This window comes from Scomber scombrus, chromosome 9 (genome assembly GCF_963691925.1).
Source record: "Scomber scombrus chromosome 9, fScoSco1.1, whole genome shotgun sequence".
Lineage (NCBI taxonomy): Eukaryota > Metazoa > Chordata > Actinopteri > Scombriformes > Scombridae > Scomber > Scomber scombrus.
In genome coordinates, this window is record NC_084978.1 from 30,025,125 (window position 1) to 30,097,213 (window position 72,089).

General features: G+C 39.4%; 1 protein-coding gene across 1 annotated transcript; it reads right to left on the reverse strand.

Annotated features, from left to right (window-relative positions):
• Positions 1–2,384: 2,384 nt before the first annotated feature.
• On the reverse strand, positions 2,385–27,534 carry LOC133985652 (GDNF family receptor alpha-4-like). Its single transcript, XM_062425303.1, has 8 exons — positions 27,501–27,534; positions 24,021–24,317; positions 17,609–17,680; positions 15,989–16,343; positions 14,627–14,736; positions 11,970–12,104; positions 10,078–10,214; positions 2,385–2,603 (listed from the first exon to the last, which is right to left on the reverse strand). Exons 1-8 carry the CDS (start codon positions 27,532–27,534, stop codon positions 2,385–2,387), a joined length of 1,359 nt encoding a protein of 452 aa, XP_062281287.1.
• Positions 27,535–72,089: the final 44,555 nt, after the last annotated feature.

Here is a 72,089-nt window from a genome sequence, read left to right on the forward strand (position 1 = left end):
CCCTGAGTCACCGGGGAGGGCGATAGGGACAGGGATAGAGCAATAAAGCAAGAAAGAGCTGCATCGGCTCAATACGTGGCAGGCAGTATGTGTGTAAATGTATGTGTGTGTGTGTGTGTGTGTGTGTGTGTGTGTGTGTGTGTGTGAAATCTGTACCGTATGTGTGGCTGTGCTGATGTGGGTGGGAACGATGAAACGATGCAAGACTCAAATTATAACAAAAAGCTTTACACAATTTCCTTTGCAGTCTTTCTGCCAGATCCCTGCATGCGCGCACACAAACACACACATCACACACTTGGCACTTGATGTTCATTAAACAATGAGAGACAAGTGCGTAATTTGTCATTTCAGCGTGGCTGTAGAATAGGGGCGGCGGCAGGGACAGGTGGATTGCTCCATACATCACCGTGATAAAGTTTGACTGATGCCTCATACATCAACACCCTTTCCCCCCTTCAGTCATAGTTAGGATGACCCATGGACAGGTAAGTCACAACCAGCGGGACAAATCATCATCCGTCAATAAGTTAAAAGAAACACAGACGCACAAGAAGGTCCGACTGCAGCCGCGGTGGTGGAGCACGTCTGTATAAGGTGTTCACATGGGAGCACAGGACTACCACTCACATCCTTTTCTTTGAGCGTCTTCTGACTCATCAGTCACTATGACAACACGTAGGCTAGCGATATGATATGTGCTGTTTTTGCTCCATTGGTCAAATGAAAGAGTTTAAAGTGCTAAATTCAGTGTAGCTGTGGAGTTTGTAAATGTTCATTATTTTCACTGTAATACTTTACCTTTAAAAGTATTGGACAATATCGGAGGGTTAGGGTTCAAGGATCAAGTTTTATTTTTCTATAAAGCATATCCTTATTATCCTAACTTGAAGGCAAAGTAAAATATTTGTAGCCTCCCATATTACATTTGTTTGCTCTTTGGCAGCATAAAGTAGCAACCATTTCAGTTTTCTTCTATGTTGTGAGCCAAATGAAGAGCCTGGAACATGTAGCACAACTGTATGGCTAGCTAGTCAGCTTGAAAAATGTTTTTTATTCTGAGTGAAAAAGATTTTATTTACACAAAAAGCAGCCATTTGCCAAGTGATGAATGAACTGATATAAAAGATTCCAGCAGTAAACAACATACTAGCTATGTTTGTCTGTTGCTAATAGGCTAATATTTGTTTCCTAAAATGTTCGCTACGTTTGTTTGCACGCTAAAGTATGCTATATAGTCCTCAGCATGTTTAGAATAGAAAGAACATGAAACATATCAAACCAGTTGTTTTGATTTGCGAACACTTCCTCCAAGTGTGTTCATGCTAGCTGAGATGTAGCCTAAATTAGCTTCCACTGTTATGCTACATATTTGTAGCAGCTAGTTATTAAGCTAAACCAGACAAACTGTGTGAGCTATAGTCGATTTTTTTTAATAGTTGCATCATCATTTTTTAATGTTAAAATGTTTTTTGTTGTTGTTTTTTTTGCTTCTAGGGAGTTAATGTTGCTGTCAGAAATTGATGATGCTACTCATAATAACAACTACAAGTATGAACAGTTTCTCCATTCCACCTCTGTATGTTTTTATGCTAACACACGTGGGCCAACTATTTATGTGCTAACAACGGTGCAAGCCACTGAAAATAATTAGTTCTCAGTAAGTTCAGAATGGGAAAAACAGGAAACTTCCAGTTGTTATGACTTGTTAACACTTCCTCTAAGACCTCCACTGCTAGCCTTGGTGAATGTCAGATAAACCAAAATGTAGCCTAAATGAGCTTCCATTGTTATGCTAAATATTTGTAGCAGCTAGTTATTAAGCTAAACCAGACAAACTGTGTACAAACTAGCCTATAGCTGCTTTTTCAATAGTTGCATCATTTCGTACTGTTAATATTTATTAATTCAATATTATTCATACTTTTGCCTCTTGGGAGTTATTGTACCTGTCAGAAATTGATATTATTATAATTGTAATAACAGCTAGCAGGCAACATCACCATGTTCAACTGGTATTTATGTGCAAACCCCTCAAACCAAGACATTTCTCCAGACCTATGAGATTAACAGCTACATTATGCTCATTGGTCGATGGCAGCATGTGAACACTCTAATACGACCGGCTCTCCTCTACTCCTGACAGAGACGCACCACTGCAGCTGCACTCAGATATTAAACAAAGTGCCATTTTCAATTAAAGCGGGAGGGAGAGAAGCGAGGAAAGGAGTGGGGAATCAAGGGGATGCTACTGACAAAAGGTGAAGTCCGTTTCTTCACTACGTTTCTTATAATTTTACAGCAGTCAGTCCAGGATTGTTGGCAGGTCCAGTGTGTGTGTGTGTGCATCTCTGTGTGTGTGTGTCTTCTCTGTATCCTCTGTTCTACCCCCAGCTGAGGCAGGCAGATAGAAGCAGGAGCAGCAGTAGGATGGGTTTAGGGGGGCGAGCGGTGAGGGACGCAGCCCCTCCAGCCACAGAGGAGCCCAGGTTAGAGATGGTAGCCCTCTCCGAGTACTGCGGGATGACGTCAAACTGGCCACCTTCATCAGTCTCCTCCTCCATCTGCGTTTGTAATTCCTCCTCTTCCTCGGTCTCCACCACCTGACAAGGAGGAGACAGTGTGAACGAAATTTGTCAGGGCATTTCTCAGCTATTAATTCAGGATATTTATACATTGTAGAAAGTTTTTTTTTTTTTTTTAAAAAGAGCAGACACAAGCTGGAGAATTTCTCAGTTCTTAGATGTGAAGTCAAATAAAATTCAGGTAACACACAACATTGAGGGACTAAACAAACAAGGACAGATTGAACCAATCCAATCCAACCCAACAAATCCACATTACACAGACAAGATGTGACCTGGATGGTATAGTGCTGATTTCCAGGGCTGGTAGTATTTGTATATCATGAAATAATAATCATATGCAATCTTATATACAGATGTATGGAGATTATCTGATTCTGCTTCTATTTTGGCTTTAACCAACCCTGAGCTGAGTTTTGCCACGTTCTCGTCTACAATGTGGAACCATTGGGGTTATAGCCTGAATGCACATTGTGGAATGTCATCCTTAGATATTGTCTGTTTATTTATTTATTCTTTCTCTTTCATATTCTTTCTTTATTTTATTGTGATATGGACCCCTCCATGAGCTGCATCCTTAATAAAGTTTTGAATTGAATTGAAAAATCTCTGCTCTTTGTGGGAAGACTCAAACAGTGATGAGACATCCATGAATATTAGAGCTTAGTTAAATCAACAATAGCAACAAAAAAAAGCAGCTGAGGAGGAAGTGGAGGGATCTGCATTAGCAAACAGCACAGGTAGTATCAGTAACAGTGAGTGGTGTTATGAGTTATAAACATTGGGCATTACTATTCAGCTGGTAGTCAAATAAGTCAGTGATGGTAAAGCATAAATAAAGCAGCTTGTGACTTAATGCAAACCCTATTTCAGGGAGGGAGGGAGGGAGGAAGGGTTGTTGTGAAATGCAAGAAAAGTAAGAGTAGCTTTAATTATAAATGGACTGTACGTATTTAGCGCTTTTCTAGTCTTTCAACCACTCAAAGCTCTTTTACACTACATGTCACATTCACCCATTCACACACATTCATACACTGATGACAGGAGCTACCACACAGCATGCCAACCTGCTCATCAGGAGGAAACTAACACATTCACACACCATTGGCGCAGCCATCGGAAGCAATCGCCCAAAGGACACATCAACATGTGACCTGAAGGAGCCGGGTATTGAACCGCTGATCTTCCAGTTAGTGGACGACACACTCTACCTCCTGATCCAGTCTTTTTTTCTAACCTTCACCATACAAGAGTTGCTATGTTCAGATATTGCAGAAATAATTCATTTTTAATAATCCCAATAGAGATTTAAAAAACAATTTTCGGAGACTTTTAAGTGTCAGAGGTGTACAAACTAATTACTAAACTAAACTAATCATTCCTCCTTTGACGAATCATGTATCTTATTACATAAGTCATTATATTCTTCTTATACAGTATATGTCACTTGGTTGTGTTTTGATTTCCGAGTATGTTAAAATTTAATCAAAAGCAGTCTTTGTTAAAAACTTTAAAGCTGTTGCAAGTATGATTCACTTCAGTGTTAAAAGTGTTGAAGATGCCCAGCTGTTCCTCCTCAATAATATGCATCAACATCTGGAGAAGCCCAAGGCCCATGCTAGGTTATGTGTGTAGATTGTTACTGTGCTGATAATAACATGTCATCCTATCCTTTCATTGAAATACTGCTTCTGATACCTGCTTGTTTAAGGAGTTTAGTTTGGGGGTTTTTTTGACTGGTGTTTTTGACTCATTTTTTTTTTGGCTTTCCATCATCCAGTCTGACAGCTGCCGAGGCTGTAAACAAGACACTTGCCTTGGTTCAATTTGTATCTACTTCAGGGTGCAGAACTGGATCATGGCTGTGTGAAGTGATGTGATAGTGATTCTGTTCATTTAAGTTAAAATAGATTCTATGTTTAGGTGGGACATTCAAAATACTAAGCATGACCAGCGGAGATAACACCTTCTGTCTCAGCTTAACTTTCTCCAGTCTGCACAGCTATTCTTACTCACTATCTTTTATTGAGAGTCTTGTGACCTTTTCCTTTGATCCTGCTGCTTATTGGTGAGGGACAGAAAGAGCCTGAAGAACATCGTTAATATTTCTTTGAAGATAATTGGAGTGAAACAGACAGCGGTTGGTTCTTTTTCAGGATGAGCACATGTCCAGAGAAGTTCTACACACTGTGTACTCATGTTTAATGTAGTGTGTGTTGCTGTTGTTTAGTACCGTATTCTTCTTTAGACCCAATTTCCACCTGATATTAAACATGCCATCTATATCTGAATATGTTATCTGGATAAGAAAAGATACTTTACTGTATTTTTAACCCTTACATACTGTTTGAGTCAAATTTGACTTATTTGGACATGTGACCGCTGTAAAAAATAATAATGACTTTTTGACCCAAAATACACAAAAATTAAAATATTTTAAAATGTTATACTTTTGTATAGGTGCTACAAATTGTGACTTGTCAAATTATCTCCGTATCTATTGACATGTGTTTTAGTGAAATGAATAGTTAATAGTTTTAATAAGTTAGTAGTTATGAGGATTTCTATGTATGATGTAGCAGTGAAGACTGATGGCTGTAATGGTTATACAATAAACCCCACACTTCCATAAAGTTATAAAATACATTTCCATCATTATTGCTATGTTATATTTTCATGTCTTAGGTAAAAAAGGACATGATATTGTGTGATAGGAGATGTTTAGTGGTGTAAAAGCTAAAAAATACACTCTCTGCTCTCTGAAACATGAATCAAGGTTTAATCACATTTATTGATCAGTCAGATCCACTATTGATGCTTTCTAAACACATCTGTGGTTCAACATTTAGTATGGACACTAGCAGATTCTTAGACAAGGGGATTCAAAATTGACCCAGAACATACTGTGAGGGTGTAGGACAGTGGTCTCCAACCCTGCTCCTGGAGAGCTACTGCCCTGCATGTTTTAGGTATCCCCCCCACTATAACACACCTGATTCTCATAATGAACTCGTTATTAAGCCCTTGACAAGCTTCAGCTACTTAATAACGAGTTCATTATTAGAATCAGGTGTGTATTAATTATCAAATGTTCATGTGTTGTTTCCAGTTTGACTTCAGTGATCCTCATTGCTTTTTTAAGCTCTAAATTATGTAATTATCTTATGCAGTCACTTAAGCTTTTAGTTATATAAGAACAAGAATGCATATCTCTGTAAATGACCAAATAAATAGGCTGCTGGTATCCATCATGACATCAAAACCTCAGGTCAATACATATTTGATTGCATTCCTTGTGGAAATGTAACATTTAAAACAAGGAGCAGTCATCTGTGCTTCTAAATGCTAAGCTGTGAACATCACGTGACTCTTTTTTTATCCTTTTTTTCCCCCCCCTCTCGCTGCCAGAGCGGATACTCAGCTTTTTGAAGTGAAACCTTTCAATTTCTGGAAAAATCACTTTAGAGAAACAAGCGAAAGCTCCTCGTAGAGACAAGACAAGCAGCTGAATGACGGACGGATGAGTGGATGTGGAGTAGGTGTGGGTGGAGGGGGTGGAGGGGGGGGGGGGGGGGGTTGCGAGGTAGAAGGTGCAGGGAAGTCTTCGGGATGCAAGATTGAAGCAACTTAGAACAGAGAGAAAGAATGAGTAAAAGAAGAGAAGGGAGGACTAAGAAAAGTACAGAAGGAAGTAAAAACAGGGGGAAGGAGGGGATTTGGGGAAAGAGGAGAAAGAGGGTGGGGGGAGACATATGGGCATGAATAAATTCATACTAATGAAGCCTGACTGATGCACTGCTTCCAACCAACACCTCATCTAATCCGCTCACTGGGAGAGAGAGACACAGACGGACACAGAGAGGGAGAGCGAGCGAGCGAGCGGAGGAGGGCAACCAAGGAAGAGAGAGAGTTGGAATCCCCTCTTGTCTGGCGGCCCAGATTATCTCTGGCAGTGAGGCATGCTGGGAGCCAGAGAGCCTCAGCCATGGCAGATTGTGGTCTGGCCAAGGTTACAGTAGCCAGCACCGCGATTGGATTGGACCACATTTAATGGTCAGTGTGGGACAAGGGCAGCCAGGAGTGTGTTTGCAGCACATTTCTGCATGTCTGTGTGTGTTACTGCGTGCACATTACTGGGCTGGCAGACTCACACATGATCCGATACGAGCGAAATCAAAACACTGCAGGGCCGAGACTTGTCCGTGTGTCACATGTGACGTCTGATTAATTGCTACAGAGAAATTAGACAGTTTGAACATTTCTTTGGTTTAAATTAAGGTCTGACCTTCACCACCAGTTTTACTTTGAAAAACCCGACACACTCATATTCATTAAGACCTTTTATCCACGATGAATACTAAATCTAGAGGGAAAAGGAGGGAGACTGGAAGGAAATGAAAGAAATAAAGTGGAGTCTCTGCTGAGTTGTGAGTTCAGTCACAGACTAAACTGAGCACAAACACACAGACACACTCCCTCAGGCGCAGTTAGTCCGTCCGCTGCTAACTAGCTTACCGCTAAAGTACAGTTTGTACTTTGGCTGTTTGGGGTAAATGAACACACAGTCACACTATGTGAAAATTCGCTTCATGTTCTGTCAGTTAGGTGATTATTCTCCATAATTTCTGTTTTCCTCGTCCACATGTGTTTGGCAGCACTGTGAACACATACACTAGCTGCTCTGCTCTTATATTCCTGTCTGCTCATAGACAGCAGAGGGTTTTCTCTACTGTTAAACTGCACTTGGAGTTTCTGCTATTGACCACAAATGTTGCCAAATCAGCCAGGACTGAAATATTAAACAGGAGCTATTATTGCCCATTTCCAGCTCTATATTTTCATTCCAGGACTCACATACTGGCACTTCATGCAGCCCCTCAGTTCAGCCTCTGTCTATAACAGGCAGTTCAAGCTCCTGTCTCTTTAAGACCACCGTCCTGATGAGCCCACACACACACACACACACACACTGAATTAGCAGAGCATTAGCAGTGCTAAAAACCAGCTGACACGACAAAGGATTGATATATTTAGAGCTCTTTGTTCCGCAGGTCAGTTATACTACAAGCAGGTACAGCCACAGTGATGATGATGATGATGATGATGATGTTTGATGAAGAGCTGCAGGCAACCAGCACACCTCCAACAGGTAAACTACTTATTATACTTTGCCCTGCTGTGTAATGGAGTCATGGCTCAGTATGACTACTCCCACAAAAAAGAAAAAATGCCATAATGTTAGCACAGATGACCATATAAAGAAATCAGTCACAAGCTGACATCAGCTCGGGCTGACAGTAGAAAAAACCGATGGAAACTGAGCGTTCAGAGCAGCCGGTGCTTCTTTCTCACACTGATCACTTCTACGTTTATCTCACTATTTGACACTACTGGCTACGTTTAATATGAACATCCAACATTGTAACTGATTGATTCTACCGGGCACAATGTGGCACGTTTCTGAAGTACGCCAGAAGTAACTCTCACACACATATAAATATGAGTCTATTTTCAATATAAGAGGCTTCAAAGCCCCGTCAAGCACCACATAGCAGATTGAGCTGGACAAGGAGTCAGACACAGAAACAGCATAGAGCATCCTGTCAATTTTCAAAATAAAACAACCCATGGAGACTCCAGATCGTATTCAGCAACAAACGTGAATAACACTGAAAAATAAAGACCATTCAACTACGTAGCCCACTGACACACAATGTCAAGAAATGTCCCTGTACATTACATGTTTATGTAAAAGAAAAGAAAGGATATCATACAATATATCATTATCTGATTTTAGCAAATGTCATGATTGTATTGGCCTAAATAATCCAGTAGTTGTTAGGCTGTAAGTCTGAATAATACATCACTTCACAAGCAGTAAACAAACATATCAATTAACAAAAACAGCTTCAACATTTGATTAAGGTCTGGGCCAACTGCCATATTAATCATGACACATTGCTAAGCACTTTTTCTCCTTTATTCTGCTTCATTAATCTACATGTTGGGATTAATCATCTCTTTCAATTCATGTTAGAGTCCAACACGAGCTGTTGAGTCGTGGATAAGTCAACCTGTATTCATGAAGTCTGTGCTATCATCGTGGCCTCAGGAGCTGCCGGATCACACTGTTAATCTTTTGAAGGCTCGCCAAAGTGCTCCGAGAACTTTTTGCCCGAGAGCGACTCCTTTGATCTTCAAATCAAATGCTGACTCACTATTGTGTTCCACCGTTAAGAGGTATGACCTTCTATGACAACCGTCACTGACAGGCTTTCTGACCCACCGAAAAGCATTACTGGCTGCATAAATGATACAAGTTAAATGGATTGTGAACCCAACTTTGTGTTTAGGAGTGGAGTCTAAATATGTTGTCGGTTTCCAACCCTGAACTTTTGACTCCAAGATTGAGACACATTGGTGATGGGAGGAAAAGCTGCTCTCTATCTGTCACTGTGCTGTCAGTCGGCTCTGACACACACACACACACACACACACACACACACACACACACACACACACACACACACACACATACACACACACACACACACAGAAAAAAAAGACAAACAAAAGTAAGGAAGCAGTATATGCTAGTACTGATACAGTTGAAAGAATAAGTCAACTAATTTATTCCTGCTTTTTTTTCTGGCTTTTAATTACAGACTTTTTATTATTTTATTTATTCATTTTGATATGTTTATCTGCTGTTGTTTTATTGTATTGTATTTTATATTTTTATCCGTAAAGCAAATAGTTATTATTTGATAATGATAATAATAATAATAATAATTATTATTATTATTATTATTATTATTATTATTATTATTATTATTAGCCTATTATTATAAATGTGTTGTGTTTGTTATGTACATTGGGATCTATTTCAATCTATTGAAATTCTTTCCTTCTTTCTTTTTTTCTTTCTTTCTTTCTTTTCCCCCCTATAGGTTTGTCACTGTTTCTAAGGGAGATGAAAAAAACAAGGACATATGATTATTTACTTTATTTATACATGTGTAATTGAGTTTAATGACCAAAATAAAATAAACTATATTATATAATATAATGTGTATTATTAATATGACACGATATTTTTATTAATATAACATAATAATAAAGTCCCTTTTATACTACCTTTGAATGTCATAATTTAAAAAAAATCAAATTACTTACTTACTGGTCACATTATGGCAAATATCTAAACATAACATCTAATCCCTAACTCAGTGCTGTCTGAGAGAGAAAAGAGAAAGATCATACGAGTATGAGCTCGCAGAAAAATTAAAACCGAAGGAAAAAGAGTCAAATAAATTAAAGAATATAGTCAAAAAGATTAAAAAGATTAAAACAATCAGAATAAATAAACACTGCTCAGTGTGACAGTGACGAGATGAGCTCCAACCCTAAAAGATAATACAAAAAAGGCCTCGGGATAAAAGTGTGAAAGGTAATCTAAAAAATGTGCAGTGATGAGCTCAAGTGTACTCACGATGTCGTTGTGTTCGGGCAGGTGGTTGTTGCTCAGCAGCTCGTCCTCCTGAACCAGCGGGGAGGGTCTGGGAGCGGGAGGGGGGGTGATGTCGGCAGGCAGGGAGGCGGGATTCTCCATCCAACTGATAGAGTTACCTGCATGGAGACACAAGCCCCGTCACTGCCTCTGTGTGTGTGTGTGTGTGTGTGTGTGTGTGTGTGTGTGTGTGTGTGTGTGTGTGCTGCAACGCTGCATCTCCAGTGGGCGTGAACCTACATATCTATTTGGCAGCTTTATTGTTTGAGTTGTCAGCAGCTTGATAAATCACCGAGCTTTATGGGAAGTGCATCGACGCATCGATCCAGGCTTTAGTGTTTGGACATACAGGCTCAGTGTGTATCGACGGCCTTATTGACAGCTGATGTGATTGAGTGACAGCTGAGGGGGGGGGGGTTCCTACCCTTCGGGCTCCCTCTCTTCACACCTCTCGAGCTTTTGCCGCCGGCTCGCGCTGTGGATACAAACTGTAAGACTCTTATGAATGCTGAGGCTGTAGGATGTACTGTAGCTGACATATAAAGAGATAGAGTTCAGTTCATGCTGTGAACATCACGGCAGGAGCCAGCCACCCCAGAAGATTCAACAGACATTCTGTCAAAGTCATTTTTCTTTCATTAATTCTCTTTGAATTGTTCCCCGCAGTATCTTTGACGGTGATGGTGACACATTAATAAAGGTTTTTTTAATGTTCCTTTATTTTAAACAATATTCATAGAAATATGTTTGCAGTCACATGGCTGGATTAGGACTGGGTGATATGGTCAGAACCAAATATCACAATATTTTTGACCAAATACTTCGATAACGATATTTTGACAATATCGTAGGAATGACTATCGGTGCTTTCACAAAATATTCACACAATGAGATTTTTGATAAAAATTAATCAGTAATGTGGATATAATGACTGAGTGGATAAAGGCAGATAATAGTAATAGTAATGCAGCCTTTAAAAGCAGGAAAAGACTTATTCCATATCACCATATTACCATATTCAAAATCTAAGGCGATATCTATAAAATATCACGATATCAATGTAATATGGATTTATTGCCCAGCTCTAACAGGCATGTGAGCAGAAGGCTTCCCCATTGCAGGAACTTTGGGGTAATTTTACGGGGCCATGACCATCGGTGTGTGTCTCCATAGCAGGAACCAGCCCTGAAGGACAATCTCCCGGAACTTTTACAGTACTTGTACTCCGTGCAGCTCCGAAAAATTCCTGGGAGGGGCTCGAGGTCGACTCGGTGCCGACTGGGTATACTCAAAGCAGGATGTGACGTCAACAGAAAGCGCCAAAATAAACCGTTGCAGAATGATTACATCACCACCTCAGTCCGACGGGTACTACGGTATCAAGGTCCTACTCTGCAATGGAGACACAACAGCTGTAAAGTTCCCGCCTCTTCAATTTTACCGGGAACTTATTTAATGGAAACGAGACTACTAATGGGAGGAAAAAATGTGGTTACCGATGTATATATAAGAACAGATTTATTTGGGAATTCGCACCTTTTTTTAATATTGTGCTATAGTGATGCAAACTCCTAAACAAATGTAATAAAATGAATCGAACTGACACACTGTGGACTGAGGTCTTTGGGGGCCCCTAGAGGTCTGGGGCCCTGAGGCAGTTGGTTACTTTGACCATGTGGTAATTCAGCCTTGACAATAACTGTATGACTGAAATCAAGACTGGATTAGCCTCAGCAAGAACAGTTACCATCATCATTTCTCTGTATTCCAAAACCAACCAGAAACCAACTTCTGCATGGAATCTGATCAAAATGTCACAGATTTAGGGATGATAGACAATAAGTATATTTGTGACTTGTTGAGTGTAGACTCACGCAGACAGCTGTTGTGGGTGAACATGTGCTGCAGTCTCAGACAGTCCTGCCACTGGTTGCCGCTGCCTTCACAGTTGCACCACAGCGACACGTCTGCAGAGCTGTTACTGATGTAGTTGGGGGTCATGATGGTACCTGCATGTCAGGAGGGTCATAGATAAAAAAAAAAGTTAGCTTCGGACAAGTCAAAGGAGCAACATGTTTCATTTATCCTTTATGTTCAGAGATGTAAACATGATAGAAAGAAATATTATCACGGCCAATAAGACTGGCAGACTCTACAGTATGAGCTTCTACACTGGATTTTACTTTGAGCAGCTTGGCAGGAAATCAGATAAATTGCTTTATGGCACAAAACAGAAGGAGGTTACTGTCCTTTTAATTTTAACATTTTAATTATCATACCTAAAATAAAAACCAAACAAATATTTCAGACACACAATTAACAGTCGTGATAACTAATAATAAAATAAATAAAGCCAGTCATTTACGAGCAGAAACAGTGAAATATGGACAGATATGAAGAATACTGCTTCTGTGTGTATTTCGTGTATCTTGAGCTGCAGTCAGTGAGAAAACACCATGACTGAGTCTAACAACAACAAATAACAAAAAAAAAGGCTTTAAATAAAAGAGTTCATTATGAGTAAAGGCACTGATTAGCTTTTTTTTTCCTTGAGTGAGATGAAAAAATGAATGATGTCTCTTAGCTGGAAGTTGGAGTCAGGACATCCTGTCTTTCTGTTTTTTTCCCCTTTTTACAAGTTTCTTGTTATAACTCTTATTTCTCATAAGAAAGCAATACAGCAAAGTTCCTAAAATGTTCAATTATTTCTATATTTTATACAATGGTCTACAAGCCATTAACTGTCTATTTACCAAAGCATAGTTACCATAGTTTTTTCAATTGATGAATGCATTTTTCTACCGTGCAGACCTTCCCAGTCTCCTAGATATTACATTTATATAATATCAATTTGTTTTCTCTATTATGTTGTGTCAGAAAACATTATTGCTTCCTGGATTATAATCACAGGAAAAGTTGTTTTTCTAGTATATAAAGTTAAGGTTCATGTTTAGTGTGTTCAAGGTTGTTGCCATAGTAACTTGCTAATAGAGTAAACACAATCACTGTTGACTTCTTTATTAAACCAAGAATCTTACCAAAATGTGTAAGTGCAGAACCATAAATAGTCAAATAATGCTTCGATAAACCTTCTTAGAAGCTAGAGAAGCTTTAGGTCAGCATTATGTTACAGATACAATGTAGTTTTACAGCCTGCATCTCATATAGCTACATGAGAGCTCAACATCTTCTAACCATCAGTGGTAAAGGAACTACATAATGAAACTACATGTGGGCTACTCTGTTGTAAATATGTGGATTATGTGGGTTGGGCCTTTAAGAAAGCTATGAGCCTTATAGAAAAGTCATCCATCATTGTCAGAGCGAGCAGAGAGCCACTCAACGCTTCTCCATCCACATCTCTTGTCAGCTGTCGTGTGTCCTCACTTTCTATCTTCCTGCTTCTTCTCCTCCACTTCTGCTCTGTCTGATCACCCCATTACCTACATTTCCTGCTTCTCCACCCATCTACTCTCCACTCCAGCCGTATATCCTTCCACCCATCCATTCACATCTGTGCATTATAGCTCTGTTACAGATAACGCATCATATTTAACATGCTGCCAGGTCCTTCGTGTAGTTGTTACTCATTCGTGACAATTTTAGGTTTAACCATAACTTCTTTTCTTTTTATCTCAGTCCCTCTCTTCATGCCAGCCAGCTATGTTTGTGCTGTTGCATACAGCAAGGAGTAATAAAGACAAGCTCATGTACGGAAGTATATTAATGACAAAAGTCAATTAAAATCAAAGTGCCCAAATGAACGTTAATCAGTCTAATTTGGTAATGAATTAATCTACATACACAACTTCCATGTGACTGCCCCATTTAACAAAACATTTTTTATGATGCTGAGCAAATGATGAAGAGTAGAGAAGTGCTTCCTACAAGTTTAAATTACATTTTGATGCCACTTTTCCATCCAACAATATTCACTGATTTCACAATTGAAGTAAAGCTTCTCATGTTTTATTTTTAAAAGCTTCCAAGTAAACAATTTTATTCACATCTTAAATTTTTTAAGAAATAAAGTTTTTGTATTACTACCTATTACTACTCTATTATTAGACGGTTCTAGATTTATTCCCATAACATTTTCAAATATACTATTACGTTAAGGAACATCTGTTATCATAATTAAATATTTGATAAGATAAGCTACTAAGCTACCTAGGTAGTTATCTACAAATCAGTTTAAATTGGGTATAGTGTAGGGCATATAAGTACTTGGAAGGTAAAGGTATATCTATCAAACAGCAGATATACAGTTAGTTACCTAAATAAAAAATGATCTGTTTTTTTGTTCCTAATGGTCTTCCATATATGAAGAAGTAAAAAAAAACAAAAACCCATGCTTTATACATAAAACTAACAGAAATCAATCGGCTGACGAGTAGATTAAACAAATTCTGATTAGAAATCGAAATCAATGCCAAATTGTTCAGTGACCCAGGCTATGTAATTCAACTTTTTGTTCCATCTTTTCTCCATAACAACCCCCCCACCACCCAACAGTTCCCCCTCCCCTTACCGATGAGTCCGGTGTAGGCTCGGAGGCAGAGGCCAGCTGAGTCTCTCAGACAGCCGCTGGCCTTCAGAGGAGACGGCTGGCAGTTTTGAAGGAAATCAGCAAGTCTGGACCTGGCAAAAAACAGAACAACTCAACATCAAACACAATAAGTGGGAAGGAAATTTGGGTGGGTATGTATGTTGGGGTGTGTGTGCGAGCCTGTAAATTTAAGCTAAGGATGTGGGGGTTGTAAATCCAAAACATTTTTTTTATTTAGTACTGACACATTTTTTGCCTTTTTCTCTTTCCTTTCATGATTTCCATCTTATTTTTATATCTGCTCTGATTCAGTGTTCCTACAGTCCTTTTCTCTCCTATTTTATTAAAGGTGCAGTGTGTAGAATTTAGTGGCATTTAGCCTAACAGACTTGGCAGAAACTGAATATAATATTCATAAGTATGTTTTAAATGGAGCATAATCACCTGGAATAAGAATTGTTGTTTTTTTGTTATCTTAGAATGAACCTTTTAATATTTACACAGGGAGCAGGTCCTCTTCCATCGAGACACTGCCATTTTTCTACAGTAGACCAGAATGGACAAACCAAACACTGCCTCTAGAGAGGGCCTTTTGCTTTTTTCATCAGTAACAGAATGAATGGGATCATATGTTGTGCCAAGTATTCACTATTTACCCCATACATTAAACATATTAGACTGGAAAAGCACTTAAACATTTGTGGGATGGTAAAATGAATAGTTGTCTCTTCTTCCTTATCTCATCATCATAGTTATCATAATTATCACCTAAAGACCATCCTGACAGTAAGGAACAGGGAGACACAGGGTCCAAAATAGAAGCTATCAGATTAGTCATCCAGTTCTATTTAATCCTCCTCTGGCAGAGTGTAAGCAGCTTCATAAATAAGACGTGTTTTCTGAGACAGGAGCCAATGATACAAAAAGCTTACATTGCTTTAATGAAGAGTGAGCGACCTAGCTAATTAGCTTGTGAGCGAGCTCCCTTGGAGAACTATTATGGCCATCTAGCTCAAGCAATTTCCTAGCTAATTACCATGTTCCTGGTTAGTTTGACATCTACAGTACCTCGACAGCTAGCTAGTAGTTTACAGCACCACCTGTTACGTACATTTTGCTGCAGCACTTTATGATGTGATGAGAGCTTAACCATAATAATCATTTAGCAAACAATTTAGTTAACAAAGCAACACCATTTACATTTACAGTAAATAATACACATTTTATAGGACCCAGTAGCATGTTACAATTCCATAATAAAACAATAAAAAATAAAACAATACAAATGTGATCAAATTCCCCCATATGTGGTAGCCCATATATTGTCTGGGCCTCATGTCTAACCTGCAGAGGTCGTCCCGGCGACAGAAGCTCTGCTGGTGGAGGCAGTTGGGTTGAATGCCATCCATCTCCTGGTAGGAGCAGGAGGGTACGATGGTTTTCCTCCTCCTCTCACCACACATGGTGTTAGTGCAGGGGCAGAACAGGACGCCCAAACTGTACTCCTCAGGCACCCGCTCCAGGAAGCGTCGCAGGGCTCGGTGACACTTGTGTTGATTGCATCGGTTGGTCTGAGGCACCCGCTTGGTGCAGGCCAGGACGTACTCTGAACGCAGGGAGCCACACTTCTCATACAGACCACAGTCCTGAGCTGCTTTCAAGCATTGGTTCTCACCATCTAGTTGCTTGGAAGGTGATGCTGAGGGGATAAGGAGATGTTTAATTAATAAACATAAAATACCTGTGTGTGTGCATCTATAGTTTGTAGTTTTAAAGAAGTTACTTTGTCCTGAAGGAAGACTCAAAGTGTCAAAGCATCCTCTGGGCTGCATGAATTCTTTCTCTGGTGTCCATGAATACATATATGTATAATATATAAAAAGGAACTGCATCGCTTGTCAAGCTAGAAATATTGGTCAAGGGGAACTTTAGGAGTGGCTCTGGCTCTTGAGGAAAGATCTAGGGACACATATTGTATGTACAAATATTTAGGAATCATCCTCGGGTGTTCAAACATTACTGCAATCTGGCCAGCAGCTGTCAATATTTTCTCTGCACCAAAATGTTGGATGGAACGACTGAAAGACTGACAACCCAATGCCTTGCCCCCAAGGCCAGCAGGGCGAAAACATGTCGTAACTCTCTAATATACAGAGACTTTGGAGAAGACAAATTAAAAGAGACTCAGTCACTAGTAACTAAATCTGTATTGATTGATACATATCGACTAATGGTGTGTTCAGACCAAACACGAAGTGAATTTTTGGTGTGGTGCGATCACATAGAAAGTCATTGTAAAGACATGAGTAGACATGAATTTATACCAGGCGATGCGAATAGATACAAATACATATCAGCATGAGATTAAACTGTTTTAAATTGAGTGAAACAGTTGTGCGTATTGTGGTGCTTTATGAATGTATAGAGAGGAGAGGTTAACAGGAGAAAGACCAGGACACACTCCATCAGACACCGTTGTACAATAACGTATTTTGACTGTTTTGGGCGAGTAAACATGGCGAAATTGGCTTAGTGGGATGGAACGATCCAGAATAGAAGTCCAATACATGTGATTAATAAAAAGATAAACCTGATTGGCAGTTTTATACGTAGTAATGTCAAGCAAGCTAATTTTTCATGTGCTGCAGCTTGACGCTCCTTGTTCCTTGTCCCTAATGTTGCCACGCCCCCACACTCAACACACAATGATAACTAGTCCACCGGAGCTCACAGTACAAATGAATTTAGGAGTTATTTTGAGGTTACATCAGACTCCCTGACTTGCCATATCCCACTTTAACCCCTGGTCTAAACAGACCATAATACATAACTTATTGATTCAGCTATGAAGCTATGAAGCTGTCTGCCATTAAATAATTCATGTGTGACAGTGATGGACAATGACTTCAACAACTGAATCATAACATAGACTGCTTGAGTGACACATGTCAGAGTGTGTTTTACCTGCCACTAACGAGGCCATACGAGTATCCATTAGCGTGTTGTCATAAGGAGATATTTCCAGCTCATAGTCCTCTAGAGAAAAGAAACACAGAAACATTGGAATTAGATTGGAAAGACCAAACAATGAGGGAAAGAAAGCAACTCAAAATGGAAAAACAACAATGAAACTAAATGTGACATCCTTCAAATGCAGTAATATCAGTGTAATCATTAAATGGTCTGAACATTATTAAGATGTTCACAGTTAAAAAAAAAAATGGTGTGAAGCTGGCCGTGTTTATTATGACCAAGAATGGGGCCCAGGACTGAACCTTGAGGCACTCCACAAAACTGTTTTACTTTTTCTGTACGGAACTTCATTGAGGAAACTACAAAGACTTGGTCCAGTTAAAGAGTTTAGAACTCTTAAAACTCCTCACTCCCACAAGAACAAGTCTATTTTCCTTTATTCACTCAATTCTTCTTTTTTCTTTTTTTAAAAACATATTTTCATTTGTAATATTATTATTTAACCTTCTTTACTTAATCTATAACTTCTCCATCTTCTCTTACACACACACACACACACACACACATGTACAGACTCACTAAAAACTATATAGTTTTCTTTCTTTCTTTCTTTCCCCAAGTGAACGCTTTATAAAGGTGGGAGGAAGTAGTAAGAGATGACACACAGAAGAGTAAATAAAATGATGAGACACAGTGATATAGGAAAGAGATATGACAGTGGTGGAAACTCCTTCAATGATAAGAAGACCTGTGAACATGAGTCATCTGCACCATCAACATACAGTATGCTCTTTGATAACAGATCAAACATGGTTAAACTATCGTCACTAGCATGTTGCTCTGTTTGCGTAGCAAATTATTTGGTGTTATAGCTGAGTCTAGGTCGAAATGAAGTCGTTCTGTGTATTTTCAGACAGTTCACTGTGTCAAATTGACATTTACTTCACAAAGATAATTAGGAGAACAAAAGGCCTCCCTCCTGCTTCCCCTGCAGTGCAGAAGGGTCCCTGAAGTAAAACCATCCCTTTGCTCATTCGAATATTCCAGCTTGCCTCAGAGTAGGTTTTTGATTTATACTTCACCTTCTGGTACATGATCAGGTTGTATTGTGCTTTAATTAAATTCCCCATGAAATGTATGTTTACATCCTTTCCAGCACTTTCTGATCTTGAGTGACAGTGAGAAGGTCATATTTATGTTCTTTCCTTCCAGCCACAGAAAGCAGAGGGTTTGCAGTGATGGCTTTGCTAGATCAAAAAGCAAAGGATGACTGGTCTGAGACTTTGACTTTTGTAATGTTTACTATGTTCATCACCATTTCAGTTTAATGTGCTAACATCTCCTGATTAGTACTAAACACAAAGTATAGCTGAGGCTGATTTGCAGGTCATTTACCAAAGTACTGGACAATTTTGACCTCAGGAGGGTGCTAGATGAATTCTGGAAACCATAAATGTCTATACCCAATTTTACACCAATACATGAAAGTTCAATCAACTCAATGTTGAGATATTTTACTCTAAACGCAAAAAATGTCAACCTGTTGGTGGGACAAAATGAAAGTGAAAGTTTCACTGTTAGGATTCATTCTATGGGGAACATGAGTGTCAGTTTGAACCAAAGTGATGGACCAACCGACTAACATTGGCATCCCTAGAGCTACACAGATAGTAGTGAGGCTTAAAACAGACAAATTGTGTCTGAGTCAGCCCACTGTAACTGGACTGAGTGCTGACATTGATTGGTGGCTGTCACTGTCACTTCAAAGACAGAGCTGTGTACATCTGTATGAAGCAAATATATTATAAGCTGAATAAGAAAGTGGATAAGAAGACCATGTTTATATTTCCCTATCAGTCAGTATTCTGCATGCCAAGTCTCCAACAGAGATCAGTCACCCTGCAGCGCCTCATGTTTGATAAGAGCTACTCTACTTGCTCAGGTAGGCTAAGTAATTAATCTTGGAAAACATTTCCTGCTCAGCATTCAAATTAGGAATGTCAGTGATTAACTGTTTATCAGTTAACCACCAAGAGTATTTTTAACCAGGTACGCATGTAGGTGTATAGGTTAATGTGCATACTAGAGTTGGGTACTGAACTCATAACTTCACCTTAGATTATTCAGTGCCAAATTTCAGTACCTTGAGGACTAAGAGTGAGCATGGTCCTTAAATAAGTTTTAAAAACACATATCTACTGACAGACAAGCCTCAAAAGGAGGGCCTGACATTGAAAGGAGCACCAGCCAGCAGATACAAAGAGATGCAACGGATCTATTTTACCAGCCTGCATGGTAACTAGCAGGTAGTTAGCATGGCTAGCATCATTAGCGTAGCTGTGCCATGCTGCTGGCAGGTGACAGGTGGGTTTATGGTGACTTCATAGCATGGATATAAAGTCACACAGTTCATAGTTAGCCTGGCATGTTAAGCTGACGGTCTATCTGTAATAACGGTGTAGATGTTACTTTGTTATTTGGTCATCACCCAGTTGGTGTGCCGAAAGATTGAGACTGATATGATGCCAATCAGTGTGGCAGAGGGTGAGTAACTGAAAGCTCTAGTTTGGTACGTTATGCCATCCAGAGCTACTCTGACTAAACACATTGAAAACACTTTGAGATGAAGAAGGATTAACTAAAAGTCAGGCTAACCAGGGCAGACAAGCTAGCTCTGACCACTGATGGGTGGTCAGCTTTCGTAAACGAAGACTGCGTCACAACTTTTCTTACAAATGAACTTGTTAGTTACGATTAACCGGTGTCAGTGTATCGAAAGTAAAATTAACCGAAACTGACATCCCTAATTCAGAAGTGTGTAACATTAGCGATCGTAGACAGTTTTATTTTAGAAGAGCAGTGTATTTTTGCTTTGAAGACTTTGTTTGGTATGTGTCTGTATGTGTGGATGGTAATCATTCAAACTTGGCTCAGCACCAACATAAAGGTCTAAAATAACTGTAGTACAGTGTTTGAAGATGGCACTGAATTTCCCATTAGAAAAGACTGGAAGCAGGAAAAAAACAGCTATCCTGGCTCTGTCCAAAGTTCAAAATACACCTGCCAACACCAGTAAAGCTCACTAATCACCACGTTGTAACTGGTTTACTTAATTCATACACAAACAGAAATGATAAAACTACATTTTTGTTTTGAAGCAAGCATTTATGTGCTAAAACATTTTTTTGATCATCTACGCCAGTGGTTCTCCAAGTGGTGTCTGGGTTGAAGGGCTTCCAGAGGGTCCCCAGCAAAAAAGGGGAATAATTCATTTTTATCCATTAGTAACACAGTGACGGAACCTGTGACTATTTAGTAACGGGTTTCACACATTTTCTGTAATAAAATATCTAAAAGTAAACATCTTATTTAGGGCTGGGTATCGTTTAAAAAATCACAATACCAGTACCAATCCAAGTACCCGTAAAGTGATACTGATACCAATTGAGTACTTCATTTGATACCCATTACACATTTAGTGTAGCGGGTGTGTAGCGTAGCCACACTTTAGAGCGTTGAGATGGCATCTTGGTTGCTGAACTGCTAAGCACGCTGACTCAAATCCACCACAGCAGACGGGTTGTAGCTGTAGTAGTGGGCCAACACTCCATACAAATAGTCATATTTTCTAGCTCTAGGTGGAAAAAAGGATCCATTGCAGGTATCATTTGAAGGGAGACGTTTTGATACTAATTGGTATCAATTTATTTCGGTCGATACTTTAAAGGTATTGGGTACTGATACCCAGCCCTAATCTTATCAGATGGGGGACCTGGGCCAAAATCTTATCCAATGAGGGTCTAATTTGTGTCATTTTAGTGTACCTAGAATCACTGATCTAGGCTAATCACCTCTTACCTCCAGCTTTGTGCTTGACCCACAGACAAGAGAATGACATCAGTCTTCTTATGTAACTTTAGAAGAGAAATAAGTGTGTTCCCAACATGTTGACCTGTTCATTACATTGTTATTTAAGATATTAAGAAATTATGGATGTAATTTCCTTTCTTACTGCTGCAATTTTTCATTTCGCTTTTGCTACTCTTAAAATGTTCTCTTCTGTTTTTTTTTCCTTTTAATAACCTGAATACATATTTGCACTGAAAGCTTTATATCCATGCAGTACAACTATATAAAAACAACCTTCATCAACCATTACCTCAATCTCTCATCAGTCATTTACAGGAAATCTCATCAACTTGGACAAAATGAGGGCTAACATAAGAACGGTATTACGACACACCCAAAGTGATCATGAGCTAATGTTTTTCAGGGCAGCTTTTGTCCAGTTGTGGAACCCATTAACAACAGTCTTGATTGACTAGTGGACGTTTGTTCCTGCAAATTATTTAAACACACTCCAAAGTACAAACTCAATCAAGAATGCAATGGCATGAAAAGTGTTTATGTATGTAAATCCTATTCCAGGCTATATATTTATGGTAATGACACGCTAGAGCAGCCTAGCAGCGTTAGAAACTGAAGAGTGTGTAATTACACTAATGCTCCGCTGACTAATAGGCCACAGGGGAGGAGGAGTCCGCCGGCTAGTGTTAGCTCACTTACTGATGCACACATCACACCAGCATTCTGGATATGCTACCGTGTGTGTGTGTGTGTGTGTGTGTGTGTGTGTGTGTGTGCGTGTGTGCGTGTGTGTGTGTGTGTGTGTGTGTGTGTGTGTGTGTGTGTGTGTGTGTCAACTAGCCTTCACCTCTATGCGAGGTTGGTTGGGGTAAGGAAACCAGTTTAAATTTAAAATGGAAATTAGGTTGGATAACAATGTTTCTGGATTTAGGGAATAAATGTACAATTAGTTAAGCATGAAAGTGAGAAAGATTCAGCACACAGACAATGTTTCTATCTGTTACCATAGCAATGGGAAGTTGATAACCACCCAGACAGCTTAAGATGTGCCTTAAAACACCTGAATAAATAGTTTGTTATGTAAGTGCACATAAAAGTTGGGTCTTGTCAATGTGTCTCGATATTTGTTATCAATGCTCAACCTACTATATCACATATGCTCACCTGTACTCTGACAACTTATTTGTCAGTAAGGTGTTTCAGGTCCCAAATCTTATGAAAACCAACTATCCTACTGACATGTATTGTGTGTATGAGAGCCTGATATTCATCTGCTCCACATGGTTTGTTGAGTAATACAGTTGCACTGGTTGACATCCTTCCTTCATGACCATGAACACACACACTGTAGTTTATTTTGACTCAGTCCCGCACACATAACTGCTGCCAGAAATTCTCACTAGGATTCATCCGCTGCTGAAAATAGTACCCAACAAATGTACTATTTCCTCCTGTTTCATTGACATTTTCTAAAAACTACAGTACACAGCTTGAGGAAATTACTTTAAAAATATATATATATGTGATATATTTGTGAGCTGTTTTTATAGATTCAACCACTGAGAAGAAAAATAATGCATTTTATTTGTTTACAGTAAGAAAAGCACAGAAAAGTCTAGCCTTATCCTTTAGTGAGGCAATTACAGGTATCGTGTGTGGCACTTTAAGTTTAGTTTGGTCTCTACCAACTGCTGAAAAACATATCTCCACTATGTTCACCGACTAGTCTTTAACTGTCTCTGACTGTGTGTGTGACCAAAATCAAAACATTCAGCTGAAATAAGCTAAAATCCTCCATAGACCTGAAGGGAACTGCAAACCTGTTGATAATTCTCTATGGATTTGTGACAATGAGTGACTCTCATAAAACATTTAGTGCAGCTTTGCAGCATGTGACCATATCCAGAGTGTACTGATTCTGACTCTCTTTATTAATTTGAAAAAACGCTAAAAACACATTTATTAAAAAATTGGGTAATCTGTAGACACCAAGCTTCAACATTATTCTATGTATACATTATTTAATTTAATTTTAGTATATGAATGTGTGTATATGTACATAGAAACATATATTTTGTGTATGTGTGGATTGTTGTATTATCTTTTTTTGTGTATGTTTTATCTTGCCTATGTAAAGCATTTTGTGACTTGTGACTGTGAAAAGCACTCTATACATAAAGTTTACTTTACATACTTACTGTAACCCACCACTCACTAAGTACATACTCCAACCCCACAGGATAAGTAGATATTGGTAATGCATGGATGGGTGGAAAATGAAAATTCTTGAGTGAATCCAATGATTAGAATTTGTTTAAATTTTTTTTTTTTTTAAAGACTTGATATCTCATAATTTTGTAAATAAAAAAATTGCAATGTAGAATGAAAAGGAGCTTAATATGAATTAATGTGGATAATCACTTAAACCTAAATCACAATGTGAAAACCAATTATGTTGCATTGTTCACATTAAGCCTCTCTGCTATACATGACACAGACCTGCTTTCACCACCTCACCCCCAGAGCCGTGACTGACCTGGCAGCAGGCGAACCCTCCAGTATATGCGTAGACACTGCTCCTCTTTGCGGAAGCCACGCTGGCACTTGCATGCCAACAGAGAGCTGTGTTTGGACAGCAGAGCGTCCTGTCTCTCCAGACACTCGGCCGCCGCTTGCTCCCCCAGCGGGGACACCGCCGCGTCGGCGGCGCACAGCTCCAAGCCCCGGTACAACGCCTCGCACTGGGGGTCGACAGAGCACACCCGATGAGCCTCGACGCAGTCGGTGGGGGAGGGAGGGAAGGGGAAGATGGGCGCTGAGAATGGCGACACACCTAAGACAGGAGAAAAGAGATGGAGGGAGATGTGTTGAAGGAAATGTGAAGGTGTAAAGATCAGATAGATCATATTACTGTGGTAGGAACATAACACCATGCTCATACATAGAACCTGCACAATACTCAGACACATTCAAATAATATTCAATCATGATTTCATATAGATACATTTTAACATTGGCACCAACCAGACAACACTTCAGACAGTCACCAAGCACAAAATGGTGTCTGGATGGAATAATCATTTTCCCCTTTCTCCTTTTTTTCCTTTTTCCTACTTTTTTAATCATTAAGCGACATGAACAGCTGCCATCGTGGACATTGTCAGTGACGATTACAGGAAAATGATAAATACAATTCATGACATGAAGATTTTAGATGAGGTACAACTCCATAAAAAAATCAGCGGAAAGGTAAAAGTGCCGAAATTCTCTCTCGGCAGCCAAAACTGAGGCGAAAAGTAGAGAATGTGGAGCAATACTGGAGCTCGTGTCACAGGGCTTCACAGATCTACTACATGAACATAGAGAGATGAGGAAAGATGGAGAGATACTAGAAGAAAATAACAGAAAGAACTGAAAAAAAAACACTCCACACATATACAGTAGAGCTGCTGCTTAACATGGTAGTTGTGTAGAGCTGATGTTTATTCAGCAGGCACTCTGGATATTTGGAGCAAATAAACACAGCATGTAAAATGTGAGAGAGTAATATGAGGCTTCTCAGTCAATATCTATCTATTATTAACTGACATCAGCAAACAATGTGCTAATTCTTCTTTTATGACAGACTTGATTTAATTGTCATATTTTGAGAAAACCTAAGAGATTAACATCATAGACACCTGAATATGACAGAAACACTCATCAACACAGCAATGGATGCATGAATTCATATCAGAAACATTTCATAATACAATGCAGGCAGCAGTGTTAGGAATATTGGAGCATTCTGATGTCCATCTTTTCCATCATGTTTCAGTTCACAATCACTTCTTATCTACAATCATTTACAATAAAGCTTACAGTAGGGCTGAGCGATATGACCATGATTTCATATCCCAATATCGGTCTTTTTATATCCCGATAATGATACCTATCCCAGTATAGCACATTTTAATTCAATTAATAAATACTTGGTCCGTGTTGGCAGCAGCTAAAAGTTAAAGTTTTTTTTGTTTTTTTTAAATTGAGCTCTTATTATTCCTTTACTGTTTTACTTATTATTATATTTGTGTGTGATTATATTGTATTTTAACAACTGTACAGCACTTTGGTTCAACTGAGGTTGTTTTTAAATGTGCTTTATGAATAAAATTGACTTGACTTGACTTAAACGTACTACCAAGAAGAGTCATTTAACAATGTGATCCACACAAAAGATGGACAGACTCCACAACAAGTGATTTGCGTAACAGCGATATAGACGATAGAGCAAAATATAAAACGATAGACATTTTATATATAATCATATCACACAGCCCTAGTGTACAGTATGAACTGTATTTACACCTTAATGTGCAATGAGATTGATCAATACAATTTTGAGAATATATACACTTTATCTATCAAGAGTACATCACATTTTCACAATCATTTCATGGAAAGAGGTAAAAAATATTTTATTCCAACTTCATGGGCGACCGTGTATATATAGTGCCCTCAAAAAGCAATGTTAAATAGTAAATAGACTGTACTTATACAGCTCTTTTCTAGTCTTTTTACCACTAAAAGCACTTTTACACTACATATCACATTCACCCATTCATACACATTCATACACTGATGACAGGAGCTACCACACAGCATGCCAACATGCTCATCAGGAGGAAGCTAACATTCACACACCATTGACGCAGCCATAGGGATCAATTTGAGGTTAAGTATCTTGCCCAAGGACACATCGACACGTGGACTGAAGGAGCTGGGAATCGAACCTCCAATCTTCTGATTAGTGGACAGCTTGCTCTACCTCATCAGCCACAGCTGCCCCTGATTATTGGTATAATTCATGGTACAATAGCACAATACAATACTCTTAGTGATGTGTGACTCCACACCTCCATACAGGATGATGATTCAGTACCTGAAATCTCAATGCATTGCTTATGATAGAGCAACTACTACTATACAACTAATATACTAAGATATGATCACTGAAATTCAACCTACTAGTAGGTTAGAAAGCCCCTACTACCCCATATCTATGGGGCTTATGTGTGCTGATTACACCTATTTAGTAGAATGATAACAGTCAAATCGGGTGTATATACAGTGAATGAGGGTTAGTGAGTGTTGTTGGATACTATAAAGTATACACAGAGAGGATTTCCCAGAACAGGTCAAAGATGTGATTCAAACCAAAATGATGTGCTGTGCAAACAGACTGGAGCCAGGTATGAAGATAAAGAACCATAACCCAGTGTGGGGATTGGTCCAGAGATGAAGGTGTTTTTTTTTTCCACAACTACTGAGGAGATTAAAAAGGTAAATAAAATATGTTTTTGTCAGCTCAGACAGTGTCTCATATATGCACAAAACAAATGAATCAAACAATGTCATCATTACAAGAAAAGTGAAGATGGGACCTGGATTTTGTCATCATTAGGGAAAGGAAAGATGCTTATGATAGTGGTTCTCATATTGAGTGAGTTAGTTATGATGTGATTGAATTTTGCTATGATTTCCTCCTTGTTGGAAAACACTCTGACGCACTTCAAGTCACTCAGGAGCAGGAGTCAGTTTAGGACCAGCTAACAGTACTGATGCATTATGGGTACAAAGTCCTGCATTCAAGCTGGCAATATGTTTGGTAATAGCTATCAAGATACAGTATGCTATAAGGTATAAAAACATTCACAGAGGAAACATAATGAAACTCAAGTCACAGAATCTGACAGGATACATAATACACCATAACACCTGTTTTTGGATTTCATTATTGTGAGATCTTTTTCTCACAATTCTGAGATATTAAGTCATAATTATGTTAAGTTTTATTAAGTGTAGAATTTGTAATTAAGAGATATGGTCTACTGTTTTTTTGTCTCTGAATGCATTTTGTTTCTGTATGCATCTAAGTGTGTGTGTGTGTGTGTGTGTGTGTGTGTGTGTGTGTGTGTGTGTGTGTGTGTGTGTGAGCTTATGCAGCGTGACTTTATGTATCTCATTCTACGTTTACCTCCAGGCTTGCATGCGATGCTGATGAAACACATTTTCCTCATTTGAACCTTTAGCACTTCTTCTTCCTCACTGTGAAACTATAGAAGAGCATTTAGCGTGTGACTGGGCTGAATTCACAGTTCAATCTCATTACGTTGCGCACTTTAACATAATATCTCTACTATTCCTGAGGTGATGAGCTCTAACTGATTGAATGCAAATTCAAATTATACAATTAGTTTCAAAAGAATGTGCGGTACACTGCACATGCAAAGATCCTCTGAAAGAAAACAAGGTCACTTAAAAGTAGTTGAAAAAAGCTCTTGACAGTCACAGTTAGAGTTTTTTGCTTTGTTTTCATCAGGATTACATTTTTTATTGTTCATTTTTCTTCAGTTTGCTTAAGGTATTTGGTAAAGGAAATGATCTATTTCAATTCCCCTGCTTTCCAGGCAATATAGGTGTTCTCTTCTTACATCGTATCATTTATAGGATTATTTATTTGGGTTAGACAAAGCAAGTGAGCTTCATTGTGCCTGATACCTCACTGAGGGCCTGATTTTCTGAAGCGTTAGCACCTGAAAAAAACATTGTTGTTGTGTCTCAAATCTCGTTCTTCTGTACTTAAACTTAATATTTTGAGAAGTATGGAAAAATGGACCTGGATGGTGCACTCTAAAAGGTCAAAAAGTTGAGTGTGGAACTACAGTATGAACACTTCTTGCCCCCAAATGCAGCCGAGGACGTTCTTACTACAGCTAACATTGTCGCATTATACAACTGTAAATTATACATGTGTTTTTTGTACCACCATACTGTTGTCACATATAAGCCAGTCTGTAATGACTTGATACCGTGAACAATAGCGCAAATACAAATGCTAGCTTGCTAACGCTAGTTTGCTACCACTAGCTTGCTACCACTAGCTTGCTTTCTTTATTGACAAAAAAAGAAAAAAAAACCTTTATATGTACACAATGTAAAAAAAACTGTATACATTCTGGGTATATAGAACAAATGCAAAGAAAAGTAAATGTCCATGTAAAAAAAATGTACATATTACAACTCTAAATGAATGCTAGGGGGATGAGGATTTATATCAAGGTTTAACATGTGGTGCAGTTTGAATTGCTGTGTGTGTGTGTGTGTGTGTGTGTGTGTGTGTGTGTGTGTGTGTGTGTACACGTGTGTGTGTAATGTACTGCTGTGTGATTATGTTATGTTGTACTCGTGACCTGCCAATGGACTGCAGATGTAAATGAGCTTTAAGCTAACTCTGGTACAATACAGCAAATGGCAAACATTTATGTTTAATATTGTACACGGTCCCTTTATAAATAGATTCAAATAATACATACATAAATAAATAAAATTGCTAAATGCGATAAAGCATGGTTTCTTACCTGTAAATGTACATTTATGGATATGGAATGTAGCCAGTATAATAAATACGATTCATCATGTACAAATGAGAATATAAACGTTAGCTTAGTTAACGCGCTAATCGTCATTTCCGGTAAGTTTGTTTTGAGACACTAACCTGTCAATATATGCACAAGTACACAGTGTACTACACACAAGTATGTGATTTAAAACACAGCATCCGTCCCAGACACGTGCGCAGTGTATTTATTAGACGTCACTTCTGAATGACTCATTTGTCAGACAAGTGCAAAAAGAAACCCGACTTTAGGTACACACACAATATATGATCCACATGTATTACAGAGTCTTGTTTTTCTGACTGTATGACTAACTGTTGTGTTGTACTCTGATGATGACTCATAAACCCTGGGAACTAAATATCACAAGCTTTGTCTACGGACTGACTTATTACAAATAAAACAAGCATGAAGTCATGTGGGCTGACAGGTAAGTCATTCATTGGACAGTTTCGGTGATGTCGTGAGCATCTGCATCACGGACTCACACGGGGAAATTGAATTGGGGCGACTGACAGCTGCAATTTCCTGAAACTAATGTGTTTATTTATATTCTGTGGTGTCACAAAGAGCTCACCAAGATATAATTGATAATGACTCAAGGCAGCAAACTGGACCTCATATGTCATGAATGAGGAGGAACAGGCACGAGTGGGATGGACAAAGCTGAATTCTTATTAGGTTTGCGTCGGTAGTTTATGGAGTGTGGTCTTCTAACCGTTTCACACACAGAATAAGCTCAGCAGAGTTGCGATCAAAGCTGACAGAAAGGCAGCTTTTTAAGTATTCTCGAGATGTTTTTTTTTTTCTTCTTTTTTTGCACCAGAGTTTGAGTGACAACTTTCACACCAGCATAAACCAGCTGAACTTAACAGGGAAATGTACCAAAAATTAATTTGAACCGCTGTAAGGTGTGACAGCACCTTAACAGGTTAGAAAAACACTGAGGACCACACTTCACACCTATAGACATGAACTGAGCACAAGTTGCTTCCAACTTTCAATCAGCGTCATCCTATTCTTACTCTTTTCCATCACCTTTTTCTTCCTCTAGCAACCGGCGGTAGATCTTCAGCCAAGACGCTCGCAGCTGAACTCGTTTTTTTATTGATTTATTTATGTGTTACAGACAGCGTTTGGATGGTGGAGCCCAAAGTTTCTTCAAGAGGAACTGTTGTTTTCTGAAGTGTGGCTGCTTCAATTTGCAGCAGCCAAAGGAGAGGCTCCCCTGGTAAAAAAAAAAAAAAAAAAAATCCAATAGCTGATACGCACAGGGGAAGTGCAGAGAAGTTGTGTGAGGACAGCAGAAATGTCATATGTTGAGGAGAAATAGGGGAACAGAAAGATAGATGGAAAAGGGGAGAGGTGTGAGAGCGAGAGAGATAGAGGAAGAGACGGAGAGAGCGAGCGTACCAATGTGAACCTTGATGGGTTGGACACGCGCGCAGTATGAGGCACAATCAGCATGCACCGCCGAAAATGATGTTCTTAGAATCACACGAAGATGCGCACGTACCAATCGCGCACACCCGCACACACACCAGCGAAGAACAACACGTACACACACGCGCGCATGGCTGCCCTGAGAAGGACCCTTTTATGTGTGTGTCCTGCTGGGAGGGAGACTGGGAGGCACAGAACCCATCATTATTACCAGAACACAATACTGCACAACCACAGGGGAGGGGGCGGAGGGGGCAAAGCAATCTGTCTAAGACACACACACACTCACTCACACACACACACACACGTACACATTGACTTCCACACACACACACGTACGCATTGACTTCCACACACACACACACACACAAACATCGCGGTGTCAGAATAAAGTGGCTGAGAGAGCATAAACAGCTTAACATTCAGTGCCGGATCAGTAGACAGTATGTAAATTGAATACTGAGTGTGCTGATGAAAGACTAACCACATACATAAAACATTGTTGGTTGAACAAACAGCCTTTGTGGAGCGCTGCATCCTCACACTCGGCCACAACTCACTTTGTCCACACATCAACCCCCGCCGGCCCCCGATCCTGACCGCCGGCTCTCCTCTCTCTCTCTCTCTTCTCTCTCTCTCTCTCTCTCTCTCTCTCTCTCTCTCTCTCTCTCTCATATGCCGTTTATCACATTATCTAACTTACAATAAACCAAATCCCCCACACAGGAAACACTGCGTTTTCCCCCTTTAAACACACACAAACATTCTGATGTGAGCAGCTCCCTATGCTATGGGGTCATGTCATGCTCGGGTCACATACAGTGTAATGTCCTCTGGGAGCATCAGCAGCACACAGACAGCAGCAGACAGACAGACAATGGTTAGAAGAGAGAGAGGGGGGGGGGTTCTCAGTATTTCCTGAGCTGAGCTCCAGCCAGTTTATGTTCTTATTTCTGTGTGATCATATCTAGTGTAGATCTGCCTAACCAAAAGCATATTTTTAAAAAGAAATCATAGGGATCATGTCAAAAGTGCATGAAAATGGCCAAAAGAGCTTTTCAGTTTTTTGTTTTGTTTTTGTCATTAAAGTGTTTTATTCATTTTGATATACTTGAACAGACAGTATCATCACAATCTTTTCATTGTATATCACAGGCCCATGTTGAATGCACACAATATAACCACATAAATGATCGGAGATAGAAAGAGAGAGAAAAAGAAAAAAGAAATAAAGAACAAATCATATGTACAGTACAGTGCATCCAGAAAGTATTCACACCCCTACACTTCCACCACATTTTGTCATGTTACAGCCTTATTCCAAAATGGATTAAATGCCTTTTTTTCCCCCTCATCAATGCGATATTTCAGTTTTTTATTTTTAATAAATTTGCAAGAATTTCTCAAAAACCTTTTTGGCTTTGTCATTATGGAGTATTGTGTGTAGATTGATGAGGAAAAAAATGAATTTTTGGAAGAAAAAAAAAAAGATTGAAAATTCTCCAATTCTCGCATACACACATACATACACATAAACACATAAACACATGCACATCTACACACATACATACACACACACAAATATCTGCATACTGTTTATGTACACACCCTCAACCTGCTTACATTCCCAAATAGCAGCTTTTAAGTTTTTTCTCACTGTCACAACCATATGTATTCTTCTTTTTAAAAATAAATATGACTAAATGAGTCATTATGCCACTTTTTTTTTTCTTTTCTTTTTTATCACAGGCACTTTCATCTAAGACTCTTTCCACTCCAACTTCCACACTTTTAAAGAAAGATCATGCGACATCGCCCACTGAGCTACTCTGAATATTTTCACACACATTTTCACGAATATATGATGTCGTTTTGTGTGTTTAATGAGCAGATAAGCTCATACATATAAAAGGAGCCTAAATTGTCAGTGGGAAACAATCTAACACAGACAACACAATTTTAGCAAGTTCAATTGTGCTTGAAATCTAGATATATGTATATTTTTTTATTCTTTCAGCTCACATCATAACCTTTGAACCTTATTGTGTGGAGTTGAAGAGGTTTTGACATTTACATAGCAGATAAAAAAAGTGTTTGATTTTACTGTAGGAGTCAAATGAATTGCTATATTTGAACTTGATGTGTTTATTTGAGCGTTCTCACAAACACATATGATTCATGTGTCTACAGGATGTTACAGTTATATTAAATACATAAATATAGAAATACAGCAAATACAGCATAGCTACAACTGTTAAATGCTATTTTTGCTTGATTTCATTTAATGTAACCCAATATGTCATAAAAATCAGTATTTTTACATCTTAACATCTGTTCTCTTCCTGTAAAATAGTTTCGAAAAGTTCAGCCAATCAAATGTGACTTTGTGTAATTAGCTGGCCACACTGGACATATAAAACCACGCTTCACTATATGTGAGTCATAGGAGCTAAAAGGAGGAAATATGTGTTTTGATATCGGAGGGCAAAACTATGTGGCTGAGCTGTGATTCATTTCAAACAAATCGTTATTATCTTAACCCTTACATACTGTTCAAGGTCCAAATTTGACCCATTTTTACATCAGAGAGCTATAAAAACATTTGTTATCTTCCCCTAATGTAACCCAGAATATACAAAAAAGGAAATCTCTTTGACACATTACATTTTTCACATTTAATATAATTGGTTGAAATAGCTGTCAAGGTTAATGTAACATTGGACCGTGATATAATCTCTTTTATATAGTGTTTTATTATCATAAAAACTAAAGAATAAACTCTCTCTGCTCTCTGAAAGCTTCATTAAGGATAAATCGTGTTTCTCTGTGACTGATGAGCTCTTTATGAATGATTTGTGGTTCAGAAGTTTGGTATATAGACTTATTATGTAATGAAATACTGTGACGAGTCAGAATACGAACAGTATGTGAGGGTTAAATGAATATTGTTTATCAAATTACATGCAACAAATATTTTGCAGAATTCCACAGATTTTCATTCTGGATCAACACTGAAAATAAAAAAATCAGCAGATTCTGTTTGGGTCTGCTGATAACACATCAAATTCTGCTTCCATTGTAGTGAACATAATAAACCAAATTAGCCAACGGCAGCATCACCTCGTTGTTATTTAAATGTTATAAATCAATATATGTTATATTTAACTGACAAAGATCATGTTAATTATGACTCATGTCTGTCAGAAGTGAAAGAGGAAGGTATTTTTTGAAAGCACAAAGCGTGGGACTCTCATCCACTCTCATACAGTACCAATCGTGATCATGACACTGTGATCTTTCCTTAACCTTTACCGAGCAGTTCGTTCTTTAAGACCCATGTTATTTATTTGACTTATTTTTACCCCAAATCATTATTAATAACCTTTATTTAACCAGGTACTCCTCGCTGAGATTGCCAAGCTCTTTTGTGAGTAAGACCTGGCCAACATGGCAGCATGTTCAGATAGAACAATATGATACCAGACACATAATATCATACTAAAAACCAGGTTATAATGTTGTTAAAAGAAGAAAATATGATACTAAAACAGACAATTAAAAGAGGCGTTTGCCATAACAGAGACAGATCAGAGGAATTGTTTTATAATTGTGATTTGTGAGTGTTTGATAAGGTGGAATTATATATGTGGATCATTTCAGAAGGCAATTACAAGCAATATATACTGTCAGTTTTGTTTTTGGAAGATTTGTTGCTAAGGGTAGAAACTCATCTGGTTTTCTCTGTTTTGTATGTTGGTGTGAGTCAAGCTGCTGCAGGGTTCAGGTGAACAACATCAAGTCTCAGACAGTCTAGTTTGAAGGTTTATCACTATGAAGACACAGAGTACTTTATGTGCTTGTATTTGTGGCCAGATGGACTGTGGAAAATCCATCACAGCAACAATGTCAAGTTGGTGATTTTATTTACTTTTTTCTGGTGTTGTGTGTTTAAAGTATTAAAGACCCCCTGCAGACATGTTTGAGATGTATATAAAATATTCTACTTTGAATAATAATTTCTCTCTGATATGTTTTTTCCACAAAAAAAGTTATTAACATTATCATGTTAAAATTCTTCAAATCTCCTCTCCCCTCTTAAAGCTAGGGTATGTAGTGTTGTAAAGCTAGCAAGAGAGCTAGCAAGATTTGAAAATATCACCTCCTCCTGCCTCCTCTAAAGCTTGATTTATACTTCTGCGTCACGTCGACGGCGTAGCTACATGTAGCCCTCTGCATCGACGCAGACCCCTATGCCGTAGCCTGACGTGGACCTCCAAAAAATCCTAACTACGCGTCACGGCAACGCGGACCGCAAGGGTTGTGATTGGTCCGCTCAAAACGTCAGTTCCTCCGGCAGTTGCTTTTTCCGATCTTTCTTCCTGCAACACCGCCATTGTTATTAATAATGAACAAAAGGTATGTGTTTTCTGTTATTAGCGCACATAACGCACAAAGCACAATGCTACATGCTACTGTGACCAACAAAAAACAAAAAAACCATGCTACTGTGACCGGAAGAATGTAGGTTCACTCCTTGAACTCATATTTCAGATGAACAGAGCAACTTTCCTCCTACATCAGATTCATGTGAAAACTAACTCTGTACATACATCATTCTGCACAGAGAAAAGAACAACATCCATTTGAAGCAACACAAAGAAAAACATATTTTTGACTTGAGGGGGACTTTAAATGAACAATATTTTATCATTATCTCGACAGATGGAGTGATCCACACAACATACTGTTGAGTACAATCATGCTGTAAAGATGGATTTTAGTCATTTACAGGAGTTTTCACCCAAATAGTAGAAAATCGCCAAATAAAAGTTCTTTTCCATTTGTCGTTTTGTGAATATTAGTAGTTGGTGTTGTTAACATAAACAGCTGGCGGGGATGTGTATTTCTATAACGTTACACACAAAATGAGAATAAAAACCGGTGGGTGGAAATGCAAAGAAGGTGATTTTGAATGAGGTTTTCTTTTCTTTTCACTTTAAAATATGTGCAATAACAATATCAGACTATGTTATAATAAGACTAATAATATAGTCTAATAAGGACTAATAAAGGAATATCTTGTCTTAAATGATCTAATCTTATGTTGTCTTGTCTTGTCTTCAGAAACAAAACCTAGAAGTTAAGATTTCACTTAATAATTAATTGGTGTTGTACCTTCTGTGCATGTTGCTGTATCTGACTGGCCAGCAGTGTGATCAATGCCAACATGAACAGGAATCAACTTTTTTTGATGCACTACTCTGTCTTTTTGGCTGAAACACTTTTTAACAGGACCCCCCCACTGCAGCGAAGTAAGCCTCATTGAAATGAATGAGGTGGCCCTTGTTCTTTTGCTGCCTCGCTATTGTCGATGTGAGCCCGAGGACTATTTCTCAAGAGGTGTTCCCACAGGAAGTCCAAGCCACGGTGCCCAAGTTGCCAAGTCAGGAGGGCTCAGACTGACTACAAAGAGGGCCAAGCATGAAAGTGAAATTGTTTAGCTAAACCTAGCTTTGGCAGTACGCCATTTTCCTCCAAGACTCCAAAATGTTCAGTCAGAGGAAGAAAGCTTTTCACTAATTTATCTTCACAGGAAAAGAACAAGAGGTACACATTGATAAATAAATGTACGTGCCTCCATTTAGGTGGAATTTCCAAAACCAAAAAAAAGCCAGTTTGTCATCAGCGCCAGAGTAGAAGGCAGAAGGGAAGATTAAACTTTTGTTGCCACACTGTGTCTGCAGGCGGCAGGCGGCACTCTCCATCAGTGCTGGTGGAGTTTAGCATTGTTTTTCCTATATTGAAAACAATGAACATCCAGTGTTGCCATCTGCTGCACACCAACCAGCACTGTGGTGAATACACAGAAGAATCTGGAGGGCTGCTTCCGAGGAACACATCCATTCAGACGGAGCGCGTTTGTTTAACACCGACTCAATCCAGCAAGCACAGGTCACGTTTCCTATCAAGACTTCCAGCAAAAAAATCATGTATGCCTGACAAGTTCTTGGCCGGGTGCCTGACAACCCCTTTGGTGACAAGACTCATGGAAGTCCCCTGCCCAACCCCCACCCCTTCATCAAACTGCAACTTGGCTTTTTTGTACTTAAGCAAATGAGATATAACATGCTAATTATTGAGCCTTAGAGTTGCTGGTAGCAGGATATTGTTACCTTTAAATAGCATCAGGCTAGCTGGCAGCACAAAAACAAAATGAAGGCGTAGGCTGCAAATGTTTCAGCTTGGGTGAAAATGAGTCCATTAAGTAGACAGACACAGAGAGACAAAAGGTGAAAGGAGAGAAACTGAGGTATGTATAGGTATTTGTGTACAGATGTTAGCCACAGATGTTAGCTAAGTTACAGGCAAAGTTACATCTAACATCTGAAAAAACCCATTGAGGTCATTTTGACCTATTAGTGCCAACATTCAACTGTCCACAGCAGCAGTGACTAACACAGGAGAGTGAGACATCTGTCCTCTCTCCTGCTCTCTGCTGTAAACACACAGAGCTGTTAACGGGCAGTCGCTCTCATGTCTCAGTGCTTATTTTCGGTAGAAGCTCTCCGCCTGCTCTCAGTGTGGCAGGCAGGTTGTTCCCGTTCTTATTCTAAGCGTTGGTCGACCTCAGCCTCATCCTCCCGTCTCTACGCGCTGCAGACCAGTGTCACCACAGCCTCACTATCACACACACACTAACTCATTTTAGTCTATAAAACATCTTAAATTTTTTTTTTTTTTTTTTTTAAATCCCAACCATCGGAGCAGAAACCCTGACTTCTGACACAGCCTATAATGTGTGTGTGTGAAGTCCAGTTACACAAATATAACTGTACATATAAACAAATCAATCAGTGTGATTCAGAGGTCAATGCACCATCACCTGCGGCCACTTCAGGCAGCAGTTGAAACACCAGCTCTTCAACTAATAACGATGAACTTCAACATCAATAAATCATTACCACATTCATTCTGAGCTGCTAATACAATTACCATAAACAAACCACACCAACTCCTCCCGGCCTCTACACAGTGTTTACACCGCGTGCCACAGGGTTAGATTGAATGTGAAAGCTTCTGGATTAATTTCTAATATAAAGCATGACTGCACCTAATCCACAATGTGATTCCACTTCTATCGTTACCTGGTCTGAATATACTGTGTACTGGCTGTTATCACATGCTGTTATCAGCTCTTATCCTTCTCTCTGTATCAACATCTTCCTCTTATACCAAGGCACAGAAAGACTCCAAGCAAGCTGTGGTGAAGAATCAAGGGGGGGGGGGGGGGGGGGGGGGGGGGTGTTTCTCTGGGTGGAAGTATTCCCAGCACTGTGATGAGAAATGGAAGTGATGCGTTTCACATTGCAGGTTTGTTTGGAAGAGAGAAAGGAATAACTGGTTGGTTAGAATGAGAAGTGGTTACAACCACAGTTCAGTGAACAGACAAAGACAGCCATCTATAAAAAAACAAACTTCCATTAAGAATCCAAGACAAAAAACCCAGGAAAAGATACCGGAGTAGTGACCAGTGTTAGACCTGTCACAATAACTACTTTTGTTGAACAAACTATGGTTGGGGACAGAGTTATTTACCTTTAATTCTTCTGCAGTCTCCACTCAGGACGTACACAGTGAGGAATGGAGGACACTACTAGCTTAGCCAATGTGACATGAATAGCCTCTTAGCTGCCTGAATGTGTGGCAATACTGATGTCAAAAAATGATCAAGGTCTTGTCCATGTATCATATGATAAGTCCATATATAGACATGATGATGTTGATAATTATGTTACTGTATGATAAATTGATAACGTAATTATTGGGACAGGTCTAACCAGTGTTTGCTGGTGACAGTTTAGCATCAAAGAGACTAAATGAAAATATAACCCCAAAAATGATCAACTTTAATGTCAGCGTCAAATGGGTGGAGTTTACATTTTGGGAAATGAGATAAGCAGGAACTGAACAGGAAGCCACTTCAATTATTCTCCATGAAGCTAAATTAGAGCTTTGGTATCTAAATATGCTGAGTCAGATGCAGCTGGACGTTTCACTTCTCATCAATGAAAACTTCAGCAATTCCAGTTGTCTTAGAGATTACTATGTTATAAAATCATTGTGTGCACGTGTTGGGAAGAACTTGAAATTAATACAATTCAACCACAAAGTAGTGTAACCGACTATTTTCTGTTCTTTAGAATTGTTATATTGAAAAATATTTAGCATATCAAACGACAGCTGAAATATAGAAACAAATGTAACATTCAATCTGTAATGATCTGTCTGAATTCCATATCCACAGTGACAAAGTGTGAATCCATTACTATTACACTACTACATATGGATTATGTTGTGCCTTATTGCCCCTGTCAATAAACTGAGCAACTACCAACTCAAGCTCCTCTTTCAGTGTCTTCCGCCACAATAAAACTTTGCCAGCCACAAACTGATGTTCTATTTTTGAGCACCCCAGCTCTCACACTCCCTCTCTTTCTAATATATTCCCAAAAAGAAGCAAACACACCTGCACAGTGACTCACCTCCCCCCTGCTGCACAGAAACACCCTCCTCTCAGTTCTTCCCCTGCAGTCACAGCAGCTACACCTGAGAGGTGCAGTGGAGCTATCTCCACTTAAAAATGTAAACACTTTAAGATCGACTGTGCCTCTACATCACTTTATAAGGAGCCTTCATAGACTGTAGAAACAAGGGACTTCATGGTGCATTCAAGTGCACCTCACCAACTCAGAAAGCTATACTTGAATGGTAAAAATGGGAAAGATTTTTTTTCTTATTTTCCTTTCTTAAAATACATATATCTGTCATTACTTTCTTGTTCTTTCACTCTAGCATGTTTAATAATCACATAGCAAAGCAAAACCACAGATTCCATTCCTCACAATTCCATAAAAATAATCAAATCAAATTGTTAGCAGCAGCAGTTATCAGCAAACCCCAGAATATTATTGTACGAGCCTCTAGGTATCTAATAATAATTCGTCATGTTGTTTCGCAGCATTTTTTAATAATTAAATGCTAAAATCATAACAACATTCCATTCCTACATAGCACATTTTGAAAATTATATTAAAACAATCGTATCGGATTGTCATCAGCATCTAACCCCCACCACCCTCCACCACAAATAGAATCTGATTCTGTGGGTAACGCTGGAGTGAGTCAGCACCGTCGTCATCAGCAAAAAGTTCATCAGTGGACGTTGAGTGGGATTGTTTGGTAAAAGTAATAACTTTAAGGTTTAAGGAATGAACTTTCATGCTTTATATCTTTGCTAATACAAAGAAAAAAATGGAAGAAACCAGCAAGTCACGCTGATGAAATAATCATGACATCATGTTGTGGAGGTTGCAAAACATTTTGGTTTCAACGCCATAGGGGTTTTTGCTGCCATTTAAAATTCTTCCTGCATTAACATTACCATGACTAGGTCTGTCACAAGAATTACATTATCGACTTATCGTACAGTAACATAATTATCAACATCATCATGTCTATATATGGACTTATGGTATGATACATGGACCTGACCTTGATACTTTATTAACCTCAATATTGCCACACTTCACATTAGCAGCTAAGAGGCTTTATTATCATTATATCAGTGGTATAAAATGACAATAATATTGATTATTGCGATTATTTAAAATTCAGGCAACTGAGGCATCACGAATCAACAGAACGAGACGATTCTACCATGTCCCAGTCAGCATGTCCATGTGGGCCCCACATGGGTTAAATGTGGGCTACGTGGGTACTGAGTGGGCATGGGCTTGAACTGTGCAAATTTTGCGAGTCCCACATGGTTTCAGTAACATGGGTCCCACATCTGAAGCCCACGTGGGCTGACTGTATGAGCCCCATAAGGGATGTAAGTGGGCTAAGCAGGCATGGGCATAAACAGGGCAAATTGTATGGGCCCCATATTGTTTCGTAAAACATGGGCACCACATGTATAACTCACCCAGTTGGGCCCCACCTGAAACCCAGTCAGAACCCACTTAAAGCCTGAATGGACAAACACAGGTGGGGCCATCATGGAAACTGCGGACAAACCCACTTGGGACCCATATTGCAGCCCAAATGTAACCCTTATGGGGCCCACATGGACATGCTGGCTGGGGTGTTGTAGGATTAGGGTTGTGTTCCTGTTATTTCGAACTCCAATTATATAATAGTTTGACAGAGCAATACATTAGAAAAACAACAATGTCAAGAGATGGTTTCCCTTCATGGCTGATGGCAGGAGTTAGTAGAAACTGAAGCCGAGTGGAGCCAGCCTGTGATTAAAGGACATCTCAGGATCACAGCATGAACTCTGACTCTCTATTCTGTGCCGCCATAGTAAAAGCTTAAGTTGAGAGCCAATAATTGGGAGTCTGACCTTTTAACAGAGCAAAAAAACTTCATCATATTGGTAAAATTAGTTCTGCAGCACCAGGGTAGGTCAACCAATCTAATAATTTATTTTTTTGAAAGCAGTGGGAGTGAGAGCATATGGAGCAGTTTGCAGAAAATGACCGATGCGAGCTGAGCTTTGGTTCACCCCCTCTGCTACTTTATGCCTGCAACCCAGTGCTCTTCCCTCCCTCGCCTAAATTAACCAGAATAATTCACACAACAGTCAGTGTGTCACCTGCAAATTTCTAATCACATTTCACAGACAATCAGAGACTGAACCACCAAGTCTCTACATTCTCATTTCCCTCGCTTCCTTGTTTATGAAAAACTGAGGTAATAGAGGAGGCATAATTAGTGTAATTATGATCAAAGAGCACAATAATGGATACTGTCTGAATGGTTGCAAAGGTCTCAGACAGTGATAAATGCCTCCTATTTTCTTTACATTTTGCAGAGGAACTCCTGCTGTGTCGATGTGTGTTACAGTAAAGCTGCTGCTGCCTTTGTCCCCTGTGTTTTGGCAAGGGATCTCGTCAGCTTGTGGTTTTTTTTTACAAACTACATTCAATCACGACGAGAAAAGGGCTCTCGCACGGTCAGACAGCCAGCCGACGGTCATTTTTTAACAGTTGGTGGGGGTCATGATATCATTCTTTAAGACAGACAGTAATCGCCGCGAGGGTTAAGTCTTCCACTAATTCAAGAAACACATGAAAATCCCCAAGACCTCCAGTCGTATTGGTGGCTACGTATCAGAACTCGCAAGACTTCAATATTTACAACCTGGCATTTTCAACATCCACAACACAGACCACAAACGAGAAGCCAGCTGACAGTGACGACAGTAAAGACACATTGTTAGCCGAAGGCAGCCAAGATTACAATAAGATCAGGAACATCCAACACACGACTTTTATCGTAGTTCCCTCTGGAACCACAAAAGGCTTTATACACTTTTATCATGTATGCAGCTAGACCTGTCATGATAACTACTTTTAATGGACGATATATTGTCTCAAAAATAATCGCGATAAACAATATTATTGTCATTTGAAGATCATTTTATACCACTGATATAATGATACATGCAGCAGTACTCTTGCACAGTGGTGTTTTTAGGTGGAAACAACTGCTTTGGACACAAGCATGACCAGAAAAATATATGATTTTACAATTTGATATAATGCCTCATACCCCCCCTGACATAATGATATTTTGACTCTTCTACAGTACACACAGGACACTACAGATCGAGATAAACTATGGCAAATTAATTAATGATAATTAATTTTAAGAGAGGGAAGGGAGGGGCATTTGTTCGGGAACATGTGTTTTAAGGAAATGTAAGAAGGAAATGCAGAATATGACTGGAGTAAGAGGGGAACAGGGGTAGATACCCGCATGAGTAAAGGCAAATAAGTATCTTACTATTCACAGGATTTAACAGTTCAGCAGCAGTGAGTTTTGCACCAAGCCTTTGATTCACCATAAAATCCAGCCACGACTATTAGAGAAATGACCTGATGGAATCACATTACAAATACATACCATGCTTTAACAGCAATATAAACTTTAATTCTTTCCCTCAGCAATTCAAAACTTGCATGGTCATTCTTCCTCCGAGCATCTTTGCAATGACTACTGTTAAAATCCTGTAGCTGCTGTTTGTATGTGCTGTCAGTTTGGGTAGCTTTCCTTCAAAAATCTGAGTTTCAAATTAGTTTTCTAAAAGACAATCCACTTCATTCATGATGGCAGTTACTTTCCAGCATAAATAGAACTTCCTCTAAACCCCATGTGGCTTCAAGTTTATGCAACCTGCTTTTGTTGCCAAAGGCTTTGGGTATATGGGTATATTGTTGTTTTCCTGTACTCAAAGCATTTGATGTTATGAGTAGGTCTGTCACAATAATGACGTTATCGACTTATAACATAATTATAAACATCATCATGTCTATATATGGACTTATCATATGATACATGGACATGACCTTGATCATTTTTTTTACCTGTATATCTTCAAATAACAATAATATCATTTATTGCGATTATTTCTGAGATAATATATCGTCCAACAAAAGCAGTTATCGTGACAGGCATAGTTATGAGAGTGTCTCTGTCTCCACATAGCAGTTCATGAATGACATAAAATACTCGGTTGCTGCTGTTTTTTATAATTATTCTAATATTTGTGGTCAGTGGCTTGATACAATAGGGTGTTTTTAATATGGCATAACAAGTCATTAACTTCTCAATTACTCAGTGACACTGTTTTCCAGCAGGTGGGGGTCTGCCACATTTTCCACAAATGACCTATTACCACAGTTCCTGTAACACCTGGGAACAGACTGTGATGTTTAATATCAGTGGAGGACACATCTAAACTAAGTCAAAAGGATTTTTTTTGGTCAAGTTTGACTTCAGCACACCAGTAGCTGGTCAAGGGAAAGTGATGTTAATGTGAGTATTAGACAGCATCCTGTCCATTATCCAGAGCAAGCTATCTACTGAAGTTCTACAAAGTAAACCTCCAGACTGACGTGGTTTGATCAGGTGACTCCAGAACAACACATAGGAGCGTTTTTACTAATCTTGTGCCCCTGTCACCAGTAATCATCAGGACGTCATTTATCTGTGCTTTCTGAAGCATTATAGATCATTGTTCAAAAATAATGTTTTATGACGTGACAACACTGTGGTTAAGGTCTGGTTAAGTTAAGGCACAAAAAACACTTAAGGATAGACCATGGTTTGGGTTCAAATGATCACTTGGTTTGAGACACGTGGCATGGTTTAAAGTTATTACTTCCTAGGATACCTTTGTAGTCATGGCTACAGTAATAACCACAGGGTTAAGGGTTTTGTTTTGTTTTAATGTCCTAACTTGCAGTTGGAAACCTGAATCAAATCCATCCCTCCCATCCATATATAGACGTCATCTGAACTGCACCACTGCTTTGGGTCATAACTACTTCGGCCACTAGATGGCACCTGTCGCTCAAACGTAATTATATGTTGTTTTTGGGCGACTGACATCTAGTGTGTCGTTTTTCTTGGTAGGACAGTCTCTATTTACTACTTACACTAACACTGCTGGATAGAATGACCAGCTGCAAGTATTCAGTGGTGGAATCCTAAAGATTTGTTGGTTCTGACCTTTCCTCTAATGTCACTATAGAGTTTACTTTTGTATAACTGAAACATCTACAGCACATTTCCATTAAATAAGCCACCTTGAGGCAAAAATATAAGTAATGATTGTCATGAAATTTGCAGATCATCAACAGAATAAATACATTTGATTAAAATGACCCCATGGCTTCTACTAGCACCACCTTTATGGCACCACTATTGCTATAAGAACAGCAAAATGCCAGTGTGTTGTTCATTTCATCTAACAGTTTATTATGAGCTTTAATGAATATTGCAGCCCCAAGCAGAGCTTTAAACCTTGAGTCTTGTCCACATAACAACAAATACATTTTTAATCTAGATTTGGTTCTTAGCTGTACTCAGGCTGGAAGTGTTTACTCCTCACTTTGGCTCCAGCTCTGAAACGTGCATCTGGCATGAAAAGAATGAAAAATGTGTGTACATATATTTTTTGTTGGCAAAGAAAGAGAAACATTTTTTAATTCATTCAAAACGTGTTTTTGAAAGTTTTAGCAATTTTCAAGATGTATATGTTTTTGTACTTGAGCAGGGTGACTCAGTGGTTAGCACTGTTGCCTCACAGCAAGAAGGTCTTGGGTTCAATACCTGACTGGGGCCTTTCTATGTGGTGGAGTTTGCATGTTCTCTCCATGCTTGCATGGGTTCCCTTTGGCGCTCCGGTTTCCTCCCATTGTCAAAAAACATGTATGATAGATTAATTGTGACGAAGGCACTGACATAGATCTAGAGTTGGTCCCAGGGTGCTCCACTGCTCCTAGTACTTAGGATGGGTTAAATGCAGAGACTTAATCTCACTGTACAACTGTATGTGTGACAAATAAAGTACCTTTAGCCTTATCTTTACTGAGCTGTTTATTATTTCTGTATAACTTTAATTTATTTCAAATATGTTTATTTTAGAAATGTTTTGAATTTATATTTTCCCCCTTGTTTTAGCACAGAATTCCTGACTTATACCAGATCCTGTGCTGAAATGTGCTTTTTTAAATTATTATAATGCCAAACTCTCCATATAAAGAGTATACAGTGTGTTTCTGTACATATTTAGGATTTAAAGTCTTGTCCCAACCTAAGGTAAACTAAATGTCTGGCAGGGGTCCTCCTGCCAACAGTGAGGGCGGTCTGTCGGAAACACAGACTGGGGATTGTGGGTCCAACCACAGATCTGAAGCCAGTTTCTGACACATCTGTCATCATGATAGCAGATGGGCCTGAGGTCAGGCCGCGGCTGACCTAGGAGCAGCCCAGGCTCTGACCATAGAGAGCAGCCGGACCTCCGGGGACATCTGAATCGTGTCCGACACTGAGGTATGGGTGAGGACATACGAATACACACACACACAAACACACACACATACTTTCACATACACACACACACACACACGCAGCACTCAATCTAAGGCTTGTTCACACACTTAGCACACACACACTCACACATAGCCAAGGAAGCATAAGCCAACACACCATCTGCCGTCCCTGTGTTTGAGTTCCAAATCCCAGTTATCAACAAAACACACAGAAGACCTCCAAACTACCCCGTTGGATACACCATTCCCTTTGAGAAGAATGCTATCACACACACACACACACACACGCACAAGCACACGCACACACACCACACACACATACACACCTTTGCATTCAGATCAGATGAAACCAGGTGGATGGAGGCCAGGTAAGTTGCTCATTTTTCATTAAATGTGACAGAAGAAAAAAGACGGATTTCCCTCGCTTCTTTTACCAAGTTCATTCACCTCACACACTTCTAATCCTCTTAATCTTTTCCTCTCGCTCCCTCTCTCTGACCCACGATGATGGCCTCTCCTATTCCGAGCAGCTTTTTTACACTTATCATCAAAGCAGGTTTATGATGCTCATTTCTCTGGCCTCATTGCTCTTCATAGACGTCATCGTCTGTCACTGGAGATCAATACAGATAAGACTCTCTCTCTCTCTCTCTCTCTCTCTGTATCTCTCTCTCTTTCCCCCTCTCTCTCTCTCTCTCTCTCTCTCTCTCTCCCTCTCTCTCACTACTGGAAGGACTCCTGTTGTTCAAAGCACAAACCCCTGCAGTGCCGTGGAATCAGCAGTAATAGGTGTGTTAGCACGGTGAGATAGGCACACAACCAGCCTATACTTTGAAACACCTGACACCTGTCTCCGTGTGTGTGCTTGTGAATGCGTGTGTGTGTTCTATTTGCTCTAAATGGAGCTTGTGCGTTTAGATGAGGTAATGTCTAAGGATAGACCACCATGTCACATCATTATATCATCTGCCTATAGTTTTTCTTTTATTTCAACGCCACAGATTTTTCACATAAAGGTCAGTTTGCTCATCATGAGGACTATAACTCAACCTGTGAAAGCAGTCAAGAGTATATATAATATCTGCTGTAGCTCTGGGGGAGATTCTGGCTATAAGCTAAGAAAGTAGCCCAGATTATGTCAGAGTGATGTCGTCAAGGGTTATCTCAGCATGGGTTTGTAGACAGAGTATTTTTCAAAATATAGCTTGAAATCTTGGGTATTTGCCATCTGACTAAAAGTGAGATGAGAGAATCAACACCAAACTCGAATCTGTCCATTCAATATAAAGCTACAGTTTTCTTCCTGGAGTCTCCATTAGTTGTTTAGACACTGTTCCAAGCCAAGAAATAGTCAGGCACATGCCCAGCGAATTGATGTTTTTTCACTTTGTTTTAAAAAAAAAAAACATGTTAGCTTTACAGTAGCTGGAAGGTGGATTTATATCATTCATTATCACTTCAGACTCAGCCAGACTAGCTGTTTCCCCAGTTTTCAGTTGTTTGTGCTAAGCTAAGCTTCATATTCAGCACACAATGTTGAATTATCGCTTTAATAAAAGTCCAGGTTACAAACTGAAAGTCTAAGAGAGTCTAATGTAAAGATGATATAGGAAATGTAGGATCTAGTATGTTCAGATCCTAAGCCATTTTTTCACATATGAACTCTAGACAATGTCAGTGAGAGTTGCCCTTTCACACATGTAGACGTGTTCTCACCTACTGGAAATAAAACGTTTTTTAATTCACCTAAAATGACATGAAGTCCTCTCTCCTATTAGCACTAGCTTCACAACAGAGCGTTCAGGTCCAGTTGAAACAACGTAGCTTAGCTGGCCTGGTGCACAAGTTGCATGTGTGATATATGAAGCAGCTGTGGATGAGAGACATCATATTTAAGTTAATGTTCTGTTTGTTCAGCAGTTGTTCGATAAAGTGTTCGTACCTTCTCTCTTACTGCTGGATATTGTAGCACTTATGGCAGCGAGCAGTTGTAGCTCATTTGCTCACTGTGTATTCACACATGCGCTCAAGTCTGATTGACTTTGTGCTCAGGAGCTGGCAGAGTAAAGTCTGTTTAATGTCTCTGACTGATTTAGACATTTGCATTCACACATACAGCTCCTCCGTGTAACGTCCAGAACATTTCAGGTTTGAAAGGAGCTTAAAAGTCAGTACATCTCAACTTCTGCTTCTTTGATTTTGACCCTTCCTTTGACCAACTTTACTTTATTGGAAGTGTAACTCTAAATCGTTGGAGTGCACCTTTCTCTTTCACAAAGTAATCCAAGAACGGTGCTTACATGCAAATCGCAAAACACCAACGCATTCCACAAATGATTGTTTGCTAATTACCGATAAATGTGCTGAGTGCTTCAAACATCTGCATGCTCATCAATGGGTTACACACCCGGGCCTGTCACAATAATTACGTTATCGACTTATGTTACAATAACGTAATTATCAACATCATCATGTCTATATATGGATTTATCGTATGATACATGGTCATGGCCTTGATCATTTTTTTGACCTCAGTATTGCCACACTTCACATTAGCAGCTAAGAGGCTATTCATGTCACATTTGCTAAGCTAGTAGTGTCCTCCATTCCTCACTGTGTACGTCCTGAGTGGAGACTGCAGAAGAATATAGGACTTTATATGATTTTTTGTTTTTTTGATGTTCTGTTTGTCCTTTTTTAATGATGCTGCTCCTCGTGCCTCTTAAATTGCCCCTTGGGGACAAAAAAATTATTTTGAATTGAATTGAATTGAATTGAATTAAAGGTAAATAACTCTGTCCCCAACCATAATGGCAGTCTGTGTTTTTACAGACTCTCTAATCCCACCACCTTCCCCCCCTTACATGATTATACTATTATATTATCATTATATCAGTGGTATAAAATGATCTTCAAATGACAATAATATCATTTATCGCGATTATTTCTGAGACAATATATCGTCCAATAAGAGTTGATATCGTGACAGACCTACACACATCTAGAAAATATCATGTCATGTTACAAATTGCAGCTTGCATGTTGCAAATTTGCTGCACTACTTCTCTGATTTGAAAAGAGGAATACAGCGTCTTGTAGTATAAATGCTTTTCAGATCTTTCTTCACAGACAATCAAAGAACTCTGGAACAAACACTGATAGCATTTTTTTTTCTTCTTGCCAATAAATTAGTCAAGTTGAAACATCCCAAATAGTCCTAAGACACCAAATATGTCAGACTGGTAAATGTGTATAAAATAATGACCAACACATGAAGAATGTTATACTTCCATATTTCTATATGTTTCACTCAGTAGAAACATCATCCAGCTGCAGTTAGGAGCTGGACAAGCTGATATACCGTTTTTTTTATATGATACAGTCAGACCGTTTGGTTTAAGGTCATTCTAACAGCCATGAAGCAACTTCAGGAGGAACAAGATGTTTCTAGGAGAAAGTAAATATTCCCTGTGGGCAGCTTCCAAAGTATCGGTATCAGTATAGGCCTTCAAAAACCCACAAGTGCCGTCTACGCAAAATGAGCCCTGTCACGCACCCTCCCACCCCCAAAAATACACACAAACACGCACACCTGCCTCTGCACCGATAAGACGTCAACCACCGCCGTTCCAAATGTGTTTGCACACCGGCGTCGGTTGACTGCACTTCCTCATTGAACGACTTGAACAATTTATTCTGACGCGCCGCTGAATCCGAGGGGGAATTTAGATTGAGATTGAAAAAAAAAAGGAAAATCAGACACGACCTGAAAGCCTTGTGGGAGTGGAAGGAGGAGGAGGAAGAGTGGGGGGGAGAAGGCTGGGCAAACCTGAGGCAAAGAGACAGCAAGATATATGAGCCTGTCACTCAACATTACAGTGTCACTACAAGCTGGACAATCATTAACACGGCTAATGAACACAGCGGGGCCACGCTGCCGTACAGACCACGCTCACATAAAGCCACTGTGGGGGAATTTTATTAGTGCTACGACAGCACTGATATAATCCACCAACTCCTATCCAGGGGTACGGTGCTTTTACCCCAGAGGGTTCTTCTGCTGTGGAAGAGCTCAGATGACTTGAAAAGTAGAAATAATGATCTTATTATAAAGAATATATCCACATATGTGTGTTTAGGAAGGAAATAAACACACAAATATGATTTCAAATTGGACTGACGCTGATTTAAAGTATATTTAATCCTTACAGACTGTTCATATTCTGACTCCTAATTAGTCTCTACACCAATTCACATTCATAAATTCCCCATCAGTCATTATTATACGTTCAATTAATCTTTCTGTTTGATTAATAATGTGAAAAAAAACATTCGCAATCACTATGTTACGGTCCAGGAGAACATTTAATAGAATATAATGAATACAACATGTTTGAATGCTGATTTTTGAATTTTTTTAAATAAATACAGGTCAAATTTATACATTTGCATATATAGAGATGTTTATCAGCTGCACAGAATAAAAAAAAAAAAGAAGATGTACTTTATTTCCATTTTTGTATACTGTGGGTAAAGAAAAATCGAGCTAAAAGAAATGTGTATATGGTGTTTTTACAGCTCTCAAATGTAAAAAAGGGTTTAATTTGACAGTACTGTATGTAAGGGCTAATGTAATGGTATGATATGCTGTGGTTGGCTGACTGCACAATAAGACTGCAGTCACACAACAACCTCCGTAAAAACAAGTGCTGCCATTGAAACCTTATAAAAAGGAGTTAGGAAAAATCCAACAAAAAGCAAAAAGCTGGATAAAACTGGATAAAAGTTCAGTGTCTGCTTCTCCAAAAGGTTGTAATACGAATAGAAACTGGACTGCAGTTACTGACAAAAAGAAAATAAAGAGATGAACAATTCCAGGATCGTCATAAGTCAAGAATCAACCCTGAGCCATCGTAGTTTAACACTATCTCACAATTCAATAAAGCTGTGAGGGTGGGGGGACGAGAAAGGTCTAATAGGGCTAAACAAACTAATATAAAAGGTTAATAATCACTGATATAATCTACAGGACACAACACCAATGTAACTCTTACAACACAAAAATAAGACAATTAAAGATTAAAATGCTTTTTACATATCGTACCTTAATGATTTAACAGCATCTATGGATGCATAACTAAAACTAAAACTGAAGCATCATCCCGTTTAAACTCCACCACCAAAATCACGTCAGGTGACTTCGCCTTTTTTTTTTTTTTTGCATGGCGTCAGACCTTAAAGTGAGAAAACATGCTAATAGTCAGACATGGGCGTGTCCTGTCTGTCATAAATTGTTGGTAGGTGCTCTCTCACATTGTCAAGCACTCCGAATCTCAGGAAAACAGAGATAAAATGAGCCTCGTGCTTTTGTCATTAATAAACTTCCATATACGCCCCCACAACCAGCATGTGTCGACCAATCTACTGCTTTTATCTTATCTTACATCCATGGAAGGATTTGCATAAACTCTTTATTGCGGCAGATAAGAGATATTTTTCGCACACTGACCTTTTCATTTATTGTTGGTGGTTTGACCACAGCTGAATGTGCTGTAAACAACCCTTTAAAAGAAGTTGTTTATGGTGCTGTAAAATAAAAAATAAAAAAAAGTCTTCTTTCTTTTTGGTTTTTCATTTACAAGCTTTTAGTGGCCACACACAAACACACGCACACACGCAAAGAGATAAAGAAAGGTCTTATAATAAACATCACAAGGTAATCCTCATCATACACACAACAGCAAGTCCACTGATTACAAAGTGATCACCATGAAGCCTCCTTAGTGAGAACACAAGCCCGCAAATACAACTCTGCAAAATGCCGCACCAAAGGTTCAATTTCTGTTTGGTTTGAGATTTCAACCAAAGTGTCTCAGTGTGTGAATCACAAACTAATACAGGATATTATTTGTAGCATTGTGATGGACTTTAAAACCATCAAAAAATCACACTCTGCTGTTTCAATTTTTAAAAAAGGAAGACTTTAAATGTTCTCCCATCATCCAAAGATAGTCACGACTCGTAGCCGTTAGAAATCAGAAAAAAAAGACATTTAAAAAAAGAATGTCTGGGGTCAAGAGTGGTTCAGCTGTATTTACATTTACTGTGAAGTTGTGTAAAGACAAATGCAAAGGCGTCTCCGTGGGGGTCTGTGAAGGCATATGAAGGGGACAAATATCCCCTAAAAAGATTAATTATGCTTTAATTGTCTCTTAATCCACCGTGCCTGATGTGCCTGCTCAATTTCATGTCTGAGTCTTCCCTTGGTGCGCAAGAGACACGGGAACAAATGCACCTGAAATAAAGTGGATCAGCACATTGATTATTAGAGCAGATGGAGGAGCTACATTCAGGGTTTGTCTTTAAATACGGAGGATCAGATTGTCAAATTTTGTGATTGTTTATTTGAGGACGTACCGCATTTATATTCCTGTTAATCTACATGACATATTTAATGTGAATATTTTAGGGTATACGATTAAAACATTCTGGCATTTGTGTTTATTCATTTTTTATCAGATTTTATACATTTTTTGCTCCTCAAAAATGAACTTTTTTTTAATTTTTTTTGGTTTTTAAAACATTGAAATTCTTCTCTGAATTTTGCAAATGTGTCATAAATTTGTCACTTAGTAATCATAAAATTAAAAAAAAAAAAAAACTGATTTCAAAACACACTTTCTTTAAAACACTGTATGTATGAAACTGTATTTTATTCTCATAAATCACTGGATTCTTTGAGCTTTAGAGCTCCATGTCAAGCCACAAGCTTAATTAAAAGAGAATTCAATATTCATTAACAATCAAACATATATTTGTTAAAAAAAGCAGTGAACAGCACGTATCCTTACACAGCTCTTGACACCTATCTGTCATCATTTTAGAAGTTTGAGGGCTTGGAGCTGGAAGGGCGTAGCCTAGTGGCGTTTGTGACGAAAAATGTCCCACATATACAGTATTACCTTCCTTTAACTAAAAACACAGAACTACAGAAAACAGCTGAATTAGTATTGTTAAAACAAAACAAAAAAATCCTTCTGGAGGATTTAAGCAGCCGTACGAAACATGTTTCACTCTGCTGAAAAGTTGAGAGGAAAAAAGAACACCTCTCCACATCCAAACGAACAAAAGAGCTGCAACTCAGAGTAATGGAGCTAGATAATAAAAAAAGAAAGCAGAAATATCCCTCTTTACTTTGAGGGGTGAAATGTGCAGCAAATGAAACACTTCCCACTCTCCATCATCATCTCCATTTAAGTTGCGTTCCATCCAGACAAAGAGTGTGATATAACACTTTCACAAAACATTTAATCTTTCAGGTTTTTTTCTACAAAAAACAAAAAAAAATTGGACCTACCTGTGAAGAAAAGACCAAGCACAGTCCACAGGAGGATCATGTTTGCCGTGTTCGGGACAGCAGGGGGGGGAAACCGGGATGTGGGACGGGACTTGGTGCGTTCTCGGCTGGTCCAGCAGCACCGCTGTGCGCCCCGCAGACAGACACCCAGCCTGCCGCTACATTCACCACACCGACACTCTCGGTCCTGTCCGTCTGTCCGTCTTTTGTTCTCTGCCTGCGACGGTAAAGTCCCCCTCAAGTTTCAAATCCCCCGATGGAAGGAAGGAGAAGCCTCGGAGGAATGTGTCGGAGCAAATTACGCGCCGGAGAGGCAAACCTCTGTGAGTGTGTGAGAGTGTGTCTATGTGTTTTTGTTTGTGCCAAGGCTCCAGCTTGTTCACACCGAGCTGCTTTGGAGAAATCAACTACTGGATGGAGGAAATGTCAAAGCGTCACCGGCTGCAGCTCAGCTCTGCCCGCGGACACTCATCACGACGCGGCTCCGCTGGTAAAGGGGTCCCGGTACATTCTGCGATCATGATGCTGACAGGCAGAGGAGGCTGGGGTTATTAACTGGTGATATCCCTCCTCCTACTCTTCCTCCTCCTCCTTCTCAGATCATCATCATCATCATCATCATCATCACCATCATCATCATCATCACCATCACCATCATCATCACCACCTTTAGGGATAGTAGACTATTGCTACCAAGGGAAAAATAACCCTACTGTGTTTTGTGTTCTTTATAAGTGTGTAGATATTGTAAGTTTTTTTTTAGTTAATTTCATTCCTGTTACCCCAAAATCCTCTTTTAAGGCTTTGAAGCATTTGATGAGCCTTTTGAAATCTGTGTAACGACCTCAGACAGGAAGGAGGACTCAAACGCTTAACTCAAAGGGAATTTATTAAACAAAAAACGCTCTCAAGGAGGATGATAAAGGGGAACAAAAAACGCTCACTTGGAGGACAGAATGAAACAAGGCTTCTCGGGCTGCATGACGGTGACGCTGACAAGACAAAACGAACTGACACAAGACAAGGGAGACAAGGACTATTTGAACATGAGGTAAGGGGACACAGGTGGAACCAATCAGGGCGGGGTTGACAATCACAGCGGAGGGAAGGCACACAAAGGGAGGAAGTCAAGATCTGAAACAAGAGGGAAAAGGTGAGTACAAAATAAAACAGGAAGTGCATGACAGGACGGGACATGAGTGACTTGACTAAATGAAAACATAAAGGACCAACACATGACACAAGACAAGACATTAACAAATTTGACGAGACATAACAGTACCCCCCCTTCTAGGGCCGACTCCTGACGGCCCAGGACTCCCAGAGTGGGCATAAAAGTCCCTGACCAAACCCTTGTCCACAACAAAACGTGAAGGGATCCATGAACGCTCCTCTGGACCATAACCTTCCCAGTCCACCAAAAACTGTTTCCCACGGCCACGGTTACGAACCGCCAGGAGCTTCTTAACAGTATACACAGGCCCGCCACCGACAATCCGGGGGGGCGGAGGGGGGGCGGCGGCAGGCACCAGAGCACTTTCCCTGACCGGCTTGATCCTGCTGACGTGGAACGTGGGGTGGACCCTCAAGGACCTGGGAAGGCGTAGACGCACAGACACAGGGTTAATGACTTTTGATATGGGAAATGGACCCACAAACCTGGGAGCCAACTTCCTGGAGTCAACATGAAGGGGCAAGTCCTTGGTGGCTAACCACACCCTCTGGCCAGCCCTGTAGGGAGGAGCTGGCTGTCTGTGTCTATCTGCAGCTGCCTTCATCCGAGCTGAGCTCCGGAGGAGGGCCCGCCGAGCACCGGCCCAAATCCGCTGACAGCATCTGACCATGGCATGAGCGGAGGGGACCGTGACCTCCTTCTCATTGGCAGGGAACAGGGGAGGCTGGTAGCCGTTGACACACTGGAAAGGTGAGAGACCTGTGGCAGACGAGGGAAGGGTGTTGTGGGCATATTCCACCCAGACGAGGTGGTCGCTCCAGGTGGTTTGGTTCTGGGAGACAAGGCATCGTAGGCACGTCTCGAGCTCCTGGTTGAGGCGCTCAGTCTGCCCGTTCGACTGTGGGTGATACCCGGAGGACATGCTCACCGTGGCACCAAGGAGCCGGCAAAACTCCTTCCAGAAGCTGGAGATGAACTGCGGCCCTCTATCTGAAACGATATCACTGGGAAAACCATGGATCCTGAACACATTAATCATCATGACCTCTGCAGTCTCTTTGGCAGAGGGTAACTTGACAAGAGGGATGAAGTGTGCCATCTTGGAGAAGCGGTCGACCACTGTCAGGATGGTCGTATTACCTTTAGACAGCGGCAGTCCTGTTACAAAATCCATGGAGATGTGGGACCATGGTCTTTGAGGGACTGGCAGCGGGTGCAGCAGGCCTATTTGGGCCCGAGGTGAGGCTTTATTTCGTGCGCACACGGGGCAGGCCGCCACATATTCTGAGACCTCCCTTTCCATGGTCGGCCACCAGAACCGCTGCTTGATTACATAGATGGTTCGCTTGACGCCTGGATGACATGTGAGCATGGACGTGTGAGCCCAGTGGATTACCTTGGAGCGTAATGACAGAGGGACAAACAAACGGTTTTGTGGACACTCACTTGGTGCTGGGCTCACATCATTAGCCTGCTTCACCTCTGATTCTATCTGCCATGACACCGCTCCAACCACACGGTTCAGTGGAAGGATTGTTTCGGGTTCTTTGGCAACAGGTTCAGGGTCATGAAGACGGGATAGAGCATCTGGTTTAGTATTTTGTGAGCCTGGGCGAAAAGACAGTGTGAAGTTGAACCTGTTAAAGAACAAGGTCCATCTAGCCTGACGTGAATTGAGCTGCATGAGGACCCGAGAAGCATCTCTGGCAGGTGAGGAGTGATCAAATATTTTACTTAAATTATCTTGGAAATCTGCAAGTGACTGACAGATATTAGAGTCTCTGGACCATTCGGCCGTGGCCCAAGCGGCGGCTCGGCCCGTTAAATGGGACACAATGAAGGCAACTTTAGCCTGGTCTGACTCAAAAGCTGCTGGGTTGAGCTTAAAGTGCAGGTCGCACTGGACTAGAAAGGTTCTACAGTCACCTGAGTTTCCAGAGAACTTCTCAGGGGGGGCCAACCGCAGGGATATGGGGGCAACTGGTCCAGTAGGTGCCGCAGCTGGATTCTCTGCCGGTGGTGTCGCCGGGGGGGCTGTGTCTAGGCGCAAAAGGACTTGGTGTAGTTGACCCGACAGGTGGTTAACCTGAGAAGTGACTGAGGCTTGAAAATCCTCCTGACGCTTGGAGAGTTCCTCCACACCCCGGCCGACGGTGCTTAGCTGCGTTGCATGCTGATGGATCTTTGTGACCTGTGCAGCCATGGAGGTTTGGAGATTCTTCAAGTCAGCTGAGTCCATTGTAGGTCAGTTCGTTCTGTAACGACCTCAGACAGGAAGGAGGACTCAAACGCTTAACTCAAAGGGAATTTATTAAACAAAAAACGCTCTCAAGGAGGATGATAAAGGGGAACAAAAAACGCTCACTTGGAGGACAGAATGAAACAAGGCTTCTCGGGCTGCATGACGGTGACGCTGACAAGACAAAACGAACTGACACAAGACAAGGGAGACAAGGACTATTTGAACATGAGGTAAGGGGACACAGGTGGAACCAATCAGGGCGGGGTTGACAATCACAGCGGAGGGAAGGCACACAAAGGGAGGAAGTCAAGATCTGAAACAAGAGGGAAAAGGTGAGTACAAAATAAAACAGGAAGTGCATGACAGGACGGGACATGAGTGACTTGACTAAATGAAAACATAAAGGACCAACACATGACACAAGACAAGACATTAACAAATTTGACGAGACATAACAATCTGCACCCAATGGCAACATGTTTATTAATTTAAAAAAAAAGAAGCTATATTTGTATTGATACAAATTGTATTATGTTGTAACTGAATATAATTTCCCCAAAGATTAAATTGATTCTCCTCAAGCATGACTTCCATCCAGCTGCAGTCTATTTAAATAACATGTTTAATGGTTTGAACGCTTTAGAGAATCCTTCTACTCCCAACAAAATCAATGAAGTCTCTTACAGATAAGAGTTCTTTATGAATCGTTTTAAAACTCCATGATAAAGTGCTTTTGTGTCTTCAGATTTTCTGGGCAAAAAACATCAGGCAGCCTTCACACATTTGTAGACTTGATGCTTTATGTTAGGAAGTCTCTTAAATAATAGTATTGTGTTAGTACTTATGTTTTAACTGCAACTTATACAGCAGTGTTGTTGCCACAGATGAGTTGTTAAGATGTTATCTTAATATATTGTACTGTCATAAAGTGAATTGTTTTAAGTATCTAATATAAAAACACTTGTTATTTTAAAGGTAAAGTGTGTACGATTTAGTAGTGTCCCAGTCAGCATGTCCATGTGGGCCCCACATGGGTTAAATGTGGGCTACGTGGGTACTGAGTAGGCATGGGCTTGAACTGGCCAAATTTTGCAGGTCCAACATAGTTTCAGTAACATGGGTCCTGCATGTGAAGTCAACGTGTGCTGACTGTATGAGCCCCATAAGGGATGTATGTGGGCTAAGTGGGCATGGGCATAAACAGGGCAAATTGTATGGGCCCCATATTGTTTCAGAAACATGGGCCTTACATGCCAAACCCCCTAATCGGCAAACACAGATGGGGCCACCAAGGAAACTCCGGACAAACCCACTTGGGACCCGTATTTGCAGCCCAAATTTAACCCTTATGGGGTCCACATGGACATGCTGGCTGAGATCTAGTGGTGGGGTCATAGAAACAAATGAAATATCCCTTCCCCTCGCCTTCTAAGTGTATAGGAGAAAATATGGTGTCCATGAAATTCTGGGCTACTGTAGTAACATGGCAGGACCTTCTCCATATATAGATATAAAGACTCATTCTAAGGTAACAAAAGCACAAAGATTCTTGGATTAACCACTAATTAAAAATACTTATACTGATGCTCCGATAAACCCACTGTAGCTACACTACCTGTCGAGACAGAAATAGCAGACAAAGTTAAAGACTAGCTGGTGAACATAGTTGAGCATTAGCAGCTCAAGAACCACAGGGTCTTTCTCAGTTTGTGTTCTAACCTGCACTTGTGTTCTCATGAAACATCATCGGTCGCAGCCCAACTACTGTTCCAATTCAAAGTCAACGTCTAGCCAAGTACAGTCCAAATCACAAAAGGTGTTCTTGCTCTGTCCATTTAATCAAGGATATATCTGGATCTGACTTGCGTGGACTTAAAATGCATCTTAAGTATTCAAAGAATGTCAGAATGTATTTCATACCAACCAGCAACAACGGCTGAGATTTTGAGGTGCAAAGCTGTTATAATGTTCACTATAGGACTGCTATTATGTCTCTTTATTGAGTTTTGATGCTTTTTAAGGTGAGAAAATATCCATTTAGATTTCCAATAGCATCAGTTGACCGAAATAATGCCTGTTTAGAAATTAACTAAGACAGATGGGAGGACTGGCCGGTCAACCTCTGTCAACATCCTGTGGAGAACAGTCTCATCTCTTTCATAATTTAGTGCTGTGACTCTGGCGTCTCCATACTGTCTTGATATGAGATATAATTCCTTTGGAAGATATATTTTGGTCTCAGAGATGAGATCTAATATTTGTTGGTGCTGCACGTGTTTGTCTGAAGATAAAGTGAAGCTTCATGTTTTGATTGGACAGAAGAACAGCGCTGCCTCTGTGGACTTTGGGCTCCTCATATGTAAAAATATCAACACATTTCAATATAAATCAGAAAATAAACAGATGGGTTCATGTTAAATTTAATTTTTCTACACATAGACTGGATTACAGATTGTAACAATATTGACTGCATGTGATTGTCGGGTAGGTTATTTTTCCTCTGAAATGGTCAGGTCATCAGTGGACTCTTGAGATGATTTTGTCACTACACCAGAGCTGAGCATAGCAGTATTCTTGGTAAGACTTTATAATAGAGCCCATGTTTAACAGTGTCATCCAGTCATTTACAGTGTACATTCCATAAACTTCCTGTTTTCCTTCCTTATCTCTACATATTAAATACTTCCTGGCACTTACAGTGTAACTTCCTTGTATGAATCAGTATATACGTATATGGATGAAGTGCAATAAAAACAAATGCTTTTGCCCTTTGCTCATGTCACTTCTGCCAAACATTTGTTATGCATAACAAATGTTTGGCAGGCAGGCTTCACTCACACTCAAGGGATTTATAATACTTGTGCCTTCTACTTCATTGTATTGACTTGTTCTTCATTGTAAGAGCAAGTGAAGAAGTGTGTCTATAATTTGGAAAATTCGCTCCAGCTCATAACACACCAACTTATCTCTCTCAAGTGCACAACTATGGAAGGCTTGTATTGTCATCTGAGGACAAAATACTAACAATACAGTAATGTCCTGATATGCATATGTACATTATGCAGAAACCATAACCATAATAATGTGCTGTTCGCTCAATCTTACACTGTACAGAGTAAAAACAGGGTGTGGACTGTACTCTGAGGTTTACACTGTTCCTCCTACCAATGTGTGTATATTTACATGGTAACAACAATGGTAATTGCTGTAATTTTAGTCAGTTTGTCAGTTTTGTTTAATCATTAAGTATTATGTAATGTAAGAGTCTTGGTGTTGGTATGAGTTAATAGTTAATGGACAAGTGCAGAACCATGGTTTGCTTTGTAGCCGGTGTGAAGCCCAGAGTTGTAGTTTATGGTCGGCACCATCTTTTCTGTTTGGAGCCAGGTCCTTCATAATAAGAAGTGCGAGGTGTTGCCTTTTGTGCTCCTGAAACAAGTCCCGCTACATCACATCCAAGCTAATGCTAGCTTACTGGGAACACTAGCGGCTGCACACTTTGGCTAATATTAGCTGTGCTAGCGAAATTCTGCTAAGAGGGCGGGTTTCATAATCATGTCATTTTAAAGAATCAGTGAGTGGAATTTAGTGGAATATAGTGCAACTTGGCAGAAATGGAATATATTATTTATAAGTATGTTTTAATTAGTGTATAATCCCATGAAAATAAGAAATGTTGTATTTTCATTAGCTTAGAATGAGCACTTTATATCTATATAGGGAGCAAGTCCTCCTCCACAGAGTCTATTAGGTTGCACCGCCATGTTTCTACCCTTTAAACTAACACACGTGGGATATTGTGATAATAATCTGGCTCAGTGTGAGTCCAGTAACTTCCAAAATGACCACTAGCACACTTGTTATTGAGACTATAATGACTGAAAAAATCACTGACTTCATATTTCTAGAGAGAAGTTGATACTTTTTGAGTGGGGGTCAGTTGGAGCATCTAGTGGCCATTGATGGTATTACACTTTAGGGTACTTTCACTCTGGCTTCAGCCTCATTCTGTGGTAGTCGCTGCTTGATCACAACACAAATCTTGCCTGTTACATAAAATTTCACTTTATCTCACAACATAATGATCTACGCCGTAACAATTAATTGTTGACCAGATGTGATTCAGTTTAATTTATTCAACAGATGCGTCCCCCATTTTTTCAGTGAGTGCAGAGATATATTATAAACTCCCAAAGGAATATCATAGTAATATAGGCAAAATATGCATGCAGTTATATGGGAACCGTTATAGTGATTCTAAAGGCCTCAGGTGGTAATAGCGTGAGGTCGAGCCTATAAAAAGAGGCAACTTTGGGAGTATAAAGCAATAATGAGCCACTTTCCCCACATATAGCCTCAGAGTTATTTTGTCTCTTTAAAGCAGTGGATTACAAAGTGGGGTCATTTAGTGGGCTGCAGGGGCTCCACCTGTTAAACCACTGTAGCATCACTTCCATCTCATTCATTTGCTTTAAGACCACAACAGAATCATAATGCAATGAGACTCTCGCTGCCTGCAGTATGAAAATGTTAATCTTGTCTGTCGTGAAGTTCCTGACTTTTTCAAATCTGTAGGATCTGCTGCAGACTCCAGAAAAATAAGTTAAATAAAGAATTATCTTTAAGTTCTTCTGTAGACATTCAAAAGCATCTGTGTCCTGAATTAACTGTAGGATCCTGATCTCAAGGGAAATATATACTGACAGTCTGTGCAGTTTTTTGTGCAAAATATTTGGAAATATGCTTATTTGATGTGTTTGTGAGAGTGAGATAAGATAATTTGTCTATCAGCATAAAGATTGGAAGCAGAGGGAAGTTTAAAAAAAACAACAACTTATTTCCACCTCTAAACTTTACTCTTTTGTTAAATTCGTACACAAACAAAATTGTAAAACCAATTATTTGCTGTTTTAGGCTTACCTGCTGTAACTGTTCCTTGACTAACAACATTTTATCAGTCCACTCAGCACTTCAGTGGAGCGGCTCCAGCTGTGGTGCAGGCTGCTGGATACAGTCAGTAAATACAAGTTTTGGTGTTGGTCCCTGTAAAGGCACAATGGTACCAAATCTGACAACCTCACTGTGGCCAGCTGTTGTTCACCAAGAAATAGTCCCATCACTTTAACTTTAACCCCTTAATCCACAAAATGTTGTTTTTCTGTTTATGTATGGATGAAACTAGCAAGCTGTTATACTAAACTAACTTCACCACATCCTGACTATAGCCCTTAACAAACTGACATGAGAATGATATCAGTCTACAAGTTTGCAATGACGAATACATTTAGAAAGACACACGTGACTTTTTAAAACTGCATATATATATATATATATAAGGACCAAATACATATTCATATTGAATGCACCAGAAAACCTTTTGACTGTCAGTGTATTTAATTTCCCTACAATATCTATAACCAGCTATTGAAGCATTTTGAACATTTTATAGATATGTTTAGACAACTCAAAAAACTTGGTCAGGGAAAGATGGACTTGGTTAAGTACAGAAAAACTTGAAGATGATACAATACAAGATGTGTTTGGGTTTTTGTTTTTTGTTTTCAACCAAAACCACAAACAGGATTCAGGATTCAGGATGCAGGATGCAAACTCTGGTATCTTGAACCTTTGCGCAACCACCGTCCACTCTGACCTCCTTAGACTGACTTCTGTATGAAAAAACGTGTTGCCAGTGAACATAATCCAGGCAAAACTTATATTTTCTACTAAATGTATTTGAAAAAACCAGTGTAATATGTAGGAGACTTGGTTGGCATAACCATAAAACATCTGTGTGAAGTGATTTTTTTTATACAGCACTGAAATGAATGGATACCAAAAGCTGTTTGTGAGGCCCGAAACACACAGCAATAATGTACAACATTATGAAAGCTTTGGGAAGTAATGTAATGAAATAGATGAATGTAGCTGTGATTAAAAGTATTTTCTTTCTTTTCAGATTACAAAAAATACTGGGCACATTTAGAAAGAAGATTTTATTGTATTATACTGTACACACAATTTTTGCTTAGAAGATAATTCAAAATATTCAAACTTGATATCATCCTGTAATTCTTATTATAATTAATATAAAATAACCCTTACCCTATCCAACCTCAACTATAACCTATGTTTTTTTTAAATAGCTTCAATTAACTTCTTTATTTTCTAACCTTTACAAGTAACAAATATCATTTTGTGTATCATGTAATTGTAGAGGAGCAGTCTTTAAATTTAATGAGTGTGTATGAGACATTTTGTGAGATTCTGTTGCTCACAGTGTGTGTTATTTGTAGTGTGATTACTGCTCCCCGGTTGTTTCGGTGCTGGAAGTGTATAGTTGGCGTGTGGATTTGTTGCAGAGCAGGTGAGGAGAGGAGCGCAGTGGCAGCGCTGCTCCTCACACACAGCGCTGCGGTGTGGGCCGTTAGGTGCACTGCTCGACTGGATGATTGTATAAATGGAGGAGAGAGGAGCTGGAGGAGACACTTTTATGGCTGGACGACCATAAATAGCAGTGACAAAGAAGCTTGCCTCGAGCGAGCACACACACACACACACACATACAGCACTCACAAAAATCCACACGCACACTGACACCACTTTGAATTTTCTCACACCCAATTTCTGTAACTTTATTTACATTGCACCTTTCAATAGTAGAGACATCTCAGAGTTCTTCACAGAAGAAGTGAAGAATAAACATACAGTCAATAGAAAAATTACACAAAGGCAAGTCTGAACAAATGGGTCTAGACTCTAGAGCTTTCCAAATGTCCAAATGTGTTTAAGTCCAGAGGGAGAAAAGCTCCAAAGTTCAGGAGCCACAACCTCTAAAAGCACCGTCTCCTTTAGTTCTAACTACATACTGTTCATATTCTCACTCATAATTAGTCCCTACACCAATTTACATTCATAAATGCCCCAACATACATGTTTGATTAATCCTTATGTGAAATAAATAGAGCAGAATATATACTTTACTGTCATTGCACTGATAAAAGAATACACCAAAAACAAACTTAGTAAATAATAAAGCAAATAATTGACCTAAAATAGTCATAATAAATGATCATTGTCATACAAAACCATGCAGAGCTTCATAGGTAATCACAAGACTGATTCTGAATTTGATGGGAAGGCATCAGAATCACAGTGTCACATGAGACCTTTTGAAGGGCCTGGTCAAGAGTTTAGCAGCAGCCTTTTGGACCACTTGTAAACAGTCCATAATTAGTGTTGGAAGCAGCCGAGTTTGGCACACAGTTTATATGGGTGAGCGTCTTGCGAAACACCAATGTCTGGGTGTCACAGATTAGTCTCAGTACAAACAGGAGGAACAAGATAATAGAATTAGAATTTTCAACCACACTATCTGGTTTTGTTTTACACAGAATCATAAGCATGAGATCAGCCGGCTATGCTCACATCAGAGCAACGACGAGGTTAGAGAAACAATGACAGGCACAATGCTTTTGTTCATGTCTTAACAGCTTTTTCAGTGTCAGTTACAAATCGTAAACTGCAATCAGGGAGTGCATTTTAATGATTATATGCATATGTGTACACACACACACACACACACACACACAGACACACAGACACAGAAGTGTTACAACCTTGTCCCATCAAGCAAATTACATGCCTCTCTGTTCACCCCCAGAGGTCATTTAACCTCATGGCCTGTTGGGCAACAAGCTGTTCAGCTAATCAGCAGAGAGCTTCCTCTCTCCAGGGAGGGACATATGGTGAAGAGCACTATGACATCACGAATAACCACTGCTGTGACATCACAATAGAGGCTGTGCAGTTAAAGCATACATTTCTTTGTGACCACATCTGGCTCCACCATGGAGGTCTACTGCCAAACTGTCTGTAAGGTCAGCAAGCTGGAGAGAACATGTGCTGATGATGGTATAGATAAGACATGTTGGAGGTGATGGCGATGTTGTCATGTACTGTAACACAAGCCGCTGACCCCTCTTAAAAGACCTTACCTCATATTCTGACACCCATTACCAATTTGGTTCAGAGGCCTCATGACTGTATTGTACAGTGTCACATATAGAGATGTACAATAAAACAAAGACCAGTATATTATTGGCTGATAAATAAGATAAATTAAATGGAATTGAATTTCAGGTTATTGTTATCAATCCTAAAATGACATTGGTCCAAACCAAGGCTGCATTATTACCCTTAGGGGCCCCCAAAACAACTTTTATTTTATTCTGATTGGATAACGCTGCTACTGGGCAGAAACCATGCAACTCTGTATTGTTTTAGATATACTAGGTTTATGACAGTGACCATTATTATCAACATCTAGAGAATGGGTCAAGCATTCATGATCCCCTGAAGATGAATCCTACTGATTTACACACCTTTCATCTATGGCAGGCATGTCCAAACTATTCCATTAAGGGTCATGTGTCTGCAGGTTTTTGTTCCAACCAGGCAAGAGCACATGATTCAACCAATCAACTGTCTGAAGACTGAGATAAGTTCAAAACTATTCCATAAAGGTTCAAGCTTGGTTGGAATGAAAACCTGCAGCCACATGAACCTTTATGGAGTAGTTTGGACATTCCTGATCTATGGTCACCAGCAGGTCAAACTTGTCATCTATACTGTGAAATATCTCAAAGCTTACTGAGAGGAATGGCACAACATTTCAGACCGACATTCTTTGTTCTCTGAAGATGAATCACACAGACTTTAGATGCCCTGACTTTTCATCTAGTACCACCATTGAAATGTAGGGTTTAAAATGTCTAAACACTACTGGATGGCTTGTCATGAAATTTGGTTGGACATTCGTGTTCCCCTCTGACTAAATTGTATTACCTTAGATGAACCTGTTTTTTTTTCATCTAGTGACATCATCAGATCAAAATGTGTGCATTGACCGAATGTATGAGTTTTATTGAGGAAACTGTTATTGACCTGAGTCCTACATATTTTCTGAAAATCTGCAGTCTTTTGTTGTTTTGGGGTTGTTGTTTTTTTTCTCCATAAAAAAATAATCAAATATCCCCAGTCAATCAGTTATAAACAAAGGCGCTGTTCAAGTTAACTGAGTACAGAAAGTGTATAAAATGTTTGAGTATTTCTATGTAAAAATGAGTTTTTGAAGATGTTTTTCAGCCTCAGTTATTGTTGCACTCAGTTCACAACAAAGCTGTTAATCCCTCTTACATTTTAAATACTCAGCATTTCTTGCTTCCCTCCTTTTCCAAAAAGAAAACATACCGTACCTGTAATTTTTGACTATTCATCCTCTTTGTTCTTTCTTTTGTTTTTGATCTCGTGTGTTTACGACAGACAAAGAGTGAGTGAGACAGACTTTAGACTACAGTGGCAGAGTGAGTTATGTTTCTACCTTCTATGGCATATGTAAAAGTGACAAAATAGATATGTTTCTAAATTTATTACAATTTTAATATCAGCTTTTGTATTCTGACACACGTTGAACTGTGTTGACCTTAACTCAAGTCTCTAATGCAATCCTGCCAGTCCAATCAGTGCATGTGTCAGGGTTATCTCATGCTAATGGACTTTGTTATTCAGTGTTCTCTTTAAAGCAGCAGATACTCAGTGTAACAAAGCAACCACTGACACAAAGGATACAATTATCTGCAATCATTGTAATGTAATTATTTTAATGAATTTGTCCATATTTATGAATTCTGATGATGTTTGCGTTTCTCAACAAATAACTAGCAGTTATATTTAGCCCGGCAGCACACCGGTGACTTGTGAAAAAAACATTTCAGTGAATTCATCAAACCTATTAAATTAAATAAATAAATACTGATGAAAAAGTTCAAACCAGAACATTTTTTAGCATATATTGTATGGACATGTTGTTCCCTCATTTCATCACATTGGTGATAAACAGTTGGATCTTCACTTAGCAGCACTTTACCAAAGTATTTAACACTACTGATAAAAATAATGATGTTCTATTAAACTCTGCTTTTCAAAAATAAGCTGTAATTTGCTTCTCAAATGTACTAAAAAAAATCAAGAATCAGTGAATGCATATTTCAAAGTGAAATAACATAAAACACAAGATTAACAAACCTGAACGAAAAAACAACAGAGAGAAATAAAGCAAGCCTAAAATGTTAGGTTTTGAAATAGACTTGAGAAAGAAAAAAGAAAAAGATAAATAGCTTGCCTCATTTCTTTTGAATAATAATGAACCTCAACCTGAAAACGACAAAGATCCACCAGAAGATCTCAGTCTGCACTCTGGTTCAGATGGACCTTGCATATCAGAGGGACTGTGAGCCAGGCATATGATTTTTTGATATCAAACAAGAAAGCTTAGTTCACACTTTAATATATACGTGAACAGCTGCTGACCTGCACACAAACGTACACACACTTCTATACGTATTAGGCTGTGCACACAGATACATTCCTGTGAGGTATCTGACCCAAAAAGCAGAACTTGGACTCGAACAGCTGAAGTAACTGAAGCAGTTTGTTGCAGAGTTGAGGAGGGGCTCGAAGTTAGTGGAGAGAGGGATTCTGTAGCCGGTGGAGCAGATTGAGAGAGCGGTGTGAAAGGCTGAAGAGTGAGCAGAATGCAGGTGCACATGAAGCAAACTTAAGAAAAAACAAACATTTGGCCAAAGTGCAGTGTTGCAGACTCAACAATGTGGTGAAGATTGAAGAGGAGAGCTGGGACTAAATAACCAGACAAAGACTATCTCTAAGGGACCGTTCGTTATTTATGGAATGGGCCACCGGAGGAAAATGGGGGGGGGGGGGTCATGTCATAATATTCTTTGTTGAGGGGGGGGGTCACCCAAAAAAAATTGTCAGAGAGGGGGCATCATTCAACTTTTGAAGCTACGTCTGGAGGATCTGACACGAAAATCGCCACACCTCCCTCCCCCCTCAATCCCATAATCACAGGTGTATGATATCAGCAAGTAGCGAGTTTCTTGCCCTGTTACGCCAAGATGGATCACAACACTACGCAAACAAACATACGGGCCGGTTGCTGGAGGCATAAAAACCTACAAGTTTCCTTGCAGAGCCTGTCGGGAGAGGAAACTTTAAAGAAGATTAAGTTAAGTAAAGTTGACACACCGAAATTACGGGGATTCCAGAGAGTTTTGGAGGAGTTACTGGTGCCCTATCAAGACCATGATCAAGACAAGTCATGCAGTGTTTTGACAATGGATATCGCCTTTGAAATGTTTAGTAAAACATATACCTGGTCGAATTTCTGGTTGCTTTCCAACCCGCTGCTTTCCTGACCCAACTGTGTCTCTTGCTGGTGTTGGACCGGTGGGCATCCACAATAGCCGCAGGCATTCCCCTGTGGAGGCAGGTCGTAGTCCTCGCACTCATGGCACTTCAGGCACCTACCCCTCTGCACGCCACGTGTATCCGTCATGTTTATCCGTTTAAATTGTGAGGTAAAACTCTCGAAATTGCAAGGATAAAATCTCAAAATTTACGCTCGTAGAATGAGAACGTTCAGCTTCGGCGATGAATGAGTAGCCTACTTGATGTCTGCTAAAACAGTGATGATTTGAATGTATTACCCAGTGTGCTTTGTAAAATGCAATATTGTGCTTTAACTTTAAAGTAGGCCTAATACAGAGGGGGGGGGGGGGGGGGGGTCATGTAAAAAATAATCAGAGTCCCGAAAATCCCTCCGGTGGCACTCAATTTAAATAACGAACGGTCCCTAAAGGGGGATTTTGACCCCTTCCAAGCAGACCAACCACTGTATTTAGCAATAGATGATGTGATTTTCTGCATAAATTCAAAATCTATTAAATCTGCTGATTGTGAACCATTCAGGAAGCGACTTTTAGTGCTTTAACATTCTACACTGTAAAAAATAAATGCTTAAATCCTTTCTAACTGGTTTGTTGTGTGTGACTGTGTCCCCAAGAATCACAAACCTAAAAAGTAAATGTAAAAAAGACAGGTTCTGCAGCTGAGTAGTAAAAGACATTATGGACTTTGACAGTCAACAGTCAGCAGGATATTGGACAGGCTTAGTTTTGAGCAAAGAAAATAAGGGTGGATGATTCAGTGGTGGTCTGCAATTTCACCAGCAAAATACAAAGGTCCCAACGTGTGTAAAAAAAAAAAAAAAAGAAGAAAAGTTTATTAAAACCCTGACATGAATAAAATTTGAGTGATTTGATTGTTTGAATGTGTCTGACTTTTACAGCTTAACCCTTTAAAAACAATACACATGCACTATAAGACAATCTGACTGACTGTCCAATCAATCATTGTTCATCTCTTAGGCTGTTACTGATTAACCATGACTTGACAGAGGATTTGCTACATGTTTAATCATATGATACAGTCTAATTAGTAATGTGTAGCCTTCTGAATGGAAACCACACACTGTGTACAGTATGAATAAATTCATCCAATTTTCCCTTGATAAGCTAAAGCAAATACGACTTGGACGGGGAGGAGAGCGATTCATTGGGTTGGTTCCAGGATACGGCAGCTTGTTTCTGAGAGCGAATCCCTGGATTTCCATTGGAATGAATGCATCTCAATGACCCTGATTGGGAAACATCAAAGTGAACATTTTCCACATCTACAGTATGAGGAACATCAGCTGGGTCACTGAATGACAAGTTATGTAACGAGTGTGCTAATATTCAGTTATTTCATGTGGTTCATCTATAAAACATGCTGTCCTCTCAAAACTTCTAAACAAATAAAACATTCCCAACAGGAATCTTCCTCCTCTACTGTGACATCGCTTCATGGCGTCTTGTTCTCAGTCCCCAGTCAGGCTTTGTGTTTGATGATTCTGATCTTCTGGTAGAGAGAATCAGCCTAATAAACTTATCAACACCAACTACACTGTGTTGTTTTTCATTTGGTGTTTTTTTTTCTCCCTCTAAAATGGGAGTCTGTGACAGGTCATGGAAAACAAGGACGAAGCTTTATCAAGATTAGCGCTTAGATGGGGTTCGGTTGAAGAAATGTAGGTGGACCTTTTTAGGTTCAGCAGTGCCATCAACAGTCCAAACTTGTATTTATTTATTTAAGTTTAAAGGGTTGTATAGGTCTTTATGTGTGTGAGGAGAGTGTTCCAATAGCGTGTTGCTTGGACAGAGAAGGCCAAGCATCCAAAGGTACCCTTTTTTATGAGGAACAATGCAGTCCCCTCTAAATGTGGACCTTGTGGTTCTGATATTGTTCTTTCTGGCTACAAACCAGCTCAGTGGTGGAGGGGCAAGACCAAGATTTTAAAAACAAGGTGGGGGTCATTGAGATCTGATATCGTCCAGGGTGAGAAGACTATACTTCTACCTTCATATCCATTTTAGTTTTTCGGCCTTCATTGAACGGTACAAGCGGTTGTATATGCACGGTTGTATATTTGTTGAAGAAGATACAGTTTAATCTTCAATTAAAAGCTAGTAAGTAATCCCTAATTTTATCACACATCTTCCCCAAGTGATGAACCTCCATGTATAGGTTTAACCTTTATACATAAGCCTGTCACTCCAAACCTTTGCATGTATCTGTATGTCTGTCTTTGGGTCAGGACAAGCTCACTGAATGAAAGCAAAGTGTTCCAGTTCAGCAGCTGAATATTAATACAACATACCAACTCTTCTTTGTTTTTTTTTTGCAGGTTTGTGCGTCCACCTCACAGAAACCAGAATCAATGGTGTGTTTGGACAGTCTTCATGAAATGATTATGTTAATATTACTATTATGTTTCCACAGCCAGGAGGTTGTCCTCTGAAGTGTTGAATATTTGTTGTCAGCTTGGCCAAGTTCTACGATACATGATACATCCATGAGTTGAGTGCATGTTATGACATTTCACTTCAACTCTTAATGAGCATTTACCAAAAACCTTGTAGACGTCCAGGTTAATTATGAAATAACAATCACTTGGTAAATACTACATGACATCATATTTCTGGGCTTTATGCATGAATCGCAACACCATAGTAGATCACTAATCAAGTGATCGGTATGCAGTGGATTGTGGGATATGAAATGTGGACTTTCAGCCATTTTTAGTCAATGTTTTGTAAAACCAAGGCAACAGTGGAAACTCAGATAAAAACCATGTTATCTTTTCATTCCATGATGTTCTGAAGCTTTCTAGGTTGGAACTTTGCCTTTTCTATCAGATTTGATTCTGAAATGAGAGGGCTACTGTCCTTAAACCATAAAGTCATAGCTATGTGTGTTTGTTTCAAAAGTGACAGATGAATTAACCAATCACATGTGTGGGACCAAAATCATCCCTCTCTGACTTCCCGACGGTCAGAGTTACTCACATCTATTTGTTATAAGTTAAATAGTGTAACACTAACTCTGCTCTACTAACTCTCTATGTGATTTCCCATCATTTATATGCTGTTAGCATCATGTTAAGCAAGGATTACTGTACTGTCAGCCAGTCCACCTGGAAACCTATTTGCAAATATTAGTGCATTTGTTAAAGCTCTACACAACAGACTACTTACATTTGGAGACATTCTTTTATTGTATGCATTAATAATAACAGCACACATGGCTGTTTGCAGAGAGAGAGAGGGAGAGAGAGAGAGAGAGAGAGAGAGAGAGAGAGAGTGCTGCAAGCTGCAAACAGCTGTTTCTATACACCTCCACATGCTGATTTTGACTGATTTTTGTGATTGCTCTGATTAATAAACGTATTGTTTAATTTTGAAACAGTAGCCTTATGTTGTTGTTATATATTCTGCATGGTTATATCAATGAATTGTATCTTATGAAAGATAAAATTGTCCAGCTCTAATGGTTACAGTTCACCACTGATTAAAACCATGTTATCACTAAAACCTTGCATATCTGTTTTCTGGCTATATGTTTAATTTGTTTTGACAAGAAACTTTTTTTTTTTTAATGATTTTAATATTCTGGACAGTTTGAATATGAAGCATTGAAGTTGATTTCAGTTGATAACAGATTGGTTTGTTCAAACCTGTAAACCTGTAAGTTTAATGATAATAACATATACAGTATTCCAAACTCCAACCTGTGTGTGGGACTGAATGCTGCAGAGACCATGAAGGAGCTGGCGGCATGAGTACAATAATTACAATAATTGGCTTGTGCTTGACTCACAATGTAGGACAGTTACTTATTGTAGTGAATAAATACTTATAACATTCCCACAGCTCCGTAGGTCAGTTTATGTAGAGTATATGTGCAAAGACACAAATGGAAGATTGCTCAGTGGGTAGACAAGTCCTAAATTGTGTGAAGTGCATTTGGTGTGGCACATTGTTGCTTAGCCCCTGGAGCTGCTTTTTTTATTCTATATCTGAATTATTCCTACTGTTTGACATATTTTTATTTCTCTTTTGTTTGTTTTTTCCTCTTCTGGTTCGGCTTGCAGGGTATTGTAGGTAACAATAAGATTATAAAATCCAAACCAGAACTATTGAGTTCCAACCTCTACACCACTTTTCAGACATATTCAACTTCTACTGATGTTGAACTCATTGTAGCTTTAAAGAATGAAATCAGTATTCTGAGAGAAAAATGTAATATTGAGGCAATAAACTCATCATTTGAGTATTAAGACAATAATATTATACAAATATGTGTGTTCAAGAAAAAAGGTTGATATATTTTGGGATTCAGCATAAGCCAAAGACTAGTGATGCAATAACAACAGTATTATTTTATTTTTCACATCTTGTAGCTGTTCCAACCATTTTCTCAAATGAGTATTTTCCAGAGTAGAGCAGCAGTCAGACTGGTTTGTCCCAATCTTTGTGTTGCTGGTTGGCTCATAACTCTCTAGTACCAGATGTCTCCCATCAACTTTAACTGGAATGCAAACAAAGGCTGCAGCCGGTTGTGAAATCATGGACTTTCCAGCAACACATTCGGAATGCAAAAGCTCTAAAAAATCTCAAATCTCTACTGAATTTATTGGCACAAATTCTGTCGTAGATATTCATTATCTAGTAACATGAGTTTGTCATTTACATAACATGCTGTAGTTAGATGTCTTGCTCTGTATGATATATACACATGCATGGCCGT

Coding starts and splice junctions, on each gene's coding strand:
- LOC133985652 (XM_062425303.1), bottom strand. CDS start 27,534: ATGTGTTTCATCAGCATCGCATGCAAGCCTGGAG. Junction 24,318..27,500: donor CATCGCATGCAAGCCTGGAG/GTAAACGTAGAA, acceptor CTCCTGTCTTAG/GTGTGTCGCCATTCTCAGCG. Junction 2,604..10,077: donor TGCCCGAACACAACGACATC/GTGAGTACACTT, acceptor CCTCCTTGTCAG/GTGGTGGAGACCGAGGAAGA.